Below are 58,502 nucleotides of genomic sequence, written 5' to 3' on the forward strand. Positions count from 1 at the left end.
ATTTCAAGCTTCGAGTCTATTTTGCCCAAATGGGCCATTTCTTTGTTTAAAAAGATAGCAAATCATTTTATATTAAAATTAAACTACATAAATACTATTAATATATATTTTTATATTTTTATTATTTTAAATAGTAAAATAGGTCAAGCTAGGCTAGCGAAGGTTAAAAATATTAGCCTAAGCCCATCTCAAAACGAGTTGGTCGGTTGAGCCGGTTGGGTTACACAATTTATGAATACCTCTTAGTACTATTCAAAGAGTATATAACATATTTTTTGAAATTTCGGAACTTTTTTTTTATTTTTTTAGTAATTTTAATATGTATTTTTCTAGATATATTTTTTATTTTTTATTTTATAGTTTTTTATTTAAAATATGAAAAAAAGTTAGTTTTAATTTTTTTATGTAGCTTTAAAGAATAATGACCAAATTAACAAAAACTGTAAATGTTAAGGGGTAAAAAAATTATTTTATCATTTTAACAATTATATCAATATCTTTTAACGACAAAATTAGACAAACAGACCGTTTTTAAATATCAAAGTACGATGACTCAATTTTTTTGAAATTTCAAATTTCAAAAGAGTATAGGAATCTCTAGAATATTTAAACCCATTATTAATTAATATTTCCTAAAAGAATTCTTAATTTTTATTTTTAACTTAGTTGTTGTTTGATAAACTGAAAAATTAAGTTAAGTAGTTTTAAGTTATGAAACCTATTCGATATATTACTTAAAATTAAGTAGAGATTCTTTGATAAATATAAATATAAATTATGAAAAAAAACATTTTATATTTTATCCTTAATTTTTAAATATTCACCCTTATTCTAAATAAAATCAAATTTCTTTATAAGATAATAAAAATGATAAAATAAAGAAAATCAAATTGAATTAATTGAAAACAGGTTTACTTATCATTTTTTATAGACAAAATTTTATCAGATTAGTTTAATTTTTAGATGATTAAAGGTATGAAAAAAAATAAATTTCTTCAACGGCTTGCTTAAACTTTAAGTAATTCAAATATAATAATAATCCTAGTAATTAAGAATTGAAAGTTAGCAATTATAGTTGGCTGTTACTTAGTAAGACCTAATAATATAGGTTTTCATAATGATGAGGATGTTGACTCCAAACCAATTTATGTGTGTTTATTTTATGTCTGAATTAAAATTTTATTTTTTAATCAGGGCAAAGTTATTTCCAAATATCCCTTACTTATACATTCTTTTTATCTAATCAAAAGATTTGACATTTGCTAAATATTATTATTTCATCTAAAAATGAAAATAATCCCCTTTTAGTGGATGATCGGTAATTTCAATATAAACACTACTAACTTCCACATTAGGTAATTATTGCCTTACTATTTCGTCTATTTTTATTTAAAATTTATAATGAATTTTCTACTTCTATTTCTATGACCAATGATTAAGCAAGTAAACCCATCTCATTTTTATAAAAAATACTACACTTATCATTTTATTTTACCATAATCAAATCTTATTTTTTGGGTTTAGAGTTTATATTTAAATAAAATTATTAATATTTATTATAATTTATCGATTATTTTTTATTTCACTCATGATAATAATGTTGCGTTGATGTTCATTGATAATATATGAGACTTATGCACTAACATATATCAAATATTTATCTTATCATTATACTTTAACAAGTTACTAAAAAGAAGCAACCAGGTCATGTTTGCCTATTAAATTTTAGGAAACTTATATATTTTTCTTTAGCATAACAATAATTTTAATTATTAATGTTTATGTCTTTTGTCAATTTAATTCTTATTTATTTTTAATTAATTTTAATCCTCTACCTTTTCAAAATAGTCAAATTTGACCATAAGCCCTTAAAAATGAGTTGATTTGTTTTTTTTTTCACGAAAATACTAATTAAAATGATAAAGTTTTTAAACATGGCAACATGAGAATCCATGTTACTTTATGCTTTTTTAAATTTTCATTAATTTTTATAATTTTTTTTAATTTTGAAATTCTTTTTTTGAATATATTTTATAATTTTATGTTGGCGTAACATAAGACAAATAATATCATGTTAGTGTGACGCACATGTGGGCTACCATGCAAGTTGTGATGCGAACATTATTAAGAAATTAAGTTTTTGGTTAACATTAACAACAAGTGATTATTATTTTTTTTTTTGAAAAATTAATAATTAAGAGTAGCTTTTAAAAGAAAATCAAATGAAAATATAAATGTTAAAAAGCTAAACTTAGCATTATAAAATAATAAAACCAAGCGAAAGTGTCACTAAACAATAACGGGTAACATGCAGAATATAATTTCACCATAGCTATTGAATTTTGATGCATATGCAAATTATGAATGTTGCTTAAACATAAAAGTAGACTTGAAATTGTGTACATTTATATATATATTTAGACATTATATTTTAGTTTTTTTTTTTGGAGTATATCCATTTCGTATAACACTGCACAAATTTACCAGAAGTTTTTGAGTGAAATCTGTTTCGTCGTCCCGCTCTATAATTTTAAAAATTATTGTCATCTTTATAAATGTTCAAATCATTCATCCCTTAGCACCACTCATTTTAATTTAATTTTTGTTAGAAATTTTTAATATTTCTAATTGTTTAAAGGGAAGCAAATATTTTAACACAATTTTTCAAGAAAATATTTAATTCCAATATATAAAGGTAAAATAATAATTTTATATAGTGAACCAAGGTGGCATGGGACAAGCAATTACCATAATTGCTCTATATCATTGTCAAGAATCCACCTTACCCCTATCTCGCATTCACTTTCTTTATAAAAAAATCGCTCCATTCAAAATAAATCAATTTAAAATTTATTAGATGGTTCGAGTTTGCCAACTTAGTGAAAAGTTAATAACCTTTTTTTATATTTTTTTATGTCCGCTTTATAATTTATGTTTAGAGTTTGTAGCAGCTCTTCATAATAATAACATCTCCAAAATTTATATATGTATTTTCCTATTAAAAATGTAATGTACTTTATTATTACACCTAAATATTGATTTATACGTAAATGAGAAAATTAAAGTTACCGTAAAAATGAATAAATTAATCATGATTAGCGAATTTAAGTATCTGCACAATATTTCCCTTGACAAGATTAAGTCTCATTGGTTAAAAAAGAGTGAAAACGGAGTGTTAATCGGTGGCACCTCCAAGTCTAAGGGCCAATTCTTCATTACTTTTGAAAAGTGATGTGGAAAAGTGCTTTTGAGAAATAATTTTGAAAAGTTTGGTTTAAAATTTGGGTGTTTAGCATTGCTGTCAAAAAGTGCTTTTAAGAAATAAAATGTTCATTTTAGACATGGTATTATCAAGTAACAAATATGCATTTAAATAATATTTAAATTAGTTAATATTATTATATTTTAGTAATAATATAAAAAATTTATTATAACTTGTTGTTAATATTTTAATATATGAAATATAAATTGTAAATATTTTTAAGCAATAAATATTAATTATTTATAAAATTTAATTAGAATATATAAACTATATTTTAAATATTTAAATATAACTATTAAATATTTGTAATTAGTATTTAAAAAAATATTTTTTATTTTTAATTAATGATTTTAATACAATTGTAATTAAGCACCAAGAAAAAAAAAGAAAAATATTATGTTATTGAAGAGGTGAAAAAGTAATTAAACACCAAAAGTGCTTTTGAGAGAAGAAAAGCTAAAATTTTTAACTTTTTCTTTTCAACTCCTTTTAAGAGGTACTTTTCAAAAACACTTCTAAAAAATTAAAAATTTAAGTGAAAAGTAACTTATTCTTCGCAGCTTTCTCTCAAAAATATTTTTAGAGTAAAAAGTTTTTTTTTTATCAATAAAGAACTGTCTCTAAACATAGCATACCCGACAATGAATGCCACCCGGTTTTTGAGAGGCAAAGCTGCTAGGAGGCAAAGCAAGAGTCTAAACCATAGGCTGACTTTTGGCGAGCAATGAGTAAATGCTGCGTACTGTCCGTTTTGACTCTCTCTTTTTTTATTTTTTAATTTGGGATGGCTAAGCAAAAACCGCTTTTACCCCATCAACCAGGTCAGCCTCTCTTCTCTCTCTTCTTTTCTTTGTATATATAAACAAACCAAACCAAACCAAACCAAACCAAACCCTTGCCTTTCAGCCTTGTCTGTCTCCACCATTTCTCTTAGGGTATTTACATAGTAGACACAAAAAAACAGATTTCAACATCTACCTAGCTATATCTCAAACCATCTTCCTTTACATACCAATTACATCAACATTTAAATCCTTCACAACCCTTTTTTGCTTCTCAAACATTGAATCGATTCTTCTTCTTTATCTTCTTCTTCTTCAAGTTGGTCTTAAGCTTTGTGCTAAAGAGAGAAGAAGTTTAAGTGGAGAGATGGGTAGGCCTCCTTGCTGTGACAAAATCGGTGTGAAGAAGGGACCATGGACTCCCGAAGAAGATATCATATTGGTCTCTTATATTCAAGAACATGGTCCAGGAAACTGGAGATCTGTTCCTACTAATACTGGTATGTAATCAGTTTCACACTTTTTCAGCTTCCAAGTTTTAACTTCAATCCCCTTTTCTTGGTCTTTTTTCCATATTTTTCGTTTGGGGAGTTAGTTGGGATCATTAAAGAGGTGCAATAAATATACAGGCCTCTTCCTTTTTTACATTAAATTCATCTTGTTTCTTTCCATTACTCTCCTTTCAGATGTGTGTGGGGGGTTTTAACTTTTGGTCTTTCCATTAGGGATTTGGTTTCGTTCAATGATTTTTTTTAATGTTGATGTTTCAGGTTTGCTTAGATGCAGCAAGAGTTGCAGGCTCCGATGGACCAACTATCTCCAGCCAGGTATCAAACGTGGTAACTTCACTGAACAAGAAGAGAAGATGATCATCCATCTCCAAGCTCTTTTAGGCAATAGGTAAGACTATGATCCTAAAATATTTGTTTCTTTCTCTCTCTCTCAAGTCTCTTACTTGAAGTGTTTGTTTTTTTTTTGGGGGGTGCAGATGGGCCGCCATAGCTTCCTATCTTCCTCAGAGAACAGATAATGACATAAAGAATTACTGGAACACCCATTTGAAAAAGAAGCTGAAAAAGGTTGAAACACGCGTTGATGGCCAAAATCAAGAGGGGTTTTCTTCTGCACAATCAGTGCCCAAAGGGCAGTGGGAGAGGAGGCTTCAAACGGATATCAGGATGGCTAAACAGGCCCTTTCTGATGCTTTATCCCTTGATAAACCAAACTCTTTGACAAATTCCATTGAGTTCAAGCTCTCTCACCCTTACTTAAGACCATCTCAATCTCAATCATCTACTGCTTATGCATCAAGTGCTGAGAACATATCACGGTTGCTCCAGAACTGGATGAAGAATCCACCCAAACCCGCACCTGCGCCTCGTCAAACAAAATCAGCCGAAACAATGACTCAGAACTCCAGTTCTAGTGATGAAGGAGCGTTGAGTGAAGCCACACCCGAGGGTTTTGATTCCTTTTTTAGCTTCAACTCCTCTAATTCAGACAATATTTCTCATGAATCTGTGTCGGTGGCCGAGAACAGTGTGTTCCAAGATGAAAGCAAGCCCAACTTGGGGGATCAAGTCCCTCTCAGATTGATAGAGAAATGGCTCTTGGATGATGCTTCAGCTCAGGCTCATGATGATGACCTAATTAGCATGTCTTTACAAGATAGTGCTCCTTTGTTTTGAAAAACTAAACTAATATAACGCATCAAAGTTTTAATTAGGGTTTCTTTTTGGTGTGTGTGTAGGTTTTTTTAGGCCTTTCTTTCTATAGTTTATTAGCAGGAAGATAACAGCCCTATCTGGGAAGAAGCAAGAAACAAGAAGTGTAAATTACAGATATATTATTATTATGCTATATATATGTACTGGATCATAATAAATTAGAAATCCCTATATACAAATTAACTTGGAATTTCATTTTGTAATTCTTCTTGCAATTCAAAATTAGACTTAGGGTTTAATTTCGATGCTCCTCCTTAAACCACCTTTGTAAACTTAAACCTATTTACATGGTTTTGTTCAAGTTTACAAAGTTCCTGTAAGAACGAGGACCGAAATAATTTTCATATAAAAACCAGCTTTCTTTACCAAAAACAAATCAATCAATAACCATCTTTAAAAATAATAATAATAAAAGTTTTGGTGTTCTTGCTATTTGTTCAATTTAGGACTAGTTTTTTTAATTTTTTAATTAAGGTTTGAGGGCATCTTCAACTTTATGGTATTAGGTTGAAAGTTACTGTGTTAGTAGGTTACAATTTCGGTTTAATATAATATTTGGTATTTGGGTTTATCACTTTTCAAGATTCATTTGGATGATCAATACTATTAATTTCGATGAATTTAAAAATAGCGGTGATAATATAATTAGTTATTGTAGCAATAAGATTGGAAACTGTAAATGTGAGGAGAAAATGACTATTAAAGGCATTGAATCAAAAGACTAAAATGTATATATAAACAAGTAATTTTATTTAATAAACTTAACAAATAATAAAATTTTAATAAATTTTATTTATGGCATATAATAATTTTGTATTACTTGATACTTAAAAAGTAAGGTGTTATTTTTTAACCATTTGTAATTAATTAATAATATTAGTAATTAACTTTCATCAAAAACTCATAGCCATCATACAAATTAAACAAAAATTTATAATTAACACTAAATTTATTCTATTAATAAAATCATGGAAATTCAAAGGTATTATTAATAATTAACTTTCATCAATAAATCCTAAAACTCGAGTTAAACACTAAACATTTAATATTGTTACCTACAGTACCAAAATGTATCATTTTTTTTATCAAATATAGATACCACATTAAAAAATACATCCAATTATATATTTAATGTAAAAGTATTACTACAAATAAAATCTTAACTAATTAATTTTGGACTTTATGATTAACTATTTTTTGAAGGGACTGCATTAAATTTAAATCTTCCATGAAGATCAATCATGAATTCAATCCTTCCTTACCCCATATTTAGAAAAAAGAAATACTTATGGACTTTACCCTAATCCTATTTAATATTTATGCTACTTGTGATTCTTGTATAGTGCCACCTAGATGATATTAAATTTTGAAATATATAGCGAAAGTCTCAAACTTTTAGATTCAAATTTTATGTGTCCATGTATCGGTCCCAATTTATTAAACTTTATTTACCTTAACATTTATATTATTAATAATATATTTATAATGAATAAATAGCAACTGGGCTGGGCCAGACAAGATAATTTGTGTCCGACCCATCTGCATTACAAAATACTTTGTCTATAAGATTAAATTGGTTGGATAACTCAATTTTTGGATAATTTTTCTGCAATAAATGGCTGTATTTAATATCATTATGGTCTTAAAACATAGTAGTGTCGGCAGCTTAGGAGAGGTGGGTATCAATCGGCTTAATTGCTGCAAATTGGAGTTATTTGTTTTTTTGTTAAACAAACTTATTTCCTCGGGTCGGAAGAAAGTCCTATTGATTTCTAGAAGAGATAAAAACAAATTATAGTTTATTTACCAAGTTGTAATTAGCTTCCAAACATATAAAAAGCAACTGATTCATCATCAATATTGTCTGCCAATTCCGACATGCCAGCTCCCAATGGTTGGGGATTTTGATAGGAGGTTGCGCGCGGACCAAGTTCGAGTTGCCAAGTCACGGGAAAATCCTACGAAAACTATCGACACTTGGATCTGAAACGGAAACACAAAAAAAAAACAGAAAATTAAACTCCAAGACCAAGAAAACCAAATTGAAATAGAAATAGGATTCTTGGGTGGCAAGAAAGATTGAAAATTATGAATAAAGGACGTTTCCTGATGCCAAAGAATGTGCAAAATAGATTCTTGAATCTTGGAATGGCTGAAAACGCAACAAGAACAATTAAACCAAGTTAATCAACCAATCCGCACAAATAAAAAAATAAATAAAGAAGAACCAACAGCAAGAAAGATAAAGAAAGTCCTAAGAAGCCTTGAAATCAAGAACGATTTCACAACTCCCTTCAAACGGCTTGAATCTACCCTCCAATGTAAAAGCACGGCAAGAAGAAGGTTGAACATGGCTCCCACAATAAAAAATATTGTTAAAACTACTTCTAAAGAAAACTCAAGAGAAAATTCTTGGAGAAACTCAAAGAGAATTTTCACTCAACAAAAATCTGAATCTAATGTGATATTCAATGTAATCTTCTTAAGGGTGGCCGGCCAAGCCATACATATAGGCCTTCTAACTACTTTCCTAGCCCTACTAGGAAAACTAAAAAAAAAACCTAATTGTTGACTATCAAGGGAATTTCGTCCAAGGCCTTTAAATGGGCCTCTTGGACTGAATTTTTACATAGAAATTTATTTATAAGGTCTAAAAATTAAAACTAAGTATTTAAAGAATTAAAATTTAACAAATTGGGCCACTTTGACAATTTGGCCTGATTTTCAACTAAGTTTAATTTAAACTTCTTGGTTGGGCTTGGAACATCTTATTGGGTCGTATCTTCAAGAACTTTGGCTTGTAATTCGTTCTCTCCTGAAATTGGTTCTTTGATGCTCGTAACTGAGATCCAATACGTCTTAACTGCAAGATTCAATTTCTTGGACCAAGATTTCCAAGATTTGAAATCTTGATTTTCTTGATTATTGAAATCGCTCAAAACAGCAAAATTGGACCAAGATTCGGTTTCTTGATTTTCTTGAAAACAAGAAAGTGAATCTTGATTTTCTTTTTCCTTTGTATACGCGTCTAAGGCTTTGCTAATGAAGTCTTGAACGGTTCCATTTAGTTTCATACGCATTTTCCTGGCATTTGACCTCGTTATTGGGACTAGTGGTAATTTGAGTCCATCACGTTCTTGAGCTTGAGTTAGGCTTTTGTGACTCGTATCAGATTTTGAATTTTCGTCTATACAATTTTAAGTACCCACTACCTTAACCGTCTTCCTCAATATTTAGTAGGGTTATACCCTCCTCATGGCACTCTCACCCAAATAACATGACGATTTCGCCCATGGCACCCCACCGAACCACACTTAAAAAAGGAAAATTATGGTAAAACTTGATATTATGATCTCACAAACAAAATAATTCCTACCTCTGCTTCCCTAAAGTACCACGTATACATAAAGCAAGCCACATGATCCCTAGGAAATACACAATGAAGAGTTTTTGCCATCACCTATTAATTCATCACCTCCTCAGGTTTGATGACGCTCATTTAGTCATCTCACTTAATCCTCACACATCAACTCAACAATATCGCTAAGTTTTGTCACTCTACATTTTACACCTATGAGATATAGTGCTTGATAGCTAGGACCTATGCCTAGCCAATCTCTCTCTATAAATGCACCCAGCACCAAGGCAGAGGGAAATAATATGAGATAAAAACACACAATCAACTATATATAGAGGTGATCCGCCCGGCCCAACAGCCCGCCCGAAATATGGGAGGGTTCGGGTAAAAATATAGGCCCGAAATATAGGTTTGGGCAAAAAAATGAGGCCCGTTTAGAAAACGGGTCGGGCCTCGGGCACCACTTTTTTGGCTCGGGCCCGGCCCGGCCTCGCCCAAATATATAATAAATATATATTTTAATTTTTTTTATTTTTTATTTTTAAAATAAATTTTTGGTGTTTATTAAAAAAATGGGCCAGGCCGGGCCTGGCTTGGGCTTAAGAATTTTTTCTTGAGCCGGGCCTAGACAAAATTTCAGGCCCATATTTCAGGCCGGGTCGGGCCCGAGCCTAGGATGCGGGTCAAAAATTTTTTCTGGCCAGGCCCGACCTGATCACCTCTAATTGTATATCCTACATTCTGTTCAAATACTTTCCCAATTTACAATACATTTTTCTCACAGAAAATAACTTACAGAAAATATTTTTTGTATTCTCCTATATTTGTTTCATGAAAAATAACTTGGTCAACAGAAAATAACTTAGATGACAACGAAAAATAAAAATAACTTAGATGACAACGAAAAATAAACATTTTTTCGTATAAAATAACTTACCCTTTCAAAAAGTATAGGTCATTTTCCAAAAATAGCTCATTTATTAGTAATTTTATTCTTATAAAAAATTTAACCCATCAACCCTTATGTTAATGATAAATTTCTAATTTTAATTTTTGAAAATATTAAAATATTAATAACAAATATTATATTGTTAAATATTATTAAACATACATTTAATTATTTATATTTAAAATTATAATAGTTATTAATATTATTTAATATTATAATTTTATTTTAGTAATAAATTTTAACAATAATAATTTTAAATTTTAAATGATATTCTTAATATATTACTAAAAATAATTATATTAATATTTTAGTAATAAATATATATTAAAATTTATAAATATTTAGTAATAAATATTTTATAGCATAAAATATGATTATTATAATTATATAAATATGAGCACTTGTTTAAATCTTGCTTAGCTTCATTTATCACTTCCAAAACTAATTTGTCACTATCTCCTCTATGTCATGACGTTGCCAACGCAGTATGTCACATCACGACGTCAAGCCACACGACACCACGACGTTACAAGCTGTTGGCTGACATTGCGACGAGGGAAGTTGGTCGTCCCGACGAGAACCTTGCTTTTGGTAAAAATTAAGTCATTTGGTGCCTATTTCATGTCATCTTATACATAAAGTTTGGTGCGTTTTGCACAACATTTACCTGTACAAAAACATGCCAAACACATACCAAAACATAACATTTAACCAATTTCTAATCAACTTGTCACACCCTGAAATATATGTACAATTTAGTGTCTAAATTAAGCAAGAAATAACCTTAATGGTTAAGAGTTAATAAATCCTTCCTAAAGATCCTAGGTTCCAACCTCCTTCTTCCCTCTTTATTTTTTTCAATTTCGGCAAGGCTTGGGTAAAATTGCCTAAATGTCACCCTTGGGTTTAGAAACTCTAGGTATATAATAAAATGTTTCCCTATTTTGATTCTTCATATTGCCCCTTCTCAAAATTCCGATAGAATTAGATTTTCACCAACTTTTTCTTTTTTTCCCTATTCTTTGCACCATATTTTCATCATTGGGTTGTTGATTCTTTTTTATATCACTCTAGAAAAACGTATTTTTATTTATTAATTATGTATTTATTCTGAGTATGATCTTGCTAATTTGAGTTATTTATGATCTTTTATCTCATACGGACTAAATTTGAGGCAAAAGAAAAATTAATGGCCAAAAACGTGAATTTAGAGATAAAATGGGCCAATATGTGACACAAGGAAAAGTTGGTGCCAAAAGTGCAAGCATGGAGAAAATAAGGGTTGAAATGTAAAAAGAAGAGATTTTATTCTATCAGACTCTATTTAAATTATATTAGGATAATTAATATTAAGATTATTATTAAGGATTATTTAATTTTAGAATTTTATTTTATTTATCTTTATTTATCTTCAATTAAATGTATTTATCTTTTGAGAGTTTAAGTAGGATTAGACTATCTCCCCTAGCACTATAAATAGGGGGTGAAGTGACTCAAAAGACATTCATCTTTTTCTATAAACACTCTCTCCCCAAAAGACTAGGCTTTTGTTCTTCTCATATTTCTTTTCAATAAAATCTCTATTTTTATTTTATTTATTTTCTTTTCCAACACAGCCATGAGCCACTAAACCCATCTAGCCGAAGGTTGTCGATATTCCCTAAAAAGGGTTCTTGAGGCTTAGAGTCCGTACTTAGCCTCCTAGCTGAGTATTCATCATTTCTCCATACTACGGGGCTGACACTTCCGTCTATGTCCCTTAAGAACTAATCTTTTCAACGTATGCAAAGACGGCCGCTTTGTATGTTTTGGGAAGGTTGCACAATCGGTTCGTTAGCTTACTGCGTCAGAGGTTGGCGAGCCCAAGAGACAAAATGGCGTGAGATTCGCCATTGAGAAGCATTGATCTAGCATAAGACGATTCCACAGAAGCAATTGTTGGCTAGAGTCAGGTTCCACTAAATTGTAAGTCTAAATCCTTGGAGCTTGTGGTCGTAGGCGTCCTCTTCCACTATAACTGACTTATTCGGTTTGGGAAAGATCATCTAAAAGCCGAGGATTGAACCCAAGGCGGAACGAGACAACTGGAGGTTGGAACCTCCCATAAGAATTTCCTTTCTCTCAACTCTATTTTTAATTTCTCGAATTTTCGATTCAATATTCTTAATTCTGTTTTTATTTTATTTTTTGTTTCCAGATCCAAACCTTTAATTCTGTTATTTTGTTATTTTTTTCAGGAACGCAGGTTTTCTTGGGCAAGATTCTGCTTAGGATTTCACGGAACAAAATATTGTGTAAATCCAGTCCATGAGGATTTGACCCGACTTCTCTTTTATTATTCTTTTTCATTATTTATTAGGGATAGGATATTTTTGGTGCTTTCAAAAATCGCATCAAATTTTGGCGCCGTTGCCGAGGACTGGCAACGTACTAATGTTGTTTTCTGTTTCTTATGACTAGATCTGCTCCAGGTACTCTTACGTTCAATTCAGAAATTGAGAAGATTGCTAGAGCCAATACCAAGGAGACAAAGTTACGGAAAAAGCAGTCAGCGATGGTTGGAACTCAAAGTAACCCACGGCCAGAAATCGAAGTTGACGATGAAACTGAGTCTAGGGTTAACGAAAACCTTACTCGAACACCTGAAAGAGAAAAAGTAGAAGTCGACTCACCAAAAGAAGTGCTTAACGCTAGGGTTAACAAAAACTCAAATCTAGCACACCAACCAATGGCTCAAACAATTCGGCAACTGGCCGAGGCTCTGACAGAACAACTGTCATTGTGCATCATGTATCTTACTGTGGATACCGATTTTGAGTTGAAGTCAGGTTTAATCCAGTTACTACCAACTTTTTGTGGGTTGCAAAATGAAAATCCCTACAAGTATCTGAAAGAGTTTCATATGGTTTGTCTTAGCATGAAACCTCATGGGGTAACTAGGATCAGATCAGATTAAATTACGTGCTTTCCCTTTCTCCCTAGCAGATTCCGTTAAGGAATAGTTATTTTATTTACCCCATGGATCTATTACAACTTGGGTTAATCTATCTCGTTTGTTTCTAAACAAGTTTTTTCCAGCGTCTCGAGCAACTGCTATAAGAAGAGAGATCGTTGGATTAAGGCAAAAAGAAGCTGAGTCCCTTTGCGATTATTAGGAGCGGTTTAAGAAGTTGTGTGCAAGCTGCCCACAACATGGTATAATGGAGCAATCATTCTTCTAATACTTTACGAAGGTTTGCAGCTCATGGAGATGAATATGGTAAACGCCGCTAGTGGAGGACCATTGGTCAACATGACTCTTCAACAAGCGAGAGACTTGATCTCCACGATGGCTGCAAATTCTGAGCAGTTCCGAACCAATACTGAACCCCCTAGAAGGGTTCACCAGCTAAGTAATTCAACTTTAGAGGATAAAGTTGATAGACTTACTAATATGATGAACTCTCTTATTACAGAAAAAGCGAAGACAGCCCGATTATACGGAATCTGTGCTACACCTTATCATACAACTGATGCATGCCCCAGTTTGTATAATGATACCATAGCCCATCTGGATGCTGTGGGAAATTTTCCTGTGCCTCCACAAAGGCGATACGACCCCTACGCTAATACCTACAACCCAGGCTGGAGAGACCATCTTAACTTAAGTTATAGGGATAATCCACGAAATAACGAGCCATACCAAAATCGATTTCCACAATAGCCGCAGGGTTTAGGTAATTCTCTAGAAACTATGGTCAAGAAGTTAGCAACTAATGTTCTTGATTTTCAATAGCGAATCCAATAGAAAACTCTTAATTTCCAAAAAGAGACGAAGGATTTCCAACAGAAAACCGAGTCATCTATCAGTGAGTTGACCACATCGATCGAGAAATTGACCTCTCAAGGGAAGCTACCGTCACAAACAGAACCAAACCCTAGATAAAATACGAATACAGTGACATTGCAAAATGGAAAGGTACTGAAACCGATTCCTAACAGGAATCTTGGCCAAGAAATCGCCCAGAAAAAACTCGAGAAAGACGAACAGGTCCGACCAAAGCCTCCATTGCCTAAAATTAAACCTCTAATTCTAGAACGATTCAACCAGTGTCGAAGAGGTAAAGAGGACAAGAAAATCCTCGAAACATTTAGGAATGTCGAGATCTACATTCTGCTGTTGGACGCCATCAAGCAGATACCGCGATATGTTAAATTTCTTAAAGAGCTTTGCACCAACAAGCAAAAATTAACTGGTAATGAAATGGTGAATGTTAGTGAAAATGTATCCGCCGTGTTACAGCGAAAAATAGTGGCAAAATGCAAGGATAGGGGCATGTTTACAATACCATGCAAAATAGGCCATCTGGGAATTAAGAAGGCTATGTATGATCTAGGGGCTTCTATAAATGTAATACAATATTCTATTTATGAATCACTTAACGCAGGTTTTTTGACAAAAACAGGTGTTATCATTTAATTGCTGGACAGGTGTGTTATATATCCAAAAGCAGTCCTTGAGGATGTTCTGGTAAAAGTTAATTAGCTTATTTTCCCTGCAGATTTTTATGTAATCAAAATAGAGGAGGATAGCACTCCTGGATCTTCAGATCTCCTGCTGGGTCGATCATTCTTTAGTGCAGCTAGTACTAAAATCGGCGTTCAAAGTGTAACTCTCACGATGGAGTTTGATGGGGAGATCGTAAAATTTAATGTCTACGACGCCATTAGCCATCCAAGCGAAATCTTAAGGATAAATCGTATCGACATAATTGAGTATTTAGTGGAAGAGAATTTTGAGTCAATTTATGGAGATAATTATGAACTTGATAAATTTGAATTTGTTAATGAGTTATTATCTCTAAATATTAAAGTGTTACCTTCTGTTATACAGGCACCAGAGTTGGAGTTGAAACCGCTTCCTGAGCATCTGAAATATGTATTTTTAGAGAAGGGTAATACCTTACCGGTCATAGTCTCCAATAGACTCTTTATACATGAAGAGGAAAGTTTGGTTCATGTACTAAAAAGTCATAAGGAGGCGATTGGCTGGACCATTGCAGACTTAAAAGGGATAAGCCCTTTGACGTGCATACAAATGATTTACTTTGAGGAAGACACGAAACCGAGGCGAGAGGCGCAAAGACGGCTAAATCTGAATATGATGGAGATAGTAAAAAAGAAAATAATCAAGCTTCTGGACGCTGACGTAATTTACCCTATTTCTGACAGTAGGTGGGTAAGTCCGATATAAGTCGCTAAAAAAACGAGCGTGACAGAAAAGAAAAATGCTGAAAGTGACTTGGTACCTACCCGAGTACAAAATGGGTGGCGTGTCTACATTGATTACAGGAAGTTGAACTCATACATTAGAAATGACCATTTCCCTCTTCCTTTTATAGTTCAAATACTCGAAAGATTAGCCGGAAAAACTCACTTTTGTTGTCTTGATGGATACTCATGTTTTTTTCAAATTTCAGTCGCACCGGAAGACCAGGAAAAGACCACTTTTACATACCCATTCGGGGCATTTACGTACAGAAGGATGTCATTCGGTCATTGCAATGCATCGGCCACCTTCCAGAGATGCATGATGAGTATATTTTTCGAATATGTGAAAAAAATTATCAAAGTTTTTATGGATAATTCTACTGTATATGAGAATTGCTTTGATGAATGCCTTAAAAACCTAACGATAATTTTGAGTAGGTGCATAGAATTTAATCTTGTCTTGAATTATAAAAAGTTTCATTTTATGGTAGACAAGGGTTTAATTCTGGGTCATGTTGTTTCATCTAAAGAAATTGAGGTCGATAAGGCCAAAATTGATGTTATAAATTTTTTGTCTTATGCCTCCACTGTGAGGGAAATTCGTTCTTTCCTTGGCTATGTAGGTTTCTATAGGCGCTTCATAAAGAACTTCTCGAAGGTAGCTGAACCACTGTGTGAGTTGTTGCAGAAGGATAAGAAATTTGACTTTGACCCAAAATGTAAGGAGGCATTTGATACACTCAAGGAAAATTAGTCTCCGCTCCTATAGTGCAACCACCAGATTGGAAATACTCGTTTGAAATTATGTGCGATGCCAGTGAGCGCGGTGTAGGAGCTGTGTTGGGGCAAAGGATAGACAAAGAACCACATATCATATGTTATGCCTCGAAAACCCTAGATGCTGCGCAAAACAACTACACCACTACGGAAACAGAACTCTTAGCCGTTGTATTTGCTTTAGATAAATTTCGACATTATTTATTGGGATCTAAAGTAATTATTTTTTGATCATGTAGCCCTTAGGTACTTGATCGCAAAGAATGAAGCAAAATCGAGGCTCATTAGGTAGATTTTACTGCTCCAAGAATTTGACATCGAGATTCAAGACAAAAAGGGATGCGAGAATTTAGTGGCTGACCACTTAAGCACAATAAAAGTACCTTTCGATGACATCCCTGTTAAGGAAAAATTCCCAGATAAGAGCCTATTCTTGACCGAGGCACATCTCACATGGTATGTAGATATAGTAAACTTTCTAGCCATAGGATCGTTACCCACTAAGTTAGCACGTTCCATGAGGGACAAGCTTAGACGCAACGCTTGATATTACATTTGGGATGACCCATACTTGTGGAAACACTGTTCAGACCAGATAATACAAATATGTGTTCTAGAAATCGAGGTAACTTCTATCCTTAATTTTTGTCATGCTGAAGCTTACGGAGGTCACTTTGGCCTAAGCGGACCGCTCATAAGGTGTTAGAATGTGAGCTATATTGGCCCACAATTTTTTGAGACGCATATAACTTCTGTAAGTTTTGCGATAGGTGCCAACATATATGTAACATCACTAAACGAAATCGAATGCCCCTTTCCCCGATTCATGCATGCGAAATCTTTAATGTATGGGGCATCGATTTCATGGGCCCATTTATTTCTTCATTTAGCAATGTATATATAATTCTTGCAATAGACTATGTTTTTAAGTAGATAGAAGCAAAGCCTACTCATAAACTATTTTTTCCAGGTTTAGCACACCTCGAGCCCTAATCAGTGATTGTGGCACCCACTTTTGTAATAAGGTCATGGAGGCACTGTTGGCAAAATACGGAGTCCACCACCGTATAGCTACGGCTTACCATCCCCAAACGAACGGTCAAGTCGAGGTCTCGAACAGGGAAATTAACACTATTTTAGAGAAAACAGTTCGTCCCAACCGAAAGGATTGGAGCCTAATGAAGCACTTTGGGCCTATCGAACTGCGAATAAGAGACCGATTGGCATGACCCCGTATCGACTTGTTTTTGGCAAAGCTTGCCACCTTCCAGTCGAATTGGAACATAAAGCGTATTGGGTCGTTCGATAATGTAACATGGAGTTAGAACCCGCAGGAAAGGCAAGGAAATTAGACATCCAAAAGTTAGAATAAATTCGCAATGATACCTACGAGAATGTTCGCATTTATAAAGACAAGAAAAAGTTGTTTCACGATAAGAGAATAGCTTAGAAGCATTTTTCGGTAGGATAAAAAGTTTTACTTTATAAATCCGTGTTAAAGTTATTCCCAGGTAAGCTTCGATCACGATGGCAAAGACCTTTTATTGTTACTGAAGTGTTCACACATGGAGCGATTGAAATACAAAGTGAAGAATCTGGAAAGCGGTTCGTAGTCAATGACCAATAGTTGAAGCTATTTTATGAGAATTTTTAAGCCTACATGGTTGAGAAAATCTATTTGGAACCACCATAGAACCAATAACGGCGTCGAGCTAACGATATTAAACAAGCGTTTGTTGGGAGGCAACCCAATTTTTTTTTTTTATTTTTGTTATTATTATTTATTATTTTATTTTATTTTATTTACTTTATTTATTACTTTATTTTATTATTTATTACTTATTTGGATATTAATAAATTTCTCTTCTTTTGCTTTAGATAAAACATAGCGAAAATACGAATAAAAAGGAAAAAGCTAAAAAAATGAAACCAATCAGCCCTATCCATAGTACCAAACAGCCTCTATTCCAGATACTATTCTAGCTCAAAATGCCTGCAACCAAACTACCCTATTCCTGCAGCCAACCACTCTTATCCCTGCACCCAAGTATCACCCCTTAGCACAAATTAACCCCCCAACCCTAAAATTTTAAAACATTTTTTTCCCACAAAACCGTCATAGCCGTCGCTCTTCCCTTCATCATTCTCCCTCACCATCGATCACCACCACCATAGTTCAGACCCGTAGCCGCGCAGCTGCCGAGCCCTCCTTCATCATGAACCCATGACCGTACCATTTCTCCCACCTCAGCCATTATATGCGATCGACAGTAACAACACGGAGAGTTTTTTTTAACTTTTCTACCTATTTATTTCTTTTCGTCCATATTGAGGGCAATGTTCTTTTAGTATGGGAGAGGTACTCTTCGGTATTACTGTTATTTTCTACTGTGATTTTGGTTGTTGTTGCTGTTGCTGTGATTATTTTTTGGCTGGTGTTGCTGCTTGAGCCTCCATTTTGTCCTTTTTTTTTAGAATCTCTTGCCTCTTTTCATGCCCAAGATTTTTACCAAGAATTGCCTACTGTTTGACCTACAAGCATGATTCTTGTTTTCTGAGGAAATTACAGATTTTCCATAATTGATGTCATCTCCACTGTTTTATACTTATTAGGCTAAAAATAATTGTGATTCATAGAGTTAACTTTATCTTGCTTTTCGTAAAATTAATCAAGTTTAATACAAAGTGGACACTTAATATATTTGAATGCTAAAATATGTTCATGACTATTAAGGTAATTACTGAAACTTATTTTTGACACTTGATTGTTTTTTTTCTCTGAAGTCCTCATAAAAAAAGTTATTATTAAAATGTCGTTTAATGTTTCCGTGGTTATGAGTGCAGCTTAAAAACATGACTGTTTGAGTAACCGGGGTAGGGTGCTTGGGTTGTCATCCTATTTCGCTTCAAAAGGTTGTGTGACGTGTTAAGTAAAACTCCGCTAACCGTAATTAATTTTTAAGAACATGTTGGGCTGAGTAACCGGGGTGAGGTGCTTGGCTGTCATCTCTCTTCGTGTCAAAAGGTTCGATGTGTTCTTAAGAAAAAATTATAATAAATTAGGAGTATGTTGGGCTGAGTAACCGGGGTGGGGTGCTTGGTTGTCATCTCTCTTCGCGTCAAAAGGTTCAGTATATTTCTAAAGCATAAAAAATATAAATAATAAATAAAGAAAAAAAATATAATTTGGGGACTAAATGAGGAAACAAATAGGGTGTCTTGGTAGGTTTGGTAATTTACCTAATTTTCATTAAATAATTCAAGTCTATTCTAATTTTTGTGTGTATTAATTGGAAAATTTTTTCTGTTTTACTTAAAGCAAGCTTAGGGTTCTCTTTATTTTCATATACATTTTTTACAGATTTTTTTAAAACTTTAGAGTGGTATTTCTTTTATGACAGAATTTAACTTTCACAGTAGATAGGAACCATACTTGAGGGCAAGCATGAGCTAAGTAGGGGAATTTGATAACACTCTAGAATAACGTATTTTTATGTATTAATTATGTATTTATTCTAAGTATAATCATGCTAATCTGAGCTATTTATGATTTTTTATCTCATAGGGACTAAATTTGAGGCAAAAGAAAAATTAAGGGCCAAAAGCGTGAATTTAGAGATAAAATGGGCCAATGTGCAACACAAGGAAAAGTTGGTGCCAAAAGTGCAAGCATGGAGGAAACAAGGGTTGAAATACAAAAAGAAGATATTTTATTCTATCAGACTCTATTTTAATTATATTAGGATAATTAATATTAAGATAATTATTAAGAATTATTTAATTTTAGAATTTTATTTTATTTATCTTTATTTATCTTCAATTAAATGTATTTATCTTTTGAGAGTTTAAGTAGGATTAGACTATCTCCCCTAGCACTATAAATACGGGGTGAAGTGACTCAAAAGGCATCCATCTTTTTCTGTAAACACTCTCTCCCAAGAAGTCAGGCTTTTGTTCTTCTCATATTTTCTTTCAATAAAATCTCCATTTTTATTTTATTTATTTCCTTTTCCACCACAATTATGAGCCACTAAATCCATCTAGCCGAAGGTTGTCGATATTCCCCAAAAAGGGTTCTTGAGGCTTCAAGTTCGTACTTAACCTCCTCGCTGAGTATTCATCATTTCTCTGCACTACGGGGCTAACGCTTCTGTCCATGTCCCTTAAGAAGTAAGCTTTTCAATGTATGCAAAGGTAGCCGCTTTGTATGTTTTGGAAATGTTGTACAGTCAGTTCGTTAGCTTACTGCGTCAGAGGTTGGCGAGCCCAAGAGACAAAATGGCGTGGGATTCGCCATTGAGAAGCGTTGATCTAGCATAAGACGATCCCACAAAAGCGATTGTTGGCTAGAGTCAGATTCCACTAAATTGTAAGTCTAAATCCTTGGAGCTGGTGGTCGTAGGTGTCCTCTTCCACTATAACTGGCTTAATTCAGTTTGGGAAGGATCATCTAAAAGTTGAAGATTGAACCCAATGCGGAACGAGGCAACTGGAGGCTGGAACCTCCCATAAGAATTTCCTTTCTCTAAACTCTATTTTTAATTTCTCGAATTTTTGATTTAATATTCTTATTTTTTTTTCGTTTCCAGATCCAAACCTTTAATTCTGTTATTTTCTTATGTTTTTCTAGGAATGCAGGTTTTTTTGGGCAAGATTCTATCTGGGATTTTACGGAACAAGATATTGTGCAAATCCAGTCCGTGAGGATTTGACCCTACTTCCCTTTTACTATTCTTTTTCATTATTTATTAGGGATAAGATATTATTGGTGCTTTCAACGACCGCATCACTTTTTCTTTCTTGTATCAAATCATCCCTCATTCAATCGTTTTCTATCAGATGTTAGATTGTCGTCAATAGCATCTGTAATATTTGCTAAAGGTTGGTAGGTACACTTCATTTCAATGATTAGATCTCGTATTTTCGTAATATCATTATCCCACGTTAATCTTTCGATTCAATTAGTCAATCTTTTCGAAATCTTGATACCAATTGTTAATTCATGTGTATTTTTCGTTGAAGGATCAGATCTAGGTGAATCAGGTCAAATTTGATCGTGAGGAGTGTCGATCAGATCAAACAGAACCTTCTTTCCTCTTCGAAAAACACTAAAAATCTGAGAGAGTTTCTTAATAATTTTCTCTGGTAGAATAAAGATTGCAAAAAATTATGGATGTTAAAAATAATAAATTGCAGTAGTTGCAATTGTTGAAAAAATCTGGTTTGAAATTGGTTTTCTTGCACAACGAAAAATTAAAATTTTGAAAACTAACCTGGTTTGTGCTATTTATAGCAATAAACCTTAGACCGAAATCATACCTGTGCTTTCAGATAAGAGGATCCTTGGTGTTTTCCAGCTTTCAACCAAACGATCTTCTCCTCTATTCCCTTACCACAAATTACTTAAATGTAGGCATTAACCAATTGAATCAAAACACATAACTAGAAAAAGTTTTCTCTCATTTTAGGGTGAAAATGAAAATTCTCTTTTCTTTATAGAAATTGGTAAAATTGTTATTTAGGAAAAATATATTTAATAGTTGAGAATTAATTCTCTATTTTTCGGTAGAATAACAATATCTCAAAAATTGTGTAAATAGCTCTACCGGTGCCATCTATTTATAGGAAGAGAAAGTAAAACCCTTGTTGAGTTGTAGTGGTTTATTTCAAATAGAAAAACAATTTCCTACATAGAGTAGGAGAGGGGTGGAAGGAACACCCTAGTATTCCTAATAGGATTGCAGCCCCCTTCACATTACATGAGGGGTTTTGGGCCTCTTTCACATCGAGTTCAATTACAAGTACTTCTTGGGCCTTTTTGATCTAGTATTTTGTAATATGATCCAACCCCATTTTAGTTTTTCTATTTTCCAAAATAAACTTTAATATTTATATATAAAAAAATTTATCATCCCTATTTTACCCCCAACAAAATTTTGATGATTTTACCCTTGGTAAAATTTTGACGATTTTTCCCTAGTAAAATTTTGAGAAAATATGTTCAATATTTCACAACTCAACAAGTTCACTATGACCGAATGATTTTTTTTCATTTTCGAGTTTCAAGATAGTCCAAAAAATAAACTAATTCTTTTGATCATTTTTTAGGTAATCCATATATTGCAAATGGATCATTTCAATTCCCATTTCCATTTTTTTGGAAACCTACATTCATTTTCAAATGATTCTATTTCTCTATTTCGGAGAAAACCATAATCATTCTTAGATGTTTCTCATTTCTCTTTTTTTATTCATTCAATTTTTTTCTATTCATTTCATTCATTTCTATTCAAAACAAGCAATTCATTTCTTGTTTCAACGAATTAGCGGACGGACTGATTGAACATATGTAGAGGCTCAAATGATAATTAAGTTTTGGCTTTTCGCCTATTAATTATAAACTCATTTAGTTACAAAGTCATTCTACTATAGTATCGTGACTAAGCTCTCCCCAACGACATACCATTACAAAACCAACTAATTAGTGCTCGTCTAATTACCTTGCCATAAGTGTGTTACCCTCAGAGGATATCTTTGATATCTTTGAGATAATATTCATTATCCCAATATAATTTTATTCCATATCATGTTAATCATTACATCGTCCTTCACGAAAAGTCAATCACTATCAAATAGTGATCAAGTCATCCATCACAAAGACGGATGACTTGTGGCCACGTTTACTTTTAATCAACCATGTAATGCCAATGATAGGATATCATTTACCCATGTTTTGGGTTAAGAATTCCACTGTTGTGAATGACACTACATACTACAGAAGTCGTACACCCAGCACACCAGCTTTTGATTCCTTATTTATTTGAACTCAGGCTTTTACTTTCATCAAAGTGTACGAGCCATACATACATAGTCCACCATTATGAATGTCACAAGTGAATAAATCAATAAACGAATTCAGAATCTATTATGTTTGGGTCTTGTCCGATGTACTATCAGTCTAGTCAATCACATTTATGTCTCTATCTTCTAAGAGTTATCCGCTCCGATGCCAAAGATAAGGCATCTCCCCAATTGGACTTGATAGACGACATATTAGTCTTTTAATCAATTTTCTCATTTTTTATTAGACTAAGGATATGTTTAGATTCGTCTACTAGTACAAGCTATTTTTTCGTACTACAATCCGACCACGTAATACCGCTTAGTATTAGTTAAACATTTAGACAACCAATGAATAATATTTATTTCCATTTTGCTTTGCATGTAAAAACCATATGAGAAAAACTATACAAAGTATATTAATGTAATCAATGAATTTGTTTTATTAATCAATCTATTCGAAAAAATTACAAGTGTATATTAACGAAAATATTACATTGAAGACACTAGATCCAACAGCAACCTCCCTACCAAGGAAAGATATTTTGCAGTCATTTTCTTTCAAATTTCAAGCCAGCAAGGGAACCCCTAAATATGTAACCGGTAAGGATCTGAGCTTGTAGCCAATTAGCTCCATAATTCGTTGAAGATCAAGTTGACTCATCCCTGATTGAACATCTCACTCTTGGATCTATTAACTTGCAAACCAAAAATATAGTAGAAATAATCAAGAATTTCTTTTGTAGCAACAATTGATTCCACTGTCCCTTTGGTAAAGATAAAATAGGTCATCAACAAAACAAATTGAGTTAACTGAATTCGTTTGCATTTAGGATGAAATTTGAAGACACCATGTTTACCTGCACAATTCAACAAACAGATAAGGCATTCATCCCCAATATGAATAGATAAGGGGACAAGCAGTCCCCTTGTCTAACACCCTTGGCACCTGAAAAATAACCTTCAAGCCTTCCATTAATAGCAACTAAAAATTTGGGCCCAGTGATATAACTTTTAATCCAACCACAGAATAACCGAGGAAAGCCTAACACTTGCAATACCTGCAAAATGAAGTCCCAATCGAGAGAATCGAAAACCTTCCTGAGATCAATTTTTAAGGCACACCTAAAAGATAAATGCTTTCTCTCATAACCAAATACAATTTCTCAAGCAAGTAACACATTATAAACCAAATTCCTCCCTTCAATAAAAGCACTCTAATTGCTGGTGATTGTATCAGGCAAACACACCTTCATTAAGATATTTTAATATATATTATCTATTTTCATTGAGGAAATCATCCATTTAAGTATGATGTTGAAACCTCACTTGAAAGTAATGAAGGTTGTTGAATATAATTAATGCCACCAAAGATAAGTCAGCATTAGATTTGTATTAAGGGTTTCTGTGATTGTTACCAATTAAATTAAACGTGATATGATAGGTCGCTCCTACTATAATTTTATTTATATTACTTTAATTTTTTTATATATAATTAATTTTTATGATTCATGTTTGATATTTATGATTATTTTTCTTAATAATATTATTAATAAAATTCTTATAATTAGCTCAAAGAAAAAAAAACATTTGTGCGCTTTGCTCACAATACAATAAAATAATATATATTTATAGTGAATAAGAAAATCCCAAATTTTCATTGGAAATAAGCAAGAAAGTATACCTCTTTAATGTAAAACATGTGAAGGGTTTGACTTGTCTCTCTCTCTCTCAGTTCATTGGATACCTATAATTCTATTTGTACGACTGACTGTAACCCAAAGGACTGTAGAAGAGTTGAAGAACATGAAGTATTCCACATGAATATTTATTACACGCATACAATCTTATCTTCTTAAATTGTCTAAACATTAGAAATTATTTTGTTAAAAACATTTTCACTTTTCTATTTATTCCCAAGAACCCACACTCAAGTATTAATAGCAACAACAATCAATGTTAAAGATATTGTACTAGTCACATTTTCAGTTCCGGAATTACTTTATAAAATATCATTTTATAATGCTATGAATAATGTACTAAAAATTAAATTATATTTTATTCTTTTAATTAAAAAAATTAGTAAATTAACCTCTCTACTTTAGATTAAAAAATAAACTAGTTCTTCTGTTTTCATTTTTACAGTTAAAAATAAGTTTTTGCGCACTACTATTAGGTTCACACCAATTTTTAATAAAAAAAATATTTTACTTTTGAATATAACATATAAAATAAAATGGGTAAAATTGCAGTATACTTTTACCAATAATGGGTTAGGAAGGTTGCTTTAAATTGAAAGAAACACAGCTTTAGATTGGAACAAAATGTGACTTCTCATTATCACAAATAGCAACCCATTTCCCTCTTCTTCTTTTTTCACAAAACGGGGAAAAGATTCATACACATCTTGACAAATCTAAAAGATAAGCTAATTGGTCCCCCCAGCATGTTGCAAAATTGTCGTGTGAGTTGTTTTGGTAGGGTCTATTTCTACTCTTTGAGTTTTATATTAATAATCTAGTTTGGGTTGTTCTTATCATGGTATAATATGATTTATCTGTAGGGATATATATTAAGTTTGACTGTACATTATCCAACCTTGTCAATATTTCATGAATATAAATTTAAATGGTTTTGAAATTTTATATGTAATTTGAGTATGGTTATATTGCAAAATTCAATAACCTAATTTTTAATCCTATAATTAATTTAGAATGTACATAAGTTGATTTAGTTTTTATCAACGAATATTTTCGAATATATTAATTTGTTTTGGTCGCGTGCAGCATGTCCATTTATTTTTTTTATTTAATAATTAATACAAATAAATAAAAATAAAAAAACTTTCGAATCATAATTGAAGTAAATTTGATATAATGTGAATATAGACTTGACACAAATAGTGCTAGTTTTCTTCTTTGGATATATTTGATATCCATCAAATTTCAATTCTAGTAGCTTTATTATAATCATATTTGAAATTTAATTTTTATTTTAATTTGATATAATTTATTTTTTTATTTTCATAAATTAGTCCGGTCAAATTATTATTATCCTCAATTATTACGGTTAAAGTGAAAAAATTTTCCCTTAAAGTATGCATTCTAACTGATAGATTTATTTATTTTTTAAATGCATTTAAGAAAAATTATGCATCTATGTAAAGGAATGCCTGAGGGCGTTTTTCCATGACAGGTATATAACTCTTTTATTTCTAATTTTTAGGCTTCAAATTATAATTTTAATCTCTTATTTATGCTCATATTTGAGATTTAATTTTTATATTTTAATCTGACATTATTTGGTTATTTAATTTTTTAATTACATTTTTTTAGTAAAAAAAATTTTACAATAACATTAATTAGCCCAAATTGTTAATATTTTTAATTTTTTTATTAAAACGCTAAGTACCTTCCTATCAAAATGAAAATCTATTTCAACATGATAAATTGAAATGTGTATTAAGAAAATTAATCTTAGCAATTTAATCGAAATAATTAAGGGTGTCAACTATTTGAACCAATTAATGATATTATAAAATCACATGAATCAAATTATATCAAAATTAAAGTATAGAAACTATCATGAATATCAACACAGTGTTGAGACAATAACCATATCTTGACCTAAAACCATATGTGCTTGACACAATAATTTTTTCTTTAAAATTAAATCTAAATTTTTAAATTTAAAAAATAAAAAAATTAAATTCTTGAAAATAAAAATGAGTAATAAAACAGAGATTTGAAGTATGTTGTATTCAAAATTTTATTTTATATATAAAAAATAAATAAGCAATGCGAAACGTGGGGGGTATTTTAATCATACGGTTACATAAATGGCTGTCCACTGATATTAGAAAGAGCAACATAGTTGGGTACATTAGGGTTGGGGCCCTTTGCATAGGCAGGGCTAGCCTAACCTTTTGAGTTGGGCTTAACATTGAAGCCTTAAATCAGGAAAATAAGCTGTCTGTGTATAGTATGGTAATACAGCACAGGTTTTTTTCATATCATCCTGTCTCCCCAATTGAATCAAATTGGTCTGGTTTCTTTCAACCAAGGTAGACATCAAAAGAAAACCAATTTGGGTGTGGGTTTTATGTTTAAATTTCATGAAAAACAAACAAACATGGTTTTGTTGAACCTCTATAGTATAAACGCCTTCTTCTCACTACTCTAGTGTTTCTAGTTACACAAATTCCATCATTTGATTCTTCGGACAAACAAAAAAACATCAGCTAAATTCAATACTCAAACATCACAGCCCCCCCTGCAAAACTAAAATCTACTAAGTAAGAAAACTAGGAAGCTTGCTACACTTTTTGCGTATAGTAGAAACTACAAATATCCTTTTGCTGACAAGCAGCCTCGCCATAAATAACAAAAACAAAAACAGATTCGAATGTCTCTCAACATCTGTTGTGAATTGGGTCGGATCCTTTCTTAACACTTCTTTTGTTTGATCGATTTGGATCAAACATGATTGAAGGTGCCGGCGCCAAACTTGGTGGGGTTTGCAAAGAATCCACTGAACCAACAGCCCTGAGAATGCGTGAGTTTTCAACCAAGGGAGACAACCCTTTATCCCATTTGAGAGCAAGATCAATGCCTCTCATGGCGGAAACAATCTCTGTCTGAAATACCAATAGAGCAAGACAAGAAACAAGAATGAACCCTCTGGTATTAACTGAAAAACCCATTGTGTGGTTTTCTTTTAAATGTTGAACGAGAGACAGAGGACAAGAGGTATCTGTTGGTGGTAGACAATGATGTGCAAAAATTAAACTTTGTTGTCTGTCTGAGACAGGCAGCCACCAGGTTATGTTGAAGGGGCTTATATGATCTACGGGAATGGAGCCTGAAGTTTATCTTTTATGGGATTCGGAAAGACTAAAAAAGCACAAGGCAATGTTGGGGGGGGCCCATGTAGGGAAGTTTCAGATTCACCCCAATCATAAGCCTGCCATGGAAGCAATATAAAAGGTTTCACTTTCATTACAAGACTCTGACAGGTTTGAACAAAAAGTTATAGTTAGAACACTATCCTTGGGAAGACAAGTATCTTTTCCATTTTTACCATAATTTGAATTCCAAGATACATCGATATTTTGTTTTGTTCTAAGATTTTGGATTTATTGTGATAGATTCAATCTGAGTAGATCATTAAATGGATAGGTTTAGTATTATTTCTTTTATTTACAAAAATATTAATTTTTTTACCAATAGGATCATTCGGTTTCCGCCAACATCCTGCCAATGTTCTTTTTTTACCAACAAAGACCAAGTCTCTGCCGACTTGCCACATCATCCGACCATGCTGACATGAACTTGCTCCTTGTCTGGAATTATGCTCGGCATATGTTCGTGGCTGCTTCATTTCCTTTTTTCTTTCTATAGTTTAAACCAAGTACAACGCAAACTATGTTCGAATATATATATATCCATGACTGCAACATTAATACAATAAATTCTTGGGTAAGGGCTTAGATATGTGCAGCGTTGGCAAGTTAATCCCTTAAATTCATGAAACTACATAAAATAGTATTGGGAATTATGAAAAACAAATTTTGTTTAGTTCTGAAATCTGATAGGAAATTTTATATTATTTGGATTCGAATATGTGGAATACAAATGTTTAAAAAGAGAATATGGAAGGACGCAAATAACATAAAAAGAAATGTAGTTAATAGCTTTAATTGGCATGATAAATAAAGTGATATTGGTACAGTAAGAAGAAAGCCATTAAAAGTAGAGATGTTGAAGAACAGTAATATCTCAAAATAAAGAGAACAACAAGTAAGTAGCTTTATTTAACAAATAAATCAAGCTTTAGAATTCCAACCTCTTCTCTCCATTCAACAAAACTCATACTTTCTCTTTATGCTTTTCTTTCCTTTGGTTTTGCCCAATACAACCACATCCCATCACTCCTCATTTTTAATTTAATATATTCCACCCTTTGCTTTAGGTAATTTTTATATTAATATTTTTTTACCATTTTAACAAATTACTTGGATAATGATGTGTGACCCTTTATCCCATCTTTGTGGGTGTCATATATTTTTAGTTTGGTCCGGTTGTTTAATCTTTTATCCGTTGTGCTTTGTATTAATTTGATTCTACATTATAATTGGTCACATATATTTGTAGTTGTATTATTCTTATGGTTGTATTGTAATACTCTCAACAATAAAAAACAATTCAATCAAATAGTTAAATGGCATCAGCATTGTTGCCCGTGTAAAAAGTCGTGGGTTTGAGTGCGCTGAAACACATTATCTTTCTATTCAAGGCTTGGGGAGGGGCTACGAGTAGCTCTAGACATTGTATCAAGAAGAGTCAAATATGATAAAAACCTATAATGAGATTAATGTTTTAAAAAGATCTTATTAACTATGAATAAAATTTTGAATGAAATAAAAAATACGATTCAATTCTAAATTTTTTACCTACGGAACTAGTTATCATTCTAATTAATAAGCCCAAGCATTAAGACTGAGATTTGAAATTTTTTTTTTGGTGAAAAGATAAAAAACTGAAAAAATTACATTAACATAAAACTAATTCTCCAAAGGGAAGACTCAAATACTTGTAATCCTTGTCTCTTTTCTTGTACTAATTTAGCGATTCCATCAGCTTCTTTGTTATCTTCCCTAGGAATATGTCGAATGATCCAATATTCTATTCTAGATAAGAGTATATCAAATCTGAACTATTAGGAGCCTGGCCTTGAATTGCATTAATTGCCTCTATGCTATCGGTCTGAATTAGAACACTATCATAATTTCGTTCCGGAAGAAGCTCTAAACCATCTTTGATACCCCATAGCTCAGCCTCAATAACAAAACAAAATCTTAAATGCCTATTGTAACCAAGGATCCACCTTTCACTCCGATCCCACAATACTCCTCCGGTTGCAACAAATCCGTTTTTCACTTTGACGACACCATATGCCCTTAAGCAGATTTGAATTTTAAGAGGTATAAATATACATTATAAATAATATATGCCTAATAATTAAAATTTAAATTAATTTAATATAAAACAGGATGTTTAAAATAAATAAATAAATAAAAACAAAAATTAAGAAAAGTGATATAAAAATAGAAATTATGATATCTATCATTATTCAAAATGCGAATCAGGTGTAAAGTTAATGTTATGTAAGGAGCGCCGAAAATTGAAATAATTGGTTGAATTAGCTGCTGGTAATAACTGTGAATTCCAACAAAAATCATCAGGTCTTGCAGGGTAAAGCGTATAGATTGGTAGATTGCAGGAGAAAGAGGATTGCAGATTCCCAAGGTTGGTCCTAAATTAGGATAGGATTTATCAACCTTTTTTTGTTGAAAGACCCCACATTAGCTCTTCAACAACAATGGGCAATGGCTGTATTCATCAAACTCAAGCTCCACCATGTATAATAGACTCATGCTTTTCTCTTCCCATCTTTACTTCTTATGCCATCTCTTTACTAATCATTATTTTAACTAATCTTGTCATTTCAATCTATTATTTTATAATATTTATTAAAAAACTACCCTACAAAAAAATCATATTTATTTTAGAATCTATCCTCTATATTTAATTTTTTTTCAAATAAATAGGGCTCCAAAATGATGACATGATAAATAAAGTATTATTTTTTAACTACCACATCATATATATCATATTACAATATGAACAATCTAATTTTTTTATTGATATGTGGTAATTATTTATACAATTAATTTTTAATTCCACATCAAATGGAAAACACTCTCATAGCTCACAATTCTATAAAATAAGTATAAAATTCTTCACTATTTTTATAAGCTCTCTTGAGTTTTTTTTTAATGAGAAGAGCTTATAATTTAAAATTATTTATATATTATTGATATATAATAATATATTTATATGAAAGAGTTCTATTAGTTCGGAAATAACCTTGAAAAAAGGATACATAATTTTAGATATAATTTAAGAAATTAAAATGTTCAAAGTTAATTTTAATTCAATATTAACTAAAGAACAAGCACTGTCTCACACTTAACTTATAAATAAATAATAATTTATTCACTATTTTCATTGAAAATTTAATTTTAATTCCACATTGACTAGAGAATATTTCCATAGTTCACTTATTCACTATTTCATTAAAAAATAATTTTAATCCCTTAACAAGTTAAGTTTAATCCAACATTGGCTAAAGAACACTCACATACTCACACTTACCCTATAAATAAATGTTTATTTCTTCACCATTTTCATTAAAAAATTAATTTTAATCTTAAATTGACCAGAGAATCGTAACACCCCTCACTCATCCCTGTCACCAGAGTTGAGTTACGGGATGCTACAGTAAATAATAGAATAGTTACTTGCAATTTTAAATCAAGAATTCATTTAAAACATTTAATAATTCTCATACATTGATACAAATCATGCTTTCCAAACAAAATCAGGTTTAAATTGAGCTTACGAAAACTCTAAAGTCAACCCCGGAACAAATAAGGACTTAACAAAAAGTATGTTAATTTTTGCAAACAAGGGACACACGGCTATTTAACAAGTTGAAATCGTGTAGCACTGGAGTCACACGGCCGTGTATCCAGACCGTCTAACTAACTATGACTGTGTGGATCAAAGTGCAAAAATTCAACAAAAGTCACAAAGTTGTGTAGCTAGGCTGTGTAACTAACTAGGGCTGTGTGAAAAGTTAAGTTATCAAAACTATAATACTCACACAGGCGTGTGGCCAGCCTGTGTGACAAACAGAAATGGTGTGTACATATTCCCCCTGAATTCCAGTGAGCACACAGTCGTATGTCAGCTCGTGTAATACAAAAATATGCCATTTGATGCATGGTACAATTCAACTTCTAAAAATGACCTAAAATGCATCTTTCAACCAACATAAACCTATCCAAAACTTGCACATTTCCAAGCCAAAATATAAATTACAACACCTCCCAAAGTATACAACCAATATGCCACATTTGGCACCAACATAAACCTCAAACATAAGTCATCACAAATTATACCATAACCATTAATCATTTCATACCATAAGCTAGATCATATGCATATCATCTTCTAAGCTTTGCCATTCACATTTGCATTACTATATACCAAAACTTTGCACACAACCATTCATGATTTCTTTAAGTTACCATATATATATATTCAAAACTCAACAATACCAAAAACACATACATTACATTACAAGTACTTGACCATCCTAAGTACATGACACATATAACCAAGTTCAAAATAATCAAAAGTCTACCGAATCGGGAGACGAAGGGTGTGAGCTTCTCACTGATCTAATCGACACATTCCGAACATCCAAAATCTACAAAAAAAGTAGTAACATCGAGTAAGTATTATGAATATTTAGTAAGCTTATACAATATAAACAATTTACTTGACTTAATCATTTAATACATAAAATACATTATGCAAAACAATTCTCCTATTATGGCACAATACAACAACATCAAATAGGTGAGATTTTGGTTTATAATCATACTTATAAGCCTCATATGACATCAACAACTTCACATATGTATTTCATATTCATCCTTTGTCAACATTGGGATCATAATTCCATATTTCTTATCTTTATTTTACCCGATGAAACTTCGTAAAAGAACTCAATGCGCATATGCAAATAACATCTGATGCTCGTCCGAGCTAATCATATACATCAGTATCAGGTTACCCATTCGAGCTAAACATTTGTCGACACAATAAATAGTCTGGCCAGGGTTTGCATATACATGTAAGGTTACTTGTCTGGACTAAACCCATAAAATGACATCAGGTTACTCGTCCGAGCTAAACTGTGTCACATGTATCTTCGAATCCACAACAAATGTTGGAGCTCGGTATCATCAAAAATCAACCCATAACCTCGTGTATGATATTTCTACCAAGTTCATTGGGATTATCTCAACACTTCAATTTGTATGATTTCATTACGCTTAAGTCCAATTCCATCTTGTATACTAATTCATAAACCATCCAAACTTTCAATAGAACATATATAAGCATTTAGAAATAACTTAACAGGATCTTAAACTTATTTATATCGTATTAACTTACCTAGAAAACAACAACGGTTTAGATGTCGGGGACTATTCAACAGTTTTCCCTTTTTCGCGTATATCCTCCGATTGTTGTAAATCTCGATCTAACCATAACTTAACTCAATTATCTATTCCAAATACCATTTAACAGTATAAAAAAATTATGTAATAGTTCAATTTCATCTATGGAATAATTCCTCAAAATTTTTATTTTTTTCAATTTAGTCCCTAAAACAAAAAATGTCATAACTTTCAAATTTGATATTCGATTTCAAAATCGATCTCAATTCCATCCTTCTACAATCCATTAAAACCTATATTTACAAAATTTTCATGCCAGTTTCAAATTTATTATATTTTAGTCCCTAATTTCGAAACTAGCAACTTTTACTTTACAAATTAGTCATTTTTCATATCTAAGCTTCAAATCTAACCAAATAACCACAAAACTTCAATAATACATAAATGGTAACTTTTATAAACTTTAATAGTTTCATGAAATAGTACTTGGGCTAGCTAAATCAAGCTCCTAAGATCTCAAATAAAAAAAATGCAAAAAACAGACTAAAAACAACTTACCAGATAAAGGACTTTAGCTTGAACACATTAAACCCTAAACTTTCTTCCTTGGACGGTTGGAGAAGATGGAAGAAAATGATTCTTTTCCTTTTAATTTATTTGTCTTATATATTTTAATTATAACTAATAAATCTTAATTAATTAACTAAAATTTTACTTAATTAAACATAAATGTAATTAAGAAACTTAGTGGATGAATACATCATCATCCACTATTCCAAAGTATAAATGGGATCAATTGTTCAATTGGTCCCTAAATTGATTAAAAATCCATAATGATTGAACTTTTGTCACTTTTATGATTTAGTCCTTACACATTAATTAACTATTCATTCGATAAGATTTCTAGACTGAAGTTCAATATAATACTTTAATAGACATATAAATATTAAATAATAAAAATTCATGAACTAGATCATCAAAAAACGGGTTCCAAAACCACAATTCCTGACACCACTAAAAACTGGTTGTTACAAGAACACTCACATATAAATAAATACATTGTTTAGAGATTACTCTCATAGCTCACTTCTTCACTATTTTTATTAAAAAAATTAATTTTAATCCCACATTAACTAGAGAATACTTCCATAGCTTGCTTCTTCACTACTGTTATTAAAAGTTAATTTTAACTTAAAAAGTTAAGAACACTCCCATACTCGCACTTGATATAAATAAGTGTCAATTTCTTAACTATTTTCATTAAAAAGTTCATTTTAATCTCACATTGACTAGAGAACATTCTCATATCTCACATTGACCTTATAAATAAGTGACAATTTCACTATTTTCATTAAAAATTAATTTTAATCACACGTCAACTAGAGAAGACTCTCATAGCTCACTTCTTCACTATTTTCATTAAAACGTTAATTTTAATCCCACATTGGTTAGAGAACAATCTCATGCTCACACTTACACTATAAATAAGTGTCAATTTCTTAACTATTTTCATTAAAAAGTTCATTTTAATCTCACATTGACTAGAGAACATTCTCATATCTCATATTGACCTTATAAATAAGTGACAATTTCTTCACTATTTTCATTAAAAAATTTAATTTTAATCCCACATTAACTAGGGAAAACTCTCATAGCTCTCTTCTTCACTATTTTCATTAAAACGTTAATTTTAATCCTATATTAGTTAGAGAACTCTCTCATGCTCATACTTACACTGTAAATAGGTGTCAATTTCTTCCTTTTTTTATTAAAAAGATAATTTTAAATTTAAATAAATATTAGTATATGCACTTAAATTGTAGTATCTTTAAATATTATATATATAAATATGTGAATTAATTAAATCTTTATACATTCACTAAATTATAGTATGTGTAAATATTATATATAAAATATGAATTAATTAAATATATTTTTAAATTTAATTAAAATAAACTCATACATCTACATCTATATATAAGTATTGATTTACACTATTAATTAAAGGTGCATTGATTATTTTATAATTATAATCAATATTACCATCAGCATATATTCAATTATTTAAATTTACTTATTTAATAATTTATTATTAGATTCAAAGTTTGATAGATTTTCATGGCTTTTAGGATTATAACTAAATTATACACTAAGTAAGTTCGTCCATCGCATAGGTAAAAAAACCAGTTTTTATAATAAAATTATCATTTATTTTTAAAATGTATTTTTTATTTTTTTATTTCACCTATTTTTTGGATGTACCATTATCTAGTGCATATAATAAGGAATCAACTACGTTCTTTTTAGATTAAACTGATGTTATGTTTAGATATAAGGTAAACTACATTAGTAGTCACTCAAATTGCTTTTTTTGTCACCTAACTATGAAAAATAACAAAATGATTTTAGTCACTTAACTATGAAAAGTAACAAAATGATTTTAGTCACCAGCTAGCTAATGGTGGCAACTTTTAAAATCTGTATAATAGTAACTTTAACCCTCAACATTTACACATTATGTAATTTGGTCTCTCTCTTTTTTCTTTCTTTTTTCTTTCTTTTTTGCAAATTTGATTTTCTTTGTGACATTGAAGGTTAATTTTAAAAGAACGAGAAAAAGATGGAAACTATTATCTTGGATTTTTTGGTGTTTCTGTTTTTTTTATAATTCCAATCGAATTAGTTAATAAATTTATTTTTTTTTAGCTATTTAGATGAATGGGTCACAAAGAAAAGTAAAACTACCCAAAAATACCAAATTACACAATGTGTAAATGTTGAGGGTCAATGTTTTTAGAATCAAAATTAAATTGACACAATTTATAAATGCTGAAGATTAAAGTTACTATTTTGCTAATTTTAAAAGCTATCACTATTAGCCAGCTGATGATAAAAAGGGACGAAGTTAAATAGTTGAATGACCATAAAAAATGTATTAATAGTTAGATGACCAAAAAAGAAATTTATTAATAATTAAATATTACTAATATAATTTACTTTTTTTTTTAATATTAGTGAGTTCTTCCTACTCTTCAAGTTTCCACTTTAATGTTTATTTAAATTCTATAAATTTATATACCTTTTAACATGTACAATTTTTTAAGGTGATGTTGTTAAAGTCTTGGGAGGTGATTGTATCAAAATTATGTACACCAACTAACAAACAATTTCGTCTTAATGACAGAATTAATCCTTCACAACACTGTTAATATTCTTCATTCTTTAAATCTATAGTTAAAAACAAGTGTGTTGCTTACAAATCTATAGTCTTTTATTATTAGTTTGGTTTTAATAAAGTTTACAAATATACAAATATTTTTATTAAATGTACTATCTTTTTACCATCACATATTTAAATATAAGGTTTAAGGGTAGAAAATAAACCTTCGAACTTTTCAAAAAAAAATGTTAAGTTTGTACTTAATTAAACTTTTAAAAATTACATTAATTAAGTTATTTAATTGACGAAATTCACCGATAACTATTAATTTTATTAACTGTTATTGATGTGACAGTTACCAATTGCCAGATCATCTATTTGTTTCAAATGACAATTCAAATGAATCTCCAGATTCAAATGAATTTTCGTATCAATTATTTTTGCCAGTATATCATCATCTCGTTCTTTCTCCATCAAGTCCTCAAGCTCCTTTGAAAGTCTAGCCGTCAATCCCTTCCGTTCTTTCTTTATTGATTTTGCCCATTTTGATAGACTGATCTATAACGTTTCCATTTTTTCAAGAATTGATCCATTTGAAGACTCCCATGACTTCTTAATTTCCTCAACTGATTCTTCTGTGGTCCACCATGCTTCAAATTTGAAACTTGAAGTTCCTTTGAATCTACTTTCGTTAGATGTGCTTATTAGAAGGGGACAATGAACTGAAAGTGTAGACGTCAAATGGTGTATAATGTCTTCTGAAAAGAGCTTCAACCGTTTGTCATTTGCAACACCCCTGTCAATTCTTTCTCTGATATTCGTTTTCAATAAATTTCCTCTTTCCCATGTGTACCATGCTCCAGAATATCCCACATCAATAAGTTGGCATTCATTTAAGTCCTCACGAAACTCTGCCATTCTTTTTTTCAAAAGAGTAGGTTATTTCATTAAAGTCTCCACTAACAAGCCAAGGGTAGTTTTGTTCCTGTCCCAACAGTCTTAAAAGATCCCATGAGTCTGTTTTGTTCTGTGAATAGGGTGATCCATAAAACCCTGTGAATCTTCATTCTTCATTAACACCTTCTCTAATCAGCACATCCATATGACTCGTTGAGAGAGTTCTGAGTTTTACCTGAACCTCTTTTCGCCATGCTAGGCAAATCCCTCCACGTGAAGCTGCTGCTCCTACCTCCTGCCCATTCTTAAAGCCATACCTCCTCCTAATTTCCTCCATACGCTTATCACTAACTTTAGTCTCCATAAAGAAGACCAACTGGGGATTTTTTTTCTTCAGTAAAAACCGAAGCTTTCTTACTGCCCGCGGACTCCCCAATTCACGGACATTCCAGCATATGATTTTCATTGCGTCCGGTCGGCTTGCCTTTTGGCAGCCACCGATATATTCTGTTCGGGAACTTCTGTCAACAAACTGATTTCATCCTCATTAAGCAGAGTTTGGCTATCATATTTCATCCTTCTAGTAGTGTCTTCATAATCATCGTCTATGATTTCTACCAATTTTCTCTTCTGCAATTTACTTTCTTCCTCATAGTGTCTCATCACAACTACTGGTTCTAATCTTTTCCAAGTGGCTTTCCTGTTCAGTCTCATTAAATCTCCATCTGCTTTTCCGTTCTCGGTTTCTTTTTCATCAATTTCTCCTTCCTTTTGAAACTCTATCTCTTCTCCTGGTATTTTTTCCAAAAAGTCTGCTTGTACTATTTGCATCGTATTGCTTCTCTTTTCAGTATATAAGTGCGCCCTCTGGTGTTCTTCAGTATTTCCTATATGTGAACATTGTGATTGTAATTTTTTTGATAGGGAAATCAATTTTAGACTCTCCCTACCAACGAAATTTGATTCTGCTTTTAAAGCCAAAGAGAAAGGTGGGCTCTCTCTAATTCTGTCTTTTTTTCAGGAATTATTTATGTACATTCATGGAGACCATGTCTCACTCTGCCACACCCGAAGCAGAACGTCGGTAACTTCTCATACTTGAATGGGATCCAACATTTATGACCTGTACCAGTCGAAACAAATATACCCCTGCGAAGGGGTTTCTGCACATTTAATTTTATTCTAAGGCGACAGAATTCACCCATAATTTCAGATCGAAGTACTCCTCCAAAAGTAACTCCTATAGCATGCAACATATCTTTTTTATCAAACTCTGGTAAACATGGCCCAACTTTAACCCAAAACAGAGATGAAGCAAGTCTGATTTGATCTCTTTCCATTGGTTTTATCAAACGATCAAAAAGAACTAAATGTTTTCTAAACAACCAGGGTTGGCTTTCCAGAACAGCTTCTAAGTCGTCCTCTAATTCAAAACTTATTAGAAAGAGATTTTGCCCTGTTAATTGAATCTCAAATTTTTTCTTTGTTTTCCATGTACTTTTTATCTGTGCTTTAAAACCGTCTTGATTATAAGATTTCTTTGTCCAAACAGAACAAATCAGAGATGTTTTACCTTTTGGTTCCACCATCGAGCTTTTGACCGGCTGTTGAATGACTTCCTCTGCTAATAGGGAGATCTCGTCTCCCCCAAACCCATCGTTGCCACCACTTTCCTTCATCCCAAGCCGCTGCAGCCACTGTTTTCGCTAGGATACCAGGGATAGCACTCTTGGCTTCTAGGGTTGCAAGTTTCATCTTGATATATCTATTTCTTTAAATGTGTATAATTAAATTAAAATTTAAGTTTCATTTACATATTTAAACTACAATTAAAGTTTCATATGTATAATTACACCATATTAAAATTTATATATTAAATTACACATTAGACCAAATTTCATATATGATTTTGGTATTTATCCCTTAAAAAATAAACAAAATTTCCTGTTGAATTTTCATTTTTTTTCTTTGTTTGCATGGTTAAAATTCTCTGTTTTTCTTAAACTTTTTTACATTATTTTTGTGTCACCTGCAATTGTTAACATTGGAAATGTTATTTTTGGTTTAGTGTTGGATATTTATAAACTGTTAAGATAAGATTAAACTTTTTCCAGGTGGGACATGGAGGAAATAAGATAGCAAAAATGGAGATGGACTGTAAGATCATGGTTTACCAGTATCAAATAAAACTAGTAATTTCTTGGGGGGGGGGGTTTTATTACCTTTAAACTGCCAAAGAATATGGATTATGGATTAATAAACTATCCTTCAGAAAAACTGAATTAATAAACCTTAAAAGAATACTTGGGATTACCACTTACTACCATTGATCAAATTTTTAAGTTCTGAGAAATTCTTTTAAATTTAAGGGACGCTTAAACCTATATACGATGACTCTATTATGATCTAAGACAATTTAAACTTAAAATCTCATCCAAGACTACTAATTAATCATCACCCTCCACATGCGTAAGGCAAATCCATAAATTATCAACCTCTCACATATAAATGATAGTGACACAAAAGTAAAGATGATAGGCACACACCTATCCAACTCCCTATATTTCATTGACCTGACTGTTATCAGAAATTCATGTTGGCTATTTGTTTTTCTCCCCTTCTTTTGTTTTCTTCCTACAGGTTTCTCACTAGGATTAGAGATAGGATTTCCTTTTTCTTCTCTTCTTCTTTTCTTCTTATTGTCTTTGGTTGCCGAGAGATTGCTAAGAAGTTGGATTTATGAATTTTTTTTTTTTTTAGGATAGATGGTGGTATTGGGTTTCGATAATGGAGGCTAGGTCAATGGGGGTAAAGTATAGGAGGGAGTGAAGGTTGCAACAGTGAGGGTGATGAAGCTGAACCAATGGTCATGCTTCAAACAAGGTGAGATGAAAGCTAGCATAAGCTTCTGATTATGGCCAAGTTTAAAACTGTTTTTCTTCTTATTTTCCAAAGATTTAACAACTACAATTTTAAACTATTTTTCTGGTTCATTTTTTTTAAAATATTCGGGTTTGTTACCTATATATTCAATATATGTTAGAACTTAGAACATGAATATAAACAACCAATATCCAACATATACCAGCAGCATTTGACCCTCACATCTGAACACACGTAACATAACGATAGCATCTAAAATGATTAGGACAACATATCAACAACGATGCTGAACTGGTTTTACAGATCATAGCTTTTTCGCTTCAACTGGTTTTTAACTGTTTCAACATTTATATTATTTTTTATACCAGCATTACGACATAATTAAGGAAAACCTGGAGAAAATCTAAGAAAGGATTACATTTCTGTGAGCGTTGTCACAATCCAAGTTCCTTATGCAATGAAATTGAGGCAAACAGATTCCAGTTTTATGTACAAACATTAACACTGAAATTGATGCCTTGAAATAAGTAGGGGAAAAAAATTATCTTTAGGGACTTCTGAATAAACAATTCAAGTACAACATAATAAATGCGAGCAACACGAATCAACTCGTTTTCTTACAATGCTAGTAGAATGAGTAAAACAGTTACCCATAGTTTGATTACTAACCTACCAGACCACCATAGCCACTTACCGGAGAAAAGGGCTGTCACATTATTGAAGTGGCTCCTGGTGAGCAGCTGCTGCAGGTCCCGGTGCTATAGTGAACAGACCACGACGTTGTCCGGCTTGTATCATAAATGCAACTTCAGTTGCCGCACGAGCTGCTGCTTCCTGTTTCAACGGAAAAAAAAAATTAATTGCCACAAGTAATATAGAATTTAAAATAACTTGAACCAGCTAAAACAGTAGGAGGATAATTCGGATTTTGTTTAAGAAACAACATGAACACGGAAACTAATACAAGTGAAAGAGGATGTCATAAATGGAAACCTTTGAAGGTGTAACTACCTATTCCTAAACAGTTTTTAAGCAATATTTTTTCCCAAGTCTCAAACCAGACAAGCATATGTGTGGAACAGATCTTGAAAGGAAGAAAAGAATCTAAGTTTTCAGTATTCTTCTGTGATGTAGATCAACCTAAACATGCTTAAGTAAAGTACGACTCTTTCAAAAAAATAAAAAAATAAAAAATTAAAGGAACTAAGAGACATTACCTGTCTCTGCCTTCGGCGCTGCAATATGCTGATGGCCCAGGCCATGATGTAACATGGGAGAAGAAAGCCAGCAGCGCGAAGCATGAAAAGCTGCATAGCATAAAAAAGAATTCAACTAAACAACAAAACAATGTGAATTACTAAAAGATAGAAGCAAATTCATCTCATGCTTACAGAGAAAAATGCAGATGCATCATCATCCCCATCTCCAGCAGTTAGGTACAGAGCATGCCTTAAGAGTAGAAGAGCCATTAACTGCAAATAAACAGAGAAAATAAGATACAAACAGATGTAGAAGAGAAAATTAACAGCAATTCATGTTATTTATTGGGTATGGAGGAAAAATCTTTCATCAAACTGAAAACCAGAACCGTGATTATGTTTGCCTCCAAAAACAAAAACTAGTAATTCAGGATTTCGGACCTAACTTGATAACCTAAATCAAAGGTCCAGATGGGGCTCATGAATCATGACTAGTGCCGTGCCCGTTCAAAAAGACAAGGGCAAATCAGATAAAAGAATATTGCATTGCAATATTGCATTACAGACAAGATGCCTTGAATATTGAAACTCAATCCATTGAGAGCAGAAAGACCATAAAAGAAATAAAAGGAACCGCGAAGATTTTATTATTAACATAATGCCAATAAGTAGGAAAGGGTAATGAATAGAGAAATTATAGCTTACAATTAGGACCGCAGACCGGCAAAATGCAGCTCCACTAGCATTGGACTCAGCATATTCATCATAATCTGCCTCCAAAAGATGGCGTTCTGCAGCTGCCATGGCTAAAATCCGAGGATCACGCAAATCCAAAGGTGCACCAGAGATTGTCCAACCCTCACTGTATCAACATATAAAGGTGGAAAAATAAGAGGTCAACAGTTATGAGCATACAGTAGCATCCCCTCCTACGGATTTCTAAAACTTATGACATAGAACCTCAAAAACATAAAAGGCTCTTAGTTACAAGACCACCATCGACAATGAAAACCAAGAATGAAAGAGACCAAAGTTAGAGCCACACTGATGACTGATCTTTATCATTTCTATCTTCTGCATAAGTGAGTGCAATTGTGAGACTTACCTGATATCAATTGTAGCATCCTCTGACTGAGGTGGTGGTGGGGGTGCAGTATATCCTGGTTGGTAAGGCTGCAAAATAAATATATCCAGGTTGGTGATTTGAAAACATGCAACAGCAAGATAAGCAATTTTACAAAAGATTGATGCATAAGACCATATTTATCAGCAGGCAAAACTTCACCCTGAACCAGACACTCGATTTTAAGTCCCCAACACAAATCGCGAAACTTATTTCATGCTGCAAATATAAGTTGATAGGCAACGCCCACCTTGAGAACAGAGGATTATGGCTCAAATAGTTATGAGTACACTTTGTCATTTGAAGACAAGCGACACCAAAATAAGAAAATTTATCAAAATCTGGTGCATAAGACCATGACAGAACTGCATTTCATAAATCTGACACGTAGTTCCCAACACATAAAGCAAAACTTATGTCATGTTGAACATAGAAGAGGCAGATCCACAGCATCCAACCTCGAGCATGAAGTACACCGCCAAAAAAAGTGATAAACAAGATATATAAATAATTGTTGGAATCTGTTAAGTGATTTTAGATCAAATCATGGTTTTCAAACTCAGTGCTTAAAAGGTAGCTGCTGATGTTCATCTCATGTTCCACTTGCGGGAAAATTTTACTTTAAAGAGCAAATATGCCATGAATATTGCCACATCATATTCAATAAATTAAGTATCATTTGTGGCAGGAAAACGTGACTCGCAATGAGCATATAATTTGCTAATTTACAAATAACAACCAGGTAGATGATGTTATATGGGAAAGACCAAGTGAACAATATAAAATGTTAGTTTATTCATAGACTATATAAGCTGTCATTAATGCAATAAACAACAGAACTACTGTTCCATGTACTTGAATGGTTTCATCCAGACACCTTGAAACAGATAGATTATAGATATTTCAAACATAAAAGTCGATGCTTTCACACCTAAAACACTTTAGTTACAAAGGATTTTATATTTGGGGTTAAACAATGAGTGTAGAACCAGTCAAGAAAAGAAAATGCAACAAGGTCAAAAGACCAATTCTTTTGTGGAAGTAAAATCCACCAAAAATATTCCCTAGGATACCAAAGAAAAGAGTGAAACATCCGTGAAGTTGTTAGTCTAAAGATTACAATGAACAATTCAAAACCATGAACCACCATAACATGTAAACATAAACAAACAGGAAACAAAAAGGTAAAAACAAACGGCTTCCGCTAAGATAAGGGAGATCAAAATTAAGATAAAGTGACCACAACCATATGACTAGTATGTCTGTTCTTGTTTGAAATTAAAAGTTGCCAGAATAGAAAGGTCTTTTCCCGCTTAAGTGCATGAGAAAAAGCATCATTCAACTAGGAAGATCAAAGATGTGCAGCTTTACACCATTGTTATTAAATTGATTCATCAACAAAATGAAACTAAATTAAAATTGTTACCCTCTAAAACCAGATACTTGTTTATTTTCATGAACATGCAAACTGATGTTGGTGAATGAAAATGCAAAAGGTAGCAGATTGATTCCTCCTAGATGAACTAATAATGAAGGTGGAACCATTTCAAGAACTGATGTTTACCTGATGACAGATCTCACAAGTTATATCACCTTTCTCATTACACCAATGCTGAACACATTTCCTGTGAGCAAACTGCATAACAAAATTTTGTCAGCAGACCAGACCGTTTTACTGAATAAATTGAAATAGGAAGCTTCAGGGAGTAAGTCTCAAAATATGCCAAGACAATGAATACCTTCAGGCTACCATTACAAGCACAAGGAGTCTCCAAATTCTTAATGCAGTCCTCCTCCTGGCAGATACGGCATTCAGCTGTCTGTATAAGTGGTTCTTCTTCATCACAGCAACCATGTTCTTCCACTTCCTTAACACCAATAGCACAAGCATTTGGGTCAGAGGATTGAGAAGAACTTTCACCGGAAGATCCTGCAGCCTCAGTTTCTTGCATTGATTGCAAACTTTCAGGTGTTATAAGACGGTCCACACATAAAACCAGATGATCACCCATTTTTATCCAAAATGTAAGGTCCTTATAACACACAGCAATGCAGAAGACGTTTCAGTTAGTACGGATAACAGTTGTAGCTTTAACTGCAAAATGCACTTCCAAAATTAACATTCCAGGCTTTGACTTTAAAACTAAGTGAAGGATTCAACTGTTCATCATATAATAAACCAAAACCTTTTCTTTTTCTTTTTTACTTTGTGTAATTACTGAAACTCCTAGCATATGTTTATCGGATGCTTTGACATTCTATTTCTCATTAACACTCTTGTTTTATTATTTATCTTCATATGGAATTCAAATTTTCCCTTTATTTATTTCTTAAAAGTTTCTTCCTATAGGCTACACCCACAATAAATATCCAAATTAAAAAACCCAAAATTTTCAGCTTTAGCTATCCATCAAAAAGAAAATCCAGCTTTTACTCAAAATTTTCATGGTCTTTTTTCTTTTAACTTTCCGCTGAAAATGAGAAAAGAAAAAAACATATTATTTCCATTTTCTGGGCAACCAAACAACCCAATCCAACCGAACCCAAACCAAACCAAAATTCCCAAACTCGAAAGAAAATCAAATCAAAACCAAAATGAAAATACCACAATAATGATCAGAATAGAACAAACCCATTAATAACAAACAAAACATAACAGTATTAACAATTACCCGTAAATACCGCTTTGATCTTGGAGTCTGAAATGTTATTTTGCTTATCTTTATAACGCTTTAATGAAAAGTCTAAAGTCTTTCCTTCCCTTTGCTTGGAGGTGAAACAATTGGACAATAGGGATTTTCTTTCTTTTTTCTCTTTTATGTTAAAAATATATAATTTTAGTAAAAAATTAAATTAAAAAAAAAAAAAGGGATTGTGATTGAGACATGGAAGCTCGGTTTCAACGAAGATTTGTAGTTCGGTGAATTGGTCTAAAACAAAGAAACGAAGCTTTGTGGATTAGGCCGCTTAACGTCCGTCCAACGTTATCTACAGAAGTCTCTCCCCGTTTGATTTTTTTAACATTTTCGTATAACGGACGTTAAAGGTTATGATCGGAAATTCCTTTGTATTTCGGACAAAAACTATATAATATTTCGGCGAAACCATCGAAGGATTTATTATTTTTTTGTTAAATTTTGTTATAATACGTAAATTTAAATTTTTTATTTTTTATTTTTAAGAATTTAATTTTAAAATTTTAAAATTTAGGTTTAATGGTTAAACCTCATAAGTTTTTTTTTGTTAAATTTGTTAATATGATATTTTTGAAATAAAAAAAAGATACTAACAAAAAGAATGATGAACTTGGATTTAATAAAAAAATTAATAACATTAATAATTAATTTTATATTTTTAAAATTATGAAATAAAAATAGAATGCTAAATTCCAATTTTGATTTGATAATAACAAAAACTAAATCCAATTTTTTTTTTATAGAAATATCATTTTTGATCTTCACCTAATTGTTTTGAAATAGGTACAATTCCGTTCTGGAAACACAAGAGACAAGTATAGTTTGAAATAAAGTTGAAGGATTGTTTTGTAATTTGATAAAAAAAAAACCCCCCAAAGCGTGTACGATTTAATATTAAAATGCAGTTTTATTTATTTCAGAATCTTGAATCATTAGTTTCTTTTCATGAATTAATATAAAATTTAAAAAGACATAAGACTTTTTTTTATTATAAAATATAAAAAGAAATTAGAGTGTTAGACCCGCTCTTGTTTTGATGGGTAGAAAATTAAAAACTTCATTTATCATTATTTAAAACAATTTTATCCTTGTACTAAAATATATACTTTAGCTATTATAGTAAATTGATCTATTTGTTTAAAAAAAACAAAATATAATTCCAACCTACTTATAAATTTAGAGCAGACAAACATTGGAAAGATCTAATTGACTCCGTCTTACAAGCTGCCATTTTAAAATTTTCATTTTATTTTTAATTATAATAATTTCTCTTACCAGGAGTATGACATTTTTCTATTTCATGCCTTTGACTATGTTTTTCTTTTCCTCCCCTGTGAAACTACGGAATATTTTTTGTGCCTATCGACCCATCACATCCCTATTATTTTCAATGATGTATGTAAGAAACTTTCATTTAAAAACACAACAAGAAATTAAATTATTTTTTTATTTAATAAAAAAAAAGATGAAAATTTCATCTAACACATGGTAGGTTTTTAAATCTATTTATGAAAATACATTATCAATATACTAACTATCATCCCTTTGTACAGGGGAAATCCTTCCCTGATCATTATCGACGAATCAATTTGGTGGTTGACGTTATAGAACGTGATTCGATTTCTTATGTTAATAACTTTATTCACATTTTTTTCTCTTCGTAATAATGCTTTAAGACAGGTGAAATCAAGGTAGTTTTTCTGGAGGGGCGAGAATTAAAATATGATTTTTTATTTTAAGCTTAAAGATTTATAATTTGAAAAATATTAAATTACAATTTTATTATTTTAGGAGGTAAAATGCAGTTTTATTATGTATAAACTTAATAGTTTTTTTGAATTTTAAAAGGACTAAAATAAAAAATTTGCCCCTACTTTAGGATCAAGTGTTTATCCGTAAGAGTTTGATTTTGATTAAACGTTTAAAGGTTATGTTGTTACGTATCAGAATGATTATGATTGGTGACAAATTGATATTTCATAATGAAAACTTGATGCAAAAGAAAATGAAAAGGTTTGTAGTTTAATTTATAAAGATGAAGTAGGTGGTTTGGTAAATGAAAAATTAAAAATGTAATTGTCATAAGATTAAGAATCTGGATTCTTTTCGTCATAAAAGGGCTAATCTGTTAGATATTTTGTTGTGCGTTGGGTAGTTAACCTAATGCAATTTATATTTAATTGGGCCTAAGTCCTTAAAATTAATTTATACCTTCACGCATGTAAAAATCACGTATTAGAATATAGGTGTATTTAAAAATAGTATACAATAAATAATAAAATATAAGATTTAAAATTAATAATAATAACAACAAATATACAATTTGTACAAAATTAAAATAAAAAATAAGTAAAAGAAAATGACAATAGGTAAATGCATCATATTAAGAATATTAAATATTTTTTAATTTTGGTGAGAGAAAATATTTTATGTTAAAAGTTAATTTTTTTAAAACTTCACTCAAGAATTATTATTGGTATAGTGGTAAATAATTTGTTTATAAATTCATTAAACATGGGCTTAATATCTAACCATGTTAGTTTTAGTTATTTTTATTTTTAAAACTTGATAAAAAGTATAAAAAGACAAAAGGCCATCAAAATAATAGCAGTAGTTATCTAATAAAAGGGCATATTAATCATTTTCTAACCAAGTTGGTATTAGTAGTATAGATAAAAAGCATGAATCTAAAAAAACGAATTGAGGAGAATACATTATAGTATTAAATTATTAATTATTACAAGTTCGAATTTTAGAGACGATATTGTTGGGAGTGTAGTACCCTGAAATTTTAGTCTTTGAGAAAGGATAAGCATTTTAAAGGTGAATTAATTATTTGGAGAGAAAGCATGAAGAATGATATTTAGTAAGGACTAATTTGCAAATTTTTTAAAGTTGAAGGAATAAAAGTACAAATTCACCCTTTTCGAAAGGAGGTGAAATTGAATAAATATTTTTTTATGAATGAGATAAGGATATGTATTGATATGTGGAGTTGAAAAGTTGGAATAGGGATTAAATTGAAGAGTGAAAAAGTACAAGGACAAAAGTGCACTTTTTTCATTTTATGGATAAGGGACCTAAGGGTACGTTTGGTTCACTGTAATAGAATAGAGCTGTAATTGAATAGAGTTGTAATGGAATAATGATGTAATCAGTAATTCAATTGTTAGGTTGAATTGAATGGAATGGAATAGAACTGTAATAGTATTATTGTGTTTGGTTGAATGGAATGATGTTGTAATAGCATAAAGAAAATAAACTAAAATGACTAGAATACCCTTAGCAGAATTTTTTTTAGGTAGATGATTATTGTTATTATTATTAAATTTTAACAAGATTATTATTAAAAATAATTTAATAAAAATAATATATAATTTAATAAAATTCTTAATATAATTATTATTATATGAATTAAAAAATCATAATATATAATACTATAAAAATAATATATAATCTACTTTATTATTTTTAAACTGTAATACATATTTAATATGCTAAAATATCATCAATGAAACAAATAATTTAATTATTCTACAATAAAAAACAAAATATTAGAAGTAATAAATAACTTGAGAATTATATTTCACATCCAAACATAATATTCATATATTAACAAAAAGTTACATGATTTCATTAGTTTATATATCATAATCCATATGTTATAAAATTTTACAACATCAAAAAGTTACAACATTGTAATGACATTCTATCATGTCATTATACCATCCATATATTACAAACACAAAAAGTTACCAAAATATCATCAATACAACCATGATTTTTAATAGTCAGCAAGAAATCTTATAACCCATTCCAATCGCACAAAAGAAGGTAAGCTAAAGAAAATGAGCATTTGCGTTAGATGATCTGGAATTTTGCTCAATGCGCGATAGCGCTCATCCTCAGTTAAACCTTCTACTTCACATAATGTTGGATATAATGTTAGAGCTCTTTCTTGAATGGTCATTTCTGACTTTTGTTGAATTAGCACTTTGGAGGCAATACTCCTATTGATTTCAACGCCAACAGTCCATATGTTTTCCGCCAATAAAGTGGCAGCATCATGAAATAAAGTAGAAGAAATATGATCACTTGCATCACAATTTTTCTTCTTCTTCTTTGAAAATGTGGAATCACCTTGGTTTCTAGCTGGTTGCGATTGTGTAGCTGAAAGATCCATGTCATCCAAAGAAACATCAGCTTCGCATCCATAGAAATCGTTTCTTTCTTCATGCGTATTTGTAGTAGCTACATCCTCAATATCTATTTCTTCAATGATATCAGCAGTTGTTTGAGCATCTTTCCCAGTGGCTCGATCTTTTGCGTAGATGACAGTAAGTTGGTCATAATAAGGGAAACTACGATGTTTGAATTGACCGGCTTCTTTATGACTCTATAAAAATAAGGAATTCATATTAGATATAAGTTTGGTCAAAATAAGATAATAAAGACTTGAAATAATTCTTACATTTACATATGAGTTCCACACCGCATCTTCAGCAACAACAGGCTGCCTATGCTCATCCCAACCAAAACTGCTATTGTTTTTTCCACTAAGCATGTCATAAACGATTGACCAATCTCTTTTCAATGTCTTAATCCTCGATTCAAGATTAGGTTTAGCCTTCAATATGGCATTCGGTAAAACTTTTTCTAACATTTTTTTCCAACTCATTTAAATAACCGGCTTTGAATCCCGTATTAGCATTAAAGGTTCCAACACTGTGCAAGTCGACCATACAGGCAGCCAACGCAACATCTTCTTCTGGAACCCATTTCCTTTTGGTTCCTCGAGAATTTTGGAAAGAAACACTTGATTGTGAAAAATCTGACATAACTATCTTAAGAAAAAAATAAATTAAAATTAAGTTCATTATTATGAATTAAAAGGTCAACACTTTATAAAATTATAGCACATGATGAATCAAAAGAAAATAAATTATAATTCAACAAGTCTAGTACAATACAAAAAACAATTCAAACACCACCAAAGTTTCATAAACTAGATACATGAAATAACATAAACAAATTAACGTTTACTATTATTACCCTAAACTTAACTAATTTCTAGATGCTTGCCATTCATCGAACATTTGGTTGGTTAGTTTCATCCTCCAAGTAGCTCATGCATCCGATGGATGAATATTTACGATATTTAGTTCATCGTCATCTATCACATTACTAGGTAATCCTTCTCCCAACTCCGCTTCAATAGGATCAAGACTCATATAGGTTCGAATAAAATTATGGAGCAAACAACGTGCAATAATGATTCTATTGTGCACCCTCACAGGATAGAATGATGGACTCCTAAGTATTCCCATCTAAGTTTTAATAACCCAAAGCATTTTTCAATAACACTACGTGCTGAAGCATGTTTCATATTGAAAAATTCTTCTGGAGTACTTGGCTGGTAACCCTGACACCACTCATTCAAATAATAACAACCTATTAAAAAACTATTTGTCATGGTTAATTTCCCAAAAAAGTATAATCTTAAAGATTAATTCAAAGTCCTCTAATTTTGCATTTTACCATGAGGAACTTTTAGTCCATGTCTCCTACTAATGGCATCTCGAAGAACCCGTCCATCAGCAACAAAACCTTCCGAACTAGGAAGAAAATAAACAAAATGCATATCAAGTGTACAAACACCTAACATATTTGTTGCTACGTCACCTTTTCGCGTTCGATATCTAGGTTTATCAACTGTTGGAACCCTAATCTTGATATGGGTTCCATCTAAAGCACCTAAGCAATTCTACATCACATGTATAAAACCTTGAGTTATGATACTATATTTAAATCTAAATCAACTAAATTATGTACAACCTATATATAGAACTCACTCCAATACCTTGAACCATTTCCACATTGGGTTTGTAGAATTAGCTGTAATTGGCTCTACCTTTTTAAATAACACATATTTTAAGCGTGTGACAGCATTTAAAACATTGTGAAATGATCTGCTAACGGTTTCTTCGGACCTATTAAAGTGATGTTTGATAACTCAATTTTTAAGGTGATGAGAAATGATATGTAAAAACATTGCCACTTGCTCATCAACAAGCATGTTCCTTGACAACTTCAATTCCCCTAAAGTTTGTAACATCTCACATAGTTTAAAAAAGGTGATTCTATTCATCCTAACTTGTTTAATACAAGTCTCGTCACTAGCATATACAAGTCTTTTCACATAATCTCGTTTTGCATAAAAATCTTAAATATAGGATCTAATCCTTGGTCTATAAGTATGTAGGTTATGGATGACACCCAATGTAACTAAGAACCAACTCGCAACTGTACACATTTGCAACCATATTGTCAATGCAAGACTAATTCTTTTATGCCTCACACTTTGTACCATTAAAGGCAGACGAGCCATTACTGCAAGATATTAAAATGTTACATATCTTCAAATCGTAGTAAAAGAGTCACATTTCTCCAATACTAATTTCAATAACAGTAAAATAACATCAAATAATTTAATTGCCAAAGAACTTACAGTGATTCAATGAATACAAGACACTCAACTGTAGGTGGAGGAAGCAATCAAACAAGCCAAAGAAGAAGAGGAAGCAATAACACACTATCAAAGAAAAATGAACAATACATATTAAGAATCTTTACAGAGCACAAAATAGAAATTACAACTATCTTTGCAAGTAAAAAACTTGAAATTCATTTCTTTATCAATCACCCAAAAAAGAAAAAAAAAGAAAGAAAGAAAAGAAAAGAATGTGTTTTTGTGGATTTTATTTATTGATGACTGACATTTAATAACTATTTTTTTAAGAAAATACCCATTTGATTAATATGAATTTAATAATTTTTATGAGAAAAAGAAAATATGGTCTTAATTTCTATTATTTTGTATTAACTCAATTCAATTATAGGTACATAGTGTGTTAAATATCTTAAAAATTATGTATTTTAAAATATTTGATTATTATTATTTAAATAAAATCTAAAACTCCATATACATTACATTCTTACCATAACATGATTTGTTTGTAGCATTTTACTTTCTTTTTTTTTTGTTTCGTTTGTTGAGATAATTTTTGTAGTGTTAATTATAATTTTTAATCAAACAATATATGTAATGGCCTAAATTCAAGGTTATCGGAACAGTGGTTTCGTAGCCACAAATCCGATTTAAAGGTAAATTTATTTTAATATTTTTGCATGAATATTGATATGATAGGAAAATCGTATGAAAATATAGATAGAAGAATTTTACCGATTTAGTGGTTAGTTAGAAAAAAATTATTGAAAATTGGGTAAAAACAAGGTATCGAGACCTCGATCTCGTAAAAATGAGTCAAAAATATTTTTATAAATATTTATGAAATGTTAGTAATATGGTATTAAAATTTCGTTAGAAAATTTTAATGTTTGGGTAGTCAATTAAGTGAAAAGGACTAAATTGAAAAATGTGTAAAAGTTACTAGAAGGATTAAATAGCTCAATTGTTAAATGAGGAGGGACATAAATTGTAAATAAGCCCAAAAGGAGATATTTTGGATGGCATAAGCTGAGAAAAATAAGGAGAATTGGTGAAATAAGGGTAAAATGGGAAAATAACAAATTTTACTAACATAAAAATGGGACCAAATTGGAATATCTAGAATTCTCTTTATTTTTCTGCATTCTCATCAGTCAAAAACATCCTAAGGGTTTATTCATGCTGGTTTTTCATGATTTTTGCACCAAGTGAGTTAATCCTTACATTTTTCTTGTAATTTTTATATTTCTAAGACTTTTACAACTAGGTCTATTACTAAATTCATTAGTTTTTGATTTCATGAATAAAATTGAAAGTCACCATGGTTTAGTGCTGTAAGTTTATGATAAAATAGCATGAAATTGAAGCTTTAATTTGTTTATGAGATGATTTTATTAGGTAATTTCAATAGAAATTGATTTGTAGAACCTAATTGTGAAAAAGTTTGGAATTAAAGTCTAGTGCTAAAATTCTGATTTCCAAAGGTTATAAAGTAGTTTAAAGTGATAGAATAAAGTTTTAATTTATAAAAATAAGCTCAATTGAGAGGTTAATTGAGCAGGGATGAAATTATCATTTATTGAAAGCTTAGGGGAAAAATGGTAATTAACATCATGCACTAAAACAGTTTTGGACAGCAGCAGTAGTCTAACTTTGAAAAATCACCAAAAATTTTATAGACCGAATTAGAAAATGAATAAAATATGAAATTAAATATTATTGAGTCTAGTTCCTTATAAAAGAAACATTGTAAGCAATGGAATTGTAAATCATGAGATATAATAGATTTTGTGAGACAAGGTCAGAATGAATTTGGGTTCCCCTGTTCTGACTTTGTAAAATCATAAAAAATTGAATAAAAATAATTATGGGATTAAATTTATATGTTTAAAATCCTTAATGAGTCTATTTTCAAAATAAAAAACAAGAACATCATTTGAATTCTATACAATGAGATAATTAATTTTTAGTGAAGAGGGGTTGGAACTGTCGAATAGTGAAACAGGGGAAACTTTAAAGAATAAATTGTACTTATTGGCTAAACAAAAAATTCTAAAAATTTTATGGTAAGAATATATGTGAGTCTAGTTTCTGGGAAAATTAGTGGATCTTAATTTAAAGTTCCATAGCTTAAGATATAAATAATTTAGTGACTATGACTCAGTGAGACAACTTTGAATGCACTATAAATAATAATGGAATTATAGATAATGTTACATGTGAACATGAAATGTAGTAGATTAATGATTAAATTTGTTTATTTAGATCCATAAAATTCAAATACGAAGCTAGATCGAGGAAAATAAAAAGTTCGGGATTAGTAGATTTTCGTTTATGAACAAGTATCGAGGTAAGTTCGTGTAACTTGAATTATATTTCTTAAATGCTTGAAATGTTTGTTATTAATGTGAATATGATTTGAATGTTCATTATATGAAAATTAATGAAACATTGATATATTTGATAAAAAAAAGAAGAAGAAATCCCGGTTGAATGGAAGGAAAATTCGATGGATCTCTGAAAATAAATTGACGGTAAAAAAGATCTAGCCCGGACCAGTGATCCTATTCTGATATAGCCCTCCCGAAGAATATGTGGAAAATGGATTTAACCCAGACGGGTAATCCGAATTAGCGTCTGAATTCAGCTTGGACTGGTAATTCAGATCCAAGCTCATTAGAGTAATTGTCATTACAGGGGATTTAGCCTGGACTGGTAATCCCGACAATACTCTATGCGTTTATATTACAGGGGATTTAGCCTGGACTGGTAATCCCGCTTTAAGGATGAGGTTCGTGGGAGTGTGCTCTCTGAAATGGAAATGTGCACACATGAATATGAATTGAAGGACTCGGATTTGTACACTAAAGTGTACCCCTGAAAATCCATCGAAATTTCGAGAAATTCAACGGGATAAATATGGAAAAATAACAAGAAAATGGAAATCATGGTATTGATGAGCTCATCAATCATGGTATATATTATTGATACATGGAAATTATTGGACTAATTTGAATGTTGAGTTTGTGCATGATAGGGGAATAATGTATTGAATGGGTGTATGAATGTTTATTGCATTGTATTGAAAATATTAGGTAAGTATAATTCTTGTTACATGAACTTACTAAGCACAAAGTGCTTACCCTGTTTCTTTTTCCCGTGTTTTGTAGTGTTAAGAGCTCGGAGGTCAAATTCGGTCAGAGACGTATCACACTATCAACCTCAAGATCTCGGTATATAAAGAAACTTTATTTTGGAAATCAATGGTATGTATAAGCTAATAAAGTAAATGTTAATGTGAAATGAATATATGGTTAGCCATTGGTATGGCTAACAAATTTTGGTTTTGGTATGTGACGAGGTTATCTTATGAATACGTTAAATCTATCTTGAAAATATGTTGAAATGGATTGGTTGTGTTGGATTGGTCTCGGTTTAAAATTGCAGGGAAGATTAGATATTTATAAAGGGGTTATATTGAGTTCAAAAGAAAAAACTTTGGAATTTTGCGAAAAATTTCTTATGGTTTCGATTTAATCTCGATTTGGTCCCGATGTATGTTTTGGGCTTCGGAGGCCCATCTAAGGGACGTCATGACATATTTCAATAAATGAATAGTATTTAACTCGTAATACGAAAAATTTATTTGGTAAAATCTGGTAATGCCTCATACCCTATTTCGACGATGAATACGGGTAGGGGGTATTACAATATAAGTAATATAAAACATTGTTTAATTTTAATTTTTAATCAAACAATATAAGTAATATAAACATTGTTTGAAGACCAAAATTAAATATAACATAAATTAAAGAAATTGAAAATAAAAATAGTTTAATAATATATTAAAAGATTAAAATAGTTTTAAATGAAACATATAAAAAATAAAAACATATCGAAAATTAAATATAACCAAAATGTTCTTGTTTAAAGTAAAAAGATCAAATCCGAATTGTAAATGTAGTTTAACATGTATATATTGTCTTTCCCATATTACTAAAAAAGAGTAATGGTGTCATCATTCTAGTAGAGATATTTGTTTATGTCCATTTTCCTTGTTCATTTTTGTTGTTGTTGTTGACTTTTGGCATTTGGCAGCCTACGAGGGTATGTTTCTCTTTACCTTGGCAGCCTCCTTTTCCATTAACAAATTTCATCTTTCCAAAGTTGAACACATAACCAACTTACAACAAAGACATTGGGAGGGTGTTGTTACCTTAGCACACCCTTGAGTGATATTTTTCCCCTTCTTGTTGCTACCTTCAACCTACAATGATGACCAATAAATTAATTTCCTATAGGAGTTACAGAGGATGATCAAATAGGTTCACAGATCTCTTACTTTGATGATGAATGACTCGATGTGCATAAACAAATGACTCAACATTCTACCACTTGAAAGATGATTTGTTCAAAGAATGGATAGATTTACTTTAAAACTAGTTTCTATTGTTGAAAGATGCATAGAACACGGGCATAAATCACTTTGAAGTTCTTACTTATAAATACATGCAATGAATCTCATCATAGCATAGGCTGTAATGCAATTTTGCCAAGTATATTCAAGGATAACATGAATTACATGTGAGACATGAAACTTACCAATCTGCTTACTTGCAAAAATAAGAAAAATAAGAACTGCTGCTCCTCTCAGCTCCTCTTCCTGTAAAAGGTTCACACTTGAAACTTGTCCAGAATAAGCATTAATGAAATACATAAAACAAGCATTGACAAATGAAGTAGGATATTGTAAACATCAAGTAAGCGTTGTTGGTTACAAACATATAAACAAGTCATCATCACATTCTAAGGAGCAGAAAGAAGGCTTTCATGTAGCATTCTTTCTTTTTATCAAACTTCTAAAATACAAATGTTACTACAGTGGACCATGAGATCAATGTTACCGCCTGCAAAGTAATCTATATATCATCTTCAATGCATGGAATATTTATAAGATATACCATAGCAGGGTTTTAGGAAGTTTTTAAAAAAGAGGACGGTTAATATTTATAAGATATACCATAGCAAAGAAATCTATATATCATCTTCAATGCATGGAATGTTACTACAGAGGCTGGTCTATACTAGAAGCACCGTTTTATTGAATATGGGAACAAAATATGAACCATATACTAAAATTGAATAGGATGATTAATCTTTTCGTCTGTCATGAACACACGAAAGCATATATGTAAAATTTTATTTTATTTCAACACTTTTAGACATTGAGATAACCTGGAATAACGCTAATAAATTAAATCCCAAGTTCTAATTATAAAAGTGGTACAAACAATGGCATCCCATGAATACAACATTGAAATGTTATGACAGCCTCAAAGTTAGTTTGTTCTAAAGGTAAAAAGAAAATGGAAATTCATTTATTAGCCATGGGATTGTTAATAACAATAGTTATAAAATCTAGGCATACACCTCTTTTACAACTTAAAAGAACTTACGGGATGTCATATAAGTTTAAGAGAAAAAGCTATTAGCTTAATTAAATTTCTAAGCGACCAGATGCAGACTCATAAAGACAAATTTTACATAGAGCTTCCAAAAACCAAACATCTTATTTCGAAGTTGCCACTGGCCAGCAGAATATTTATAAATAATGAAGGAATATAAAAACAATGCATGTTTATGAAAGTTACCTGATACTTGTCTGTCCACCTGCATCAGTAAATAATAAAGATGTTATCAAGACAAGTAATAAGCTCCAAATGATAAAAGAATGCAAAATTGCAGAACAAGGTATTAAATGAATACATTTCAGTCTAATACTAAAGCATTAAAATTTCACAACTTAATACTATTAGTTTTGATGAAGTTCAGTGGCTTTGAATAACAACAAACTTGAATCAGAAAAGAAGAACCTTAGGTTTGTAGAAATAGCTTTTGGATTGGCAGCTAGAGACAGAATATCCCACATAATATCATATTTAATCCAATATCGAAAAAGTAAAGCTTTGATAATAAAGAGTGATCAGTGCTGTAAATTTGCTTAAAGTTGCTACTATGATGGTTTTACGGAAGAAATACCAAGAACAGATATATAAAGATATCGACAAGAGGCAAAAGAATCATGTAAGTTGCGGATTAAAACTACTTTATGCAGTTGAGATTTACAATAACAGGCATTATCTCAAGCCTTTAATATAAGAAATTATGAACTTCATCATCTCTTTACCTTCAAACAATCAAATCGATAAGAAAATATTATCAAACTTTCAGGACAGTACTATAAAAAAATCTACTATACATGTTAAAGATCCATATCAAGAAGTAGTGATCGGCATACCTAAATCCCACACTTGAAATTTGATGTTATTGTACTGCACTATTTCGGCATACCTCCTTCTCACACGCTGAACCAGTAAGGGCCCACTCAGCCCCTTCCCAAGCCGATTGGTTGTTTGATTCTCTCTCGTCCCAAGCCACCTTAATACCCCCACTCAGCACGCTACTTGGGTAAGAAAAAAAAGACAAACAGGAAAATGAAAGGAACAACAGAAGGAAAAATGCTTACCTGACTTTGGATGAAGGGGAGGAATGTCAGAGTCGAATGAAGCAAGAAATGGCTGCTGTTTGAGTGTTTTTGAGGTGGGAATTTGTGAGGGTAAAATAGGGTTTATATGGCAACGAATGGGTAAACGGTGAAGAGGGAAGAGGGAAGGGAATAGAAATCCTCAAATATCTCTGCTTAAGCCCGGAATGGAATACACCCATAATAGGGTATTCCCTTGAACCAAACATCTGTTTAAGTGGGCCTGCAGAATAGGCTTGTAATAGGAAGGTAATGACATAGCCATTACCTTCAATCAAACATCCCCTAAATTTATTTTTCTTCATTTTTAATTGATATTTAGAGACATAATAATGAGATTGAAGTCCCATAGTTGATGAGGTGGAAAGTTTTGAAATTTTATGGAAATTAAGGTTGACAAGTGTTGAAATTTGATTGGATGATGGAACAAATGACTAGATTGGAAAAAAAGAAG

At 31.4% G+C, this 58,502-nt stretch overlaps 3 protein-coding genes and 1 long non-coding RNA gene across 6 annotated transcripts; 1 reads left to right on the plus strand and 3 right to left on the minus strand.

Moving 5' to 3' along the window:
- Positions 1-4,068: 4,068 nt before the first annotated feature.
- On the plus strand, positions 4,069-5,961 carry LOC107946514 (myb-related protein 306). Its single transcript, XM_016880886.2, has 3 exons — positions 4,069-4,544; positions 4,815-4,944; positions 5,033-5,961. The coding sequence occupies exons 1-3, from the start codon at positions 4,412-4,414 to the stop codon at positions 5,730-5,732; spliced, it is 963 nt and encodes a 320-aa protein (XP_016736375.1). The 5' UTR covers positions 4,069-4,411; the 3' UTR covers positions 5,733-5,961.
- Positions 5,962-40,392: 34,431 nt separating this feature from the next.
- On the minus strand, positions 40,393-45,285 carry LOC107946515 (uncharacterized). Of its 2 annotated transcripts, none has more exons than XM_016880889.2 (8): positions 44,973-45,285; positions 44,040-44,333; positions 43,865-43,936; positions 42,283-42,350; positions 41,883-42,039; positions 41,370-41,450; positions 41,196-41,285; positions 40,393-40,812 (listed from the first exon to the last, which is right to left on the minus strand). In XM_016880889.2, exons 2-8 carry the CDS (start codon positions 44,310-44,312, stop codon positions 40,693-40,695), a joined length of 861 nt encoding a protein of 286 aa, XP_016736378.1. In that variant the 5' UTR covers positions 44,313-44,333; positions 44,973-45,285; the 3' UTR covers positions 40,393-40,692. The 2 variants fall into 2 exon arrangements, with proteins under 2 accessions (XP_016736378.1, XP_016736376.1); XM_016880887.2 differs by having other exon boundaries at positions 44,040-44,395; positions 44,973-45,255.
- Positions 45,286-48,684: 3,399 nt separating this feature from the next.
- LOC121224228 (uncharacterized protein At2g29880-like) lies at positions 48,685-49,777 on the minus strand. The gene is made up of 2 exons (XM_041107085.1): positions 49,468-49,777; positions 48,685-49,392 (listed from the first exon to the last, which is right to left on the minus strand). The coding sequence occupies exons 1-2, from the start codon at positions 49,672-49,674 to the stop codon at positions 48,781-48,783; spliced, it is 819 nt and encodes a 272-aa protein (XP_040963019.1). The 5' UTR covers positions 49,675-49,777; the 3' UTR covers positions 48,685-48,780.
- Positions 49,778-55,413: 5,636 nt separating this feature from the next.
- Positions 55,414-58,229, minus strand: LOC107946516 (uncharacterized). 2 transcript variants are annotated; one of them, XR_001696948.2, is made up of 5 exons: positions 58,031-58,229; positions 57,803-57,942; positions 57,156-57,174; positions 56,107-56,167; positions 55,414-55,771 (listed from the first exon to the last, which is right to left on the minus strand). It is a non-coding gene; the product is annotated as an uncharacterized lncRNA (long non-coding RNA). The 2 variants fall into 2 exon arrangements; XR_001696949.2 differs by having other exon boundaries at positions 57,803-57,964; positions 58,031-58,201.
- Positions 58,230-58,502: the final 273 nt, after the last annotated feature.

This window comes from Gossypium hirsutum, chromosome D12, assembly GCF_007990345.1.
Source record: "Gossypium hirsutum isolate 1008001.06 chromosome D12, Gossypium_hirsutum_v2.1, whole genome shotgun sequence".
NCBI lineage: Eukaryota > Viridiplantae > Streptophyta > Magnoliopsida > Malvales > Malvaceae > Gossypium > Gossypium hirsutum.

Coding starts and splice junctions, on each gene's coding strand:
- LOC107946514 (XM_016880886.2), top strand. CDS start 4,412: ATGGGTAGGCCTCCTTGCTGTGACAAAATCGGTGTGAAGAAGGGACCA. Junction 4,545..4,814: donor ATCTGTTCCTACTAATACTG/GTATGTAATCAG, acceptor TTGATGTTTCAG/GTTTGCTTAGATGCAGCAAG. Junction 4,945..5,032: donor CAAGCTCTTTTAGGCAATAG/GTAAGACTATGA, acceptor TGGGGGGTGCAG/ATGGGCCGCCATAGCTTCCT.
- LOC107946515 (XM_016880889.2), bottom strand. CDS start 44,312: ATGGGTGATCATCTGGTTTTATGTGTGGACCGTCTTATAACACCTGAA. Junction 43,937..44,039: donor CTTGTAATGGTAGCCTGAAG/GTATTCATTGTC, acceptor TTTGTTATGCAG/TTTGCTCACAGGAAATGTGT. Junction 41,286..41,369: donor ATGCATCTGCATTTTTCTCT/GTAAGCATGAGA, acceptor TATGCTATGCAG/CTTTTCATGCTTCGCGCTGC.
- LOC121224228 (XM_041107085.1), bottom strand. CDS start 49,674: ATGAGTTGGAAAAAAATGTTAGAAAAAGTTTTACCGAATGCCATATTG. Junction 49,393..49,467: donor TGTGGAACTCATATGTAAAT/GTAAGAATTATT, acceptor TTATTTTTATAG/AGTCATAAAGAAGCCGGTCA.